The 68,154-nt window shown below is 42.5% G+C and overlaps 1 long non-coding RNA gene and 1 pseudogene across 1 annotated transcript; both read right to left on the bottom strand.

Annotated features, from left to right (window-relative positions):
- Window positions 1-21,878: 21,878 nt before the first annotated feature.
- On the bottom strand, window positions 21,879-40,073 carry LOC116354962 (uncharacterized). Its single transcript, XR_004204137.1, has 3 exons — window positions 40,011-40,073; window positions 23,099-23,195; window positions 21,879-23,007 (listed from the first exon to the last, which is right to left on the bottom strand). It is a non-coding gene; the product is annotated as an uncharacterized LOC116354962 (long non-coding RNA).
- Window positions 40,074-56,283: 16,210 nt separating this feature from the next.
- On the bottom strand, window positions 56,284-59,073 carry LOC109910166 (uncharacterized; annotated as a pseudogene).
- Window positions 59,074-68,154: the final 9,081 nt, after the last annotated feature.

Raw genomic sequence — 68,154 nt, 5'->3', positions numbered from 1 at the left:
TATATATTGGAGAAATGTATATACAAATATTGAAAACATTTAATGAAAATATTGTCCCATTTACATTGTGTAATTTATTGACTGCCCTGACTAGCCCCAGCGATAGGCTATCCAATGTGAAACCAAATTGCCACAGTTGCACACCAGCTGGCTAAAGCTAATTGGTGAAAGAAGTTGCCTCGCACCAGCTAGTCTAGGCAACTTCAAAAACACAAGACCTGGTTAGACTGTTTCAAGTTATCTAGAAGAGTGAGTGACTATAACTGTGTACTGTTATGGCAGAGTGAATGTACAAACACTTGCCAGGTGCGAACCCCCCCACCCCCCCCCCCCCCCCCCCCCCCCCCACCCCCCCCCCCACACTCGTTTGGCTTCAGTCATGGCCGTTGCATTTCTTAATGGCCAAGCCCCCCTTTGAAAATAACATGAACAAGGGGCAACGCAAACTAAGATCATTCAGTTGGTTTCTTATTGACAAAGAGACATTTCGATGAAAACGTCATATGCATGAGTGGATTTTTAAAATAAAAATGTATCACTTTAAGCAAAGCAATACACAGACACCATCATTATGGTTTAGTGTAAATCAGACTTAATTGGAAATATAACTACCCAGCTACCCCAAGTTATCTAGAAGAGTGAGTGACTATAACTGTGTACTGTTATGGCAGAGTGAATGTACAAACACTTGCCAGGTGCGAACCCCCCCCCCCCCCCACCCCCACCCCCCCCCCCCCCCCCCCCCCACTCGTTTGGCTTCAGTCATGGCCGTTGCATTTCTTAATGGCCAAGCCTAAGAAAAAGCCAAATCAGGAAGTTCAGCCCCCCTTTGAAAATAACATGAACAAGGGGCAACGCAAACTAAGATCATTCAGTTGGTTTCTTATTGACAAAGAGACATTTCGATGAAAACGTCATATGCATGAGTGGATTTTTAAAATAAAAATGTATAACTTTAAGCAAAGCAATACACAGACACCATCATTATGGTTTAGTGTAAATCAGACTTAATTGGAAATATAACTACCCAGCTACCCCATTGGCCCCAGGTGGGTATTCGATGGGCAAAAGCCCGCCCCAAAATACATTGCTGTGAAAAAGTATTTGGCACTTTTTAATTTTCTAGAATTTTGCCAGATCAGATCTTCAACCCAAACCTAATATTAGATAAAGCAAACCTGAGTGAACAAATAACACTACAATTACATACTTATTTCATTTATTTCATAAACAAAGTTATGCAACACCCAATGACCCTGTGTGGAAAGAAATTGCCCCCTTACACTCAAAAACTGGTGGGTTAAGTGTGTTTTTGGTTTAAATATCTTTGGGACATTTCACCGGTCCGCACAAGCAAAAAGACTACATATGTTAGTCTTAGGGGTTAGGTTTAGAATTAGGGTTAGCAGTTAGGTTTAGGAGTTAGCGCTAGATTAAGGGTTAGGTTTAGGGTTAGGGAAAATAGTATTTTGAATGGGAATTATCCCACAAGGATAGTAAAACAAATGTGTGTGTGTGCACATACTGTATAAGTATGTACTGTATGAATGAGCGTGTGTGTGTACTGTGTGTGTGGTGTTAGTATGTTCTGTGTGCCTGCATGCTATCCCCAAAAGGAAAAAGGCTATTTTAGACTTAGGGCTTAGGTTTAGGGTTAAGGTTAGAATTAGGGGTTATGAGTTAGAGTTAAGGTTAGGTTAAGGGTTAGGGTTAGGGCAAATATGAATTTGAATGGGAATTGTTTGATCCCCACAAGGATAGTAAAACAAGTGTGTGTGTGTGTGTGTGTGGTGTGTGTGTGTGTGTGTGTGGTGTGTGTGTGTGTGTGTGTGTGTGCGTGCACATACTGTATAAGTATGTACTGTACGAATGTGTGCATGAGAGTGTGTGTGTACTGTGTGTGTTTGTATGTACTGTGTGCCTGCACGATATCCCGCATGTATGATGAATAACACCCATGACTCAAATCTGTCAAGATTGGAGACAGTAACATATAGTCCGGGAAAACTAACTATCGGCTATCTCTGCAACGTCAGGAACCAACCTGCTCTACCCATCATACAGTGCCAAAGGCTTGGAGGCCAGGATTCTTGCATGGCATATTGCATTAATGTCTTTCCAAAAACAACTAAGGAAGTGGCATTGATACTGCATCCTGCAAATCCATTGATCATCAAAAACGTTCTGATCAAACATTACACTAACATCACTGAAAGAGCTGCTTCCTGTGCTTGCCCTCCTATGTTGAACATAATAAACGGCTCTCTATCCACCGGATGTGTACCAAAACACTAAAAGTGGCAGTAATAAAGCCTCTCTTGAAAAGCCAAACCTTGACCCAGAAAATATAAAAAAACTATCTGGCCTATATCGAATCTTACATTCCTCTCAAACATTTTAGAAAGGCTGTTGCGCAGTATGGTTTTAGACCCCATCATAGCACTGAGACGGCACTTGTGAAGGTGGTAAATGACATTTTAATGGCATCGGACCGAGGCTCTGCATCTGTCCTCGTGCTCCTAGACCTTAGTGCTGCTTTTGATACCATCGATCACCACATTCTTTTGGAGAGATTGGAAACCCAAATTGGTCTACACGGACAAGTTCTGGCCTGGTTTAGATCTTATCTGTCGGAAAGATATCAGTTTGTCTCTGTGAATGGTTGTCCTCTGACAAATCAACTGTAAATTTCGGTGTTCCTCAAGGTTCCGTTTTGGGACCACTATTGTTTTCACTATATATTTTACCTCTTGGGATGTTATTCGAAACATATGTTAACTTTCACTGCTATGCGGATGACACACAGCTGTACATTTCAATGAAACATGGTGAAGCCCCAAAATTTCCCTTGCTAGAAGCATGTGTTTCAGACATAAGGAAGTGGATGGCTGCAAACTTTCTACATTTAAACTTGGACAAAACAGAGATGCTTGTTTCTAGGTACCAAGAAACAAAGAGATCTTCTGTTGAATCTGACAATTATCTTAATGGTTGTACAGTCGTCTCAAATAAAACTGTGAAGGACCTCGGCGTTACTCTGGACCCTGATCTCTCTTTTGAAGAACATATCAAGACCATTTCAAGGACAGCTTTTTCCATCTACGTAACATTGCAAAAATCAGAAACTTTCTGTCCAAAAATGATGGCAGAAAAATTCATCCATGCTTTGTCACTTCTAGGTTAGACTACTGCAATGCTCTACTTTTCCAGCTACCCGGATAAAGCACTAAATAAACTTCAGTTGGTGCTAAATACGGCTGCTAGAATCCTGACTAGAACCAAAAAATTTGATCATATTACTCCAGTGCTAGCCTCTCTACACTGGCTTCCTGTCACAGCAAGGGCTGATTTCAAGGTTTTACTGCTAACCTACAAAGCATTACATGGGCTTGCTCCTACCTATCTCTCTGATTTGGTCTGCCGTACATACCTACACGTACGCTACGGTCACAAGACGCAGGCCTCCTAATTGTCCCTAGAATTTCTAAGCAAACAGCTGGAGGCAGGGCTTTCTCCTATAGAGCTCCATTTTATGGAATGGTCTGCCTAACCATGTCAGAGACGCAAACTCGGTCTCAACCTTTAAGTCTTTACTGAAGACTCATCTCTTCAGTGGGTCATATGATTGAGTGTAGTCTGGCCCAGGAGTGGGAAGGTGAACGGAAAGGCTCTGGAGCAACGAACCGCCCTTGCTGTCTCTGCCTGGCCGGTTCCCCTCTTTCCACTGGGATTCTCTGCCTCTAACCCTATTACAGGGGCTGAGTCACTGGCTTGCTGGGGCTCTCTCATGCCGTCCCTGGAGGGGGTGCGTCACCTGAGTGGGTTGATTCACTGTTGTGGTCATCCTGTCTGGGTTGGCGCCCCCCCCCCCCTTGGGTTGTGCCGTGGCGGAGATCTTTGTGGGCTATACTCAGCCTTGTCTCAGGATGGTAAGTTGGTGGTTGAAGATATCCCTCTAGTGGTGTGGAGGCTGTGCTTTGGCAAAGTGGGTGGGGTTATATCCTTCCTGTTTGGCCCTGTCCGGGGGTGTTCTCGGATGGGGCCACAGTGCTCTCCTGACCCCTCCTGTCTCAGCCTCCAGTATTTATGCTGCAGGAGTTTATGTGTCGGGGGCTAGGGTCAGTTTGTTATATCTGGAGTACCACCTCCTGTCCTATTCGGTGTCCTGTGTGAATCTAAGTGTGCGTTCTCTAATTCTCTCTTTTCTCTCTCTCTCTCGGAGGACCTGAGCCCTAGGACCATGCCCCAGGACTACCTGACATGATGACTCCTTGCTGTCCCCAGTCCACTTGACCGTGCTGCTGCTCCAGTTTCAACTGACCTGAGCCCTAGGACCGTGCCCCAGGACTACCTGACATGATGACTCCTTGCTGTCCCCAGTCCACCTGACCGTTCTGCTGCTCCAGTTTCAACTGTTCTGCCTTATTATTATACGACCATGCTGGTCATTTATGAACATTTGAACATCTTGGCCATGTTCTGTTATAATCTCCACCCGGCACAGCCAGAAGAGGACTGGCCACCCCACATAGCCTGGTTCCTCTCTAGGTTTCTTCCTAGGTTTTGGCCTTTCTAGGGAGTTTTTCCTAGCCACCGTGCTTCTACACCTGCATTGCTTGCTGTTTGGGGTTTTAGGCTGGGTTTCTGTACAGCACTTTGAGATATCAGCTGATGTACGAAGGGCTATATAAATAAATTTGATTTGATCACCAGAAAAACCTTTGAACAGTGTCTCTGGTTTCTCTAGGTTTCTCTGTATCACCACACCCTGGAGGGCCTGTATCACCACACCCTTAGGGTCTGTATCACCACACCCTGGAGGTCCTGTATCACCACACCCTGGAAGACCTTATTACCACACCCTGGGGACCTTTATCACCACACACTGGAGGACCTGTATCAAAACACCCTGGAGGGCCTGTATCACCACAGGCTGGAGGACCTGTATCACCACACCCTGAAGGACCTTTATCACCACACCCTGGAGGACCTGTATCACCACACCCTGGAGGACCTGTATCAAAACACCCTGGAGGACCTGTATCATCACATCCTGGAGGGTCTGTATCAACACAGGCTGGAGGACCTGTATCACCACACCCCTGGAGGGTCTGTATCACCACACCCTGTAGGGCCTGTCTCACCACACCCTGGAGGACTGTATCACCACCCCCTGGAGGACCTGTATCACCCACCGCCTGGATGGCCTGTTTCACCACCCCCTAGAGGACCTGTATCACCACACACTGGAGGACCTGTATCACCACATCCTGGAGGACCTGTATCACCACATCCTGGAGGACCTGTATCAAAACACCCTGGAGGACCTGTATCACCACACCCTGGAGGACCTGTATCACCACACCCTGGAGGACCTGTATCACCACATATCAAAATAATGTGCAGCATGGTTCCATCCAGTCCTCGGGCCATGAGGTCAATCAGGGGGAGGTTCTCATTTGTCCATCTCAGATAGCTGTCCCAGACAATTATTCTGATCTAATATACAGCCTCGTAGGCGTCCGGCGTGATGCCAGATCCTACTGTATGAACCAGGCAAGTCCCACTGTGGTTTCTATAATATTAAAACAGACACCCTCCCTCGGCCCCGGACAGACTTTCTGTTTCTTTCTTTTTTGCAGGAGGAGGAAAACCCTGTGCTTGGCACAAGACATGAAACAGTTGAAGTGTGTGTGTGTTTGACTGTAGTCCAGTGTTCACTACCATTTAAGCCCTTGTCCAAATGCCCCTTTCTCACAGTCTCCTACTGTCCATATTAGGACACAATTTACGTGAATTTACGTCCAAACATATTTAAACGCTATTTTCCTCAGACGTAACCAAGAAATTGTGTCCAAACAATTAAAACATCTCTGTCTGTCTTTCAATTAATCGTAAACATGCACAAACCCAAATGTGTAGAGACTCCCCTCTCTATCCAAGCACATTGATCATCCTCACGTTTGCCATCAGAGTTCTTAGTTCAAGCCACCTTGATTCATATACATTCCAGTATGAAAAGACTCTTTCAAGACCTTCAATTGAGAGACCTGCTTCCTTGACCATTTCTCTTGGTTGTTGTCCCTCAAGGTTTAAGTGCTGAGGTGTCCTTGGTTTGGATGTTGGTGCACACAGGTGTGTCCCTATATAAACATATTAACAAACATGTCCTAAATCAGCACTCCTCTGAGGCACTTCATGAATACAGCTCGTATTTGTAGCTTCACCTCTGATTCACAACACCACACCGTAGTATACTACTGCAGTTACTTAATCTTTTCTACGTAGTGTCTATTTCAACATGAAGGTCAATATCGATTACGATGTGAGAGTCATTTACAACTGATGCTGGAGGTGAACGATGGGAGAATCCAGCAGCAATACTGTTGGGAGGATCTATCTCCAGACGACATGTCCAATGTCTAATTGGGTCCATGTATTGATGGAGGCCAAATTGGCAGCTGCACGTTACATTTTGATAATAATAGGCCTGGCTAGTGCTGCAGTTTCTAGGAAGCAGCTGCCTCACTGGGAAATCAAATGTCCCTCTGACATAAGACTAGTGTTAATCATGTAGCAGGAAACGGTGTGCTAGCACCGTAGAGGTGAAGCCTAATGTTAAGTATAGGTTAAAATGTTTGACAGATGTCTCCCTTTTGGTTAGTGCGGCCATTGCTCTTACTCCTCATCTCCTCAGATGTCAGATGTTAAACCAACTGGCCTCCCCCTTCGCCCTCACAGAAAGGACAGGTTTTTGCATCTCCTCCAGAGGTTAGCGAGAGCAAGTCCAGAATCAAACAGACAATCACCATACACAATAATGCTTTATTGACTCTTTTTTTTCTTAATCTCTCTGTCCAGGCTTTATTGCCAATTTAATCACCTGAGCACTAGATTGCTAGTGCTTTTTAAATCACGTTGTACTCAAGAAACAAAAAAAAGAACACCAATTCGATACCAAGAACATTGGACAGTCCAATAACTCAGCTGAACTTGTCATAGTGCAACACAAACACAATACATTGATTGTGTATGGCTACCTAGACCTGCCAAGGCTCACAGTTGATGACGTGACTCACAAACCCATAACCCCCTGGCCATGAGGAAAATGCATTATTAATAACAACTAGTGTAACGGCTATCATGGGTTGAAGAGGGTGAGGACCAAGGTGCAGCGTGGTACATCTTCATCTTTATTTATCTGGGTCTGCCTACCCATGTCAGAGACGCAAACTCGGTCTCAACCTTTAAGTCTTTACTGAAGACTCATCTCTTCAGTGGGTCATATGATTGAGTGTAGTCTGGCCCAGGAGTGGGAAGGTGAACGGAAAGGCTCTGGAGCAACGAACCGCCCTTGCTGTCTCTGCCTGGCCGGTTCCCCTCTTTCCACTGGGATTCTCTGCCTCTAACCCTATTACAGGGGCTGAGTCACTGGCTTGCTGGGGCTCTCTCATGCCGTCCCTGGAGGGGGTGCGTCACCTGAGTGGGTTGATTCACTGTTGTGGTCATCCTGTCTGGGTTGGCGCCCCCCCCCTTGGGTTGTGCCGTGGCGGAGATCTTTGTGGGCTATACTCAGCCTTGTCTCAGGATGGTAAGTTGGTGGTTGAAGACTATCCCTCTAGTGGTGTGGGGGCTGTGCTTTGGCAAAGTGGGTGGGGTTATATCCTTCCTGTTTGGCCCTGTCCGGGGATGTCCTCGGATGGGGCCACAGTGTCTCCTGACCCCTCCTGTCTCAGCCTCCAGTATTTATGCTGCAGTAGTTTATGTGTCGGGGGGCTGGGGTCAGTTTGTTATATCTGGAGTACTTCTTCCTGTCCTATTCGGTGTCCTGTGTGAATCTAAGTGTGCGTTCTCTAATTCTCTCCTTCTCTCTTTCTTTCTCTCTCTCGGAGGACCTGAGCCCTAGGACCATGCCCCAGGACTACCTGACATGATGACTCCTTGCTGTCCCCAGTCCACCTGGCCATGCTGCTGCTCCAGTTTCAACTTCCACCTGACTGTGCTGCTGCTCTAGTTTCAACCATGCTGGTCATTTATGAACATTTGAACATCTTGGCCATGTTCTGTTATAATCTCCACCCGGCACAGCCAGAAGAGGACTGGCCACCCCACATAGCCTGGTTCCTCTCTAAGTTTCTTCCTAGGTATTGGCCTTTCTAGGGAGTTTTTCCTAGCCACCGTGCTTCTACACCTGCATTGCTTGCTGTTTGGGGTTTTAGGCTGGGTTTCTGTACAGCACTTTGAGATATCAGCTGATGTACGAAGGGCTATATAAATAAATTTGATTTGATTTGATTTATTTATGAATTGAACACTGAATGAAAAAACAACAAAAGAGAATGAACGAAACCGAAACAGTTCTGTCTGGTACAGAATAGAAAAACAGAAAACAACTACCCACAAACACAGGTGGGAACAGGCTACCTAAGTATGGTTCAAAATCAGAGACAATGATTGACAGCTGCCTCTGATTGGGAACCATACCAGGCCAAACACATAGAAATACAACACACAGAACAAAACATAGAATGCCCACCCCAACTCACGCCCTGACCAAACCAAAATAGAGACATAAAAAGGAACTAAGGTCAGGACGTGACAATTTGGCCAAAGGTCAGTGAATCCTGATTCATTACATTAGCTTTCAATGGCCATCAGATCTAGGATCCTAACCTTATCCTAACCTTATCCATTAGTGTGGGAATGGAACTTCACCCTACATCGTAGAAACTTGTGTGTCTAATATCAACTCTAGAGGGAAAAATCACAACAGAGGCTGTCTCAATTAAATAAATAAAAAGATTACACCATATGTAAAAAATAACATAAAGAGATCTATCCTTGAAAGTTGACCATTGGGTTAAAGCAGTAAACACTCACTAAAAAACATACATTATGAATGACACAAGACATTATGAATGCATCTTGTAGGCATGTGATAGAAGGCACTCAGAATGTGTTCATACTATGGCTGTCGGATTTAATCAGTTAACCTCTACGGCAGGTATTCCCAAACTGGGGTACGTGTACCAATGCAGTCGTATATGATTCACATTTAAAAAAAAAAAAATATGATTCACATTTAAAAATATATATACTTATATTTTTTTCAAACAGTACATTTCTATTATCCAGCAGGGCTATACATTTATGTGAGGGGTTCTCTCGCCTGAGTAGCCTTGTTTTCAGTGCCAAAAAATAAAATCAAACCATCTTGTTACGGTTTTCTAGTGGTGATGAATGAGAGTCGGACCAAACTGCAGCGTGTCGATTGCGATCCATGTTTATTTAACAAACGTAAAACACGAACACTACAAAACAAATAAACAAAACGAAACTGCCTATACTTGTGTCACTAACATAAACAAGGACATCAAGACAAATAGACAATCACCCACGACAAACTCAAAGAATATGGCTGCCTAAAATATGGTTCCCAATCAGAGACAACGATAAGCACCTGCCTCTGATTGAGAATCACTCCAGACCGCCATAGACTTTGCTAGAAAACCCCACTAGCTACAATCCCAAATACATACACACCAAAACCCCAAGACAAAACACACCACAATACAAAAACTCCATGCCACACCCTGGCCTGACCCAATACATGAAGAAAAACACAAAATACTTAGACCAGGGCGTGACAGAACCCCCCCCCTAAGGTGCGGACTCCCGAACGCACCTCAAAACAATAGGGAGGGTCCAGGTGGGCGTCTGTCCATGGTGGCGGCTCCGGCGCGGGACGTGGAACCCACTCAGTTAATGTCTTAGTCCCCTCTCCTCGCGTCCCTGGATAGACCACCCTGGCCGCCGACCATGGCCTAGTAGTCCTCACCCAGAACCCCACTGGACTGAGGAGCAGATCGGGACTGAAGGGCAGCTCGGGACTGAGGGGAAGCTCGGGAGTGAGGGGAAGCTCGGGAGTGAGGGGAAGCTCGGGAGTGAGGGGAAGCTCGGGAGTGAGAAGAAGCTCAGGAGTGAGAGGAAGCTCAGGAGTGAGAAGAAGCTCAGGAGTGAGAAGAAGCTCAGGAGTGAGAGGAAGCTCAGGAGTGAGAGGAAGCTCAGGAGTGAGAGGAAGCTCAGGAGTGAGAAGAAGCTCAGGAGTGAGAAGAAGCTCAGGAGTGAGAAGAAGCTCAGGAGTGAGAAGAAGCTCAGGCAGGTAGATCGATCTACCAGATCCTGGCTGGCTGGTGGTTTCAGCAGATCCTGGCTGACTGGCGGTTTCAGCAGATCCTGGCTGACTGGCAGATCCTGGCTGACTGGCAGATCTGGAAGAGTCTGGTTGACTGGCAGATCTGGAAGAGTCTGGTTGACTGGCAGATCTGGAAGAGTCTGGTTGACTGGCAGATCTGGAAGAGTCTGGTTGACTGGCAGATCTGGAAGAGTCTGGTTGACTGGCAGATCTGGAAGAGTCTGGTTGACTGGCAGATCTGGAAGAGTCTGGTTGACTGGCAGATCTGGAAGAGTCTGGTTGACTGGCAGATCTGGAAGAGTCTGGTTGACTGGCAGATCTGGAAGAGTCTGGTTGACTGGCAGATCTGGAAGAGTCTGGTTGACTGGCAGATCTGGAAGAGTCTGGTTGACTGGCAGATCTGGAAGGGTCTGGTTGACTGGCAGATCTGGAAGGGTCTGGTTGACTGGCAGATCTGGAAGGGTCTGGTTGACTGGCAGATCTGGAAGGGTCTGGTTGACCTGGCAGATCTGGAAAGGTCTGGTTGACTGGCAGATCTGGAAAGGTCTGGTTGAACTGGTGGATCCTGGCTGACTGGCTCCTCTGGCGGATCCTGGCCGACTGGCACTTCTGGCGGATCCTGGCAGACTGGTGGATCCTTGCAGACTGGCAGCTCTGGCTGCTCCATGTAGACTGGCTGCTTCATGCAGACTGGCAGCTCTGGCTGTTCCATGCAGGACTGGCAGCTCCTTGCAAACTGGCACTCCTTGCAGACTGACAGCTTCATGCAGACTGGCAGTTCTGGCTGCATCATGTAGACCTGGACATCTCTGGCTGCTCCATGCAGACTGACATCTCTGGCTGCTCCCTGCAGGCTGGCAGCTCCAGCTGCTCCCTGCAGGCTGGCAGCTCCAGCTGCTCCCTGCAGGCTGGCAGCTCCAGCTGCTCCCTGCAGGCTGGCAGCTCCAGCTGCTCCCTGCAGGCTGGCAGCTCCAGCTGCTCCCTGCAGGCTGGCAGCTCTAGCTGCTCCCTGCAGGCTGGCAGCTCTAGCTGCGCTAAACAGGCGGGAGACTCCGGCAGCGCTGTAGAGGAGAAAGGCTCTGGCTGTGCTAAACAGGCGGGAGACTCCAGCAGCGCAGGAGAGGAGAAAAGCGCTAGCTGCGCTGAACAGGCGGGAGACTCCGGCAGCGCAGGAGAGGAGAAAGGCTCTAGCTGCGTTAAACAGGCGGGAGACTCCAGCAGCGCAGGAGAGGAGAAAAGCGCTGGCTGCGCTGAACAGGCGAGGCGCACTGAAGGCCTGGTGCGTGGTGCTGGTACTGGTGTTACTGGACCGAGGACACGCACAGGAAGCCTGGTGCGGGGAGCTGCTACCGGAGGACTGGAGTGTGGAGGTGGCACAGGATGGGCTAGACCGTGAAGGCGTACTGGAGATCTTGAGAGCAGTGTTGGCACAGGACGTGCAAGGCTAGGGATGTGTACAGGAGGCCTGGTGCGTGAGGCTGGCACCAACTTCACCAGCCGACTAACACGCACCTCAGGACGAGTATGGAGCGCTAACCCAGGTGCCATCAAATCCCCAACACGTTCCGTCGGGCGAATTCCATGCAAAAAGCACCAACACAGCAACTCCCTCATTTCTCTCTCCACCAATTTCCCCATTTACTCCTTCACAGTCTCTGTTTCGCTCACCTCCAACACCGGCTCTGGTTCTGGTCTCCTCCTTGGCTCCTCACGATAAACAGGGAGAGTTGGCTCAGGTCTGACTCCTGACTCTGCCACACTCTCCCTGAGCCCCCCCCCCCCAATACATTTTTGGGGCTGATTCTCAGGCTGCCATCCGCTACGCCGTGCTGCCTCCTCATATCTGCGCCTCTCAGCTTTCGTCGCCTCCAGTTCTTCCTTGGGGCGGCGATATTCTCCAGGCTGAGCCCAGGGTCCTTTACCGTCCAGTTCTTCCTCCCATGTCCATTTCTCCAGGTGGTGCAGCCTCTCCCACTGCAGCTGCTGCTGCTCCTGCTGCTGCTGCCTCTGTTGCCTCTCCTGTGGCTCCTGCCTGTTAACACGCTGCTTGGTCCGTTGGTGGTGGGTGATTCTGTTACGGTTTTCTAGTGGTGATGAATGAGAGTCGGACCAAACTGCAGCGTGTCGATTGCGATCCATGTTTATTTAAACAAACGTAAAACACGAACTAAACACGAACACTACAAAAACAATAAACAAAACGAAAACAGCCTATACTTGTGTCAACTAACATAAACAAGGACATCAAGACAAATAGGACAATCACCCACGACAAACTCAAAGAATATGGCTGCCTAAATATGGTTCCCAATCAGAGACAACGATAAGCACCTGCCTCTGATTGAGAATCACTCCAGACAGCCATAGACTTTGCTAGAAAACCCCACTAGCTACAATCCCAAATACATACACACCAAAACCCCAAGACAAAACACACCACAATACAAAAACTCCATGCCACACCCTGGCCTGACCCAATACATGAAGAAAAACACAAAATACTTAGACCAGGGCGTGACACATCTAGTGTTCAGCGAAATAACAACACAATGTCAAATACAGGTAGCCTAGTCAAATAATTAACATCCAATCACAATCTTTACTTTAGACAAAATCAAGACGTCAATATTGTTGTAATGTTTTTTGTATGATTTTTTTTAAATTGCAGTTTAATTTAAGCAAATTCTGAATTTGCTATGAATCACGATTAATCACAGCAAATCCTACGATTATCTAAATTAATTGCTTACGAGTTTACCATGAATTACCATGAATTGTTTACCAGGTTTAATGTTTGATTTGTTACATTAAAAATTATGGCAATCATCCATTTTTATCGGCAGTAAGAAACTGCTAGCCATTGGCTGCTAACAGCTGAGAACTGCTAGGGCGGGTCAAGCACAAAATCAGTCAACAACTTCGGGAGTACAGATCCCTAGAAAACTGCAGAAAATGCACAGTCAAAGAGGATAATAATTATTATGTCATGGAAGTGTTTTTAAAAATGTTTTTTAGGCATTCTATGGCAAATAGTTTGGCGATAGTTTGGCATGTCCAAACATGCACAGAGAAATAACAAATACTTTAAAGGGGCAATCAGCAGTTGCTACATACATGCATTTCTGTACTTATAAATTAATCATATGTAGCTACCCATTGATTCTTGTAAATGCCTCATGAGATTCATTTAACGATTGTACACCATCAAAAAGAAGAACACTATATAGCCTTAAAACATAGTTAGAATGATATGCATCCTTGCACCCATAACTCTGTCTATGAATTTGAGAGTGGTTAAATTTCTCCAGCCACCCCTTCAACTTTTTACCAAAACAAGGGCGGGGACCTGGTGTACGCTTCGTTATTATTTATACTGATTGAAAAGAAAAGATGCACATGTGAGCAGTATGATGGATGTTATCACTATGGTATCTTGCTGTACTTTTGGATTCAGGGAGGCTCCATGCAGGTGCTTGTCACCACTCATCGGTGGAGCACGTCAGTCTGTGTGTGGGACAGAGAGGCGAGTGGCTCACAGGTCACAGACTCCTGCTCCATATGGCGCTGAGCCATGGAGGTCAGATGAGTTCCCAAGGGCCCCAGAAGCATTGGCACTAATCATTCACTGGGAAATCCCTATGGAGTTCCCAAGACACCCACTGACACTGACAGATACACACCCAAACACAGCCAGACTCCCTATGACACTTGAAGAATTATACCAGCAGACACTGTCCATGTTTTTCTCCTGTAAAAACTCACTCAGAAGGAAAATATATATATAGGCTACTCGTTCTGTTGTTTTGAAAGGTATGGGGCTCAATGTAATGTTTCTTTGTCTCTGAGAGGAGGAACATCTCCAGTTTGTTGTGTAGATCTATCAAATATTAAGTATCTTTTGGCTGATACCCAGGGAAATTATGTTAATGAGATGAGACGTGTGTTGACTTATTAGAATCCTAATTGTTTTATAATTATAATGATTAATTCACATCAATCTCAAATCAAGAATGATCAAGGAGGACATGAGCTCAAAGTTATGCATCCTGAAAGAGGTAGGTTACTGGCAAACATTTGTATTGGGAGTTTATTATTTTCTGTCTGTCTGAAGCAGTTGTGTGGGAGTGGCAAGGATTTATAGTTTCATAGTGGGTAGTTGAGTGAGTTTCGCTTCCTCTTTCTGATAAATTAGTGTTCCGTGGTCCGCAAACCGTGAAAACCAACTTCCAGGAATCCAAGTCCATTCACTCCCTAACCCATCATGCTCCACGGCACTTAGCACAATAAAGTTCTGGCACAACTTGAAAGGAAGCCTTGACCCATTGTGCCTTCCTGTAGATACAAGAACAAGGCTGCTCTGACTCTCATCTCACAAGAAGGTAGCAGTATTTGTAAAGAATTCCTTTATGCATCAACCAACTGTGAATACCCCATAAGACTGTGAATACCCCATAAGACGTAAATAAGCACACCATACTGCATGTAGAGTAACCCACTGTTTTATTGTTGTCATGCCATACATACTGCATTTAGATTAACCTACTGTTCTATTGTTGTCAGGCCGTACATACTGTATGTTTGGCTTGGCTATGAATTAACAGAAAGGAGTTGTCTGAAAGGCCAAATAGATTGGACCATCACTAGACATACATTCCCTCTGAAAGAGTTGATTCAAACACACATGAATGGGGAATCATATAGTTGGTTAACTGTGATAGACAGAGGTTACAGGATCCCAGTGTAACGTTACTGTACAGTTCCATGAGCTGTTCCCAGCTTGGCCTTGACACTCATGAGTGGCCACATTTGTCCTTCCTGCCACTTCAAAGCCATTTCCTGCCACTTCAGCGCCATTTCCTTATTTTCATCACCCACTGACAGCATAACTGAGAGGGGGGTGGCATACCTTCGCTCTGTGTTAGTATTACACCCGCATGTTAGCAAAACACTGGGGTTCTCTGTGACACACCAGACAGGACTTAATGGGACTTAATGTCATTTGTTATTCTTTCCGAAAGGAAACCTACTGAACCTCTACTGTTTAAACTGAGACTGAATAGGATGTTTTCTATAGACCATGATTTAGTAATGAGACAAGGAACCCTGTGTCCTGTAGCATTACTCAATGTGAAGGCCCCAAGGCTTAGTGTGCGGTACTGTGTGTGCTAGTTCAGGTGGAAAAATAACAGTCCAATCAGGAACGTTTTTTCTCTCTGCTAAATTATGATTTCAAGGTAGAGTTTCGACTTTGTCATCATTTGGAAAAACATAACATTTGTCAATGATTGATAGTTTTTTCCAGAGAACATCAGTAAAAGAGTGAATCATAATATGGACAAATGATGCTCGTTCAAGCAAGTTTGGAAAGTTCATTCAACATTTCAACTTTCCAGGGTAGTGCAACGGTCTTGAAATCAATTCTGAGAAAACACACGAAAAACAAGAAGTTCCACTAAAAACAGGGAGTCATAATCCATGACCAGTCTTATGCAGTCCTAAACCTTGCTACTCTACAAAGAGAATAATGCCAATGACCTTGTACTGAACAACAGAGACCAACAGTACGTTACTTTCTTTTCATGTCTTCATCTTGGCTTGCCTACTGTTTTCTTTTAGACCTGTTTGAAAGGAGGGTCAATGACCACATGTAAAGCACCACACAGCGCTAGTCAGCAGTCCACTAAATGTGCCATTCATGTCGCAGCACTACTGGCCTAGTCCGATAAACTGGAAGTGGTCGGCCAGAAAGAAGTCAGTTTACTCTCTTATAGTGAAGGTTTACACATTTAGGAAACCACCCTTGCCTGATGACATAGGGCGGCTTCTTTTCTGAAGGGAAAGTTTCCAGCCATTTCCAAATCAGCTCCTGGAAAATCGCAACAAAACGTCCCTCTGAATTATGTGAGGTTCTCCTGAACACACAGCTTATGTTCACCGCCGATAGTATCGGCAGGGAGCTAATCTGAAGCAAATGTTTATTTATCTTGGCATGAAATCGATCTAGCACTTTGCACAAGCTAGGAATTAGAGGTCAACCCTTAAATATCCTTTTAGGCTTAGTCGACTTGCACCAAAGGAGTGTCTACTGAATATTTGAAGAACTTTGAGGACAAGCAAAGTTCAACAATGACTGCCAAGCATTTGTCTTCCGATGCCAGTCTTTAAAAAAAAAGGCTTAGTCCTCTTTCCTGCTTAATACTGTAATAAAGCCAGTGATAGCAGTGTTTGGTAAATAAAGAATGGAACCATGTCTTTTTGCATTCCGATTATGTTACCTTCCTCATGCATTATTATTCCCCATGTTATGCAAAGGCCTTTCTAATGCATGGGGGGGTTCTTACTTTGTAGTGTATAAATTACCAGCTGTCATCTTCTCGGCTGCACCCACTGTTTAGCCATGGTGGGGAAAGTGTGTGTGTGTGCCCACTTAGCACCTTGTTTTCCTACCTAGGACCTAAAAGGGTTCATCGGCTGTCCCATTAGGAGAACCCTTTGAAGAACCCTTTTTGGTTCCATGTAGAACCCTTTTTGTTCCAGGTAGAACACTCTTGGGTTCCATGCAAAACCCATTCAACAGAGGGTTTGACATGGAACCAAAAAGGGTTCTACCTTGAACCAAAAGGGTGCTTACATGGCAACTTCATGCACAATGCAGGCAACCCCATGCACACATGTATCTAAGTTGAAGATACCTCACTAGAAACCAGACAGAAACTGAGCTGTTCCCAGTGATGGAGTCTTAACCATCACATTGCATCAGACCTGCAAAGCCAAGCTCACGTGGAGTTCAAAACCTTTTTCACCGATAACTGGAAGACACAGTAACATCATGACAGTAAACAGATTATTTTTATTTTAAATGCTGGGGTCAGCAGGGTTTGTCTCAGAGGTGGGGTGAAATTGGAGGCTCAAGAGTTTCTCTGAGACTTTCCTCAGGGAGAATAATTGTCTGGGTGGATACGTCTGACTTCACTGCGATGGACAGCATCCAAGACAAACTCTTCACACTTTCTAGGGCAGAGTGCCATAGAAGCCACTGACCAAACATAAGACTTCACAATGCAGAAAATACACAACAGCCTATTTGGGACATTGGAACATTGTGATGTCTCGTTGAAATGGCATTTATCTTTCGAGTTGAACTCAATCAAAGTGTCCATCCCCAATTTAGGCCACCAGTGTTTTTACGATTTTCAGAGATGGTAATATAAGCGAATCGTAGTTCTTCTACCTTTGATGTGGAGGATCCTATCTTTTCTTATGAAATACGTTGTCACAATCCATAGAGAGATTCAAAATGGCAAGTCCAATCTCCTCTCTAATATTGTCGCCTTTGATGTAAAATCGCAGAAACGCACCTCGAAGTTAAACTTTTCTGAAATCCTTTTTTTGGACCCCAGGACAATAGCCCTGCACTTAGGTGTATGGTTAGGCTTTTACCACAAATTCAATTCTTCAGTTGTCCATATAAAAATGTCTTCGAATTCGGTCTCGTATCTGCTAGATCAAACACTTCAATATAAAAATATTATGGAATCACTAAACCTAAGCCGTATCAAAAACGTTACCAACCTGTGCTGAGGCCTATGAAGCCTATGAAGCTTCTGCCTTCCCTGGGGATTGTCTTCTATGTTACCTACAGATGTGGAATTTTAATTCAGCCAGTATTGTCACAGCAAAATAATCCTGTTTTCAGTGCATTTATGTAAATCACAAAGCTCATCTGCATTTCCTGTGGTACAACAAAAGAGTGATAAAAGGAATAGCCTACATCTGTATGGAAAATACGATTTATTATCTATTCACTTTATGTATCACACTGCCCAGCTGTCTGCAGAAACATTCCACACTGGATTATGGTGTCAACAAGGTCTAAATGAAAAACGTCTCTTTGGACAGCTTTATTGAGGTCATCGTATTTTCCTCCAAATGATTTCTAATGTTTATGTTATATTTAATGTCTTGTCAGTGGGATTATTTGTGTTTATAACGTCTTGTTTTTTTTCTACTTCTTTGTTTTTATTGCTAGTGTTTTATATTACTGTGCTTGGCCTGACTGTGTCTTTCATAAATAAGGATGAACTTTTTTGTTTTACAGAAACAAAATAGACTGTGAGTGTTATCTGAACACTGGATCAGAACAAGCCCTGCTGTTCCAAATGAGGACTTTTGACTGGGGACATATAGTAGCTTGAGATGTTTCAAACATAATACTGTAGTCCTCAAAAGCAGCTTAGGTTTTTCAGCTTTATCCTTGGCACTAAGGCCAGTGCCCTTTGGAAGCTAACACAATCCCACAAGGGCTGAAAATTGTAATACCTCATGCCAGCTCTGTGCGGACATAATGGTAAATTGTCTAAATTTTACCCTTCGAGGTAAACTGTGCACTGCTGCCATTTCCCTTCAAATTATGGCCATACAGTAGCTTCAGACGACGATGAGAATAATTTTGCCTATCAGCAGAATACAACTATATTCTATAACCATGTGAAATTGATGGGGTGAATATGACCTGTTCCAACCAGAGGCTTAAATGCAGGTAATTACATCTTAAATTTGACTCTCTTTTTATTGGACTCTTAGTGCCTGGTTCAGGGTGAGATTAAGAGGAGTTGGCATGCTCATGGCATCTTAAAATAGCATGTGGTCCCAGGCTCCTTTCAACTTCAGAAATGAGCGGGTTGGGTTGGTAAACATTTTAACCTTGCTACAGTAAATTACCTTTAACTAATTAATAATGCTCACGCCCTCACGTGTTTTACATCTCAGGTTGACGCAAGCAGCAGTACAAACAAAACCCAGAGCTCAGAGCAGTATCAACTAACTGACATTGCAGCAGACATTGTGATCTGTTCCAATTAGCGAGCTAGCAATTTCACTCATTTGTCTAAAAGCTTCCCTGTACTGTATTTTCATCATCTAGGTTTTGAAGCAATTTAAAACAGAGGGGAAACAAATTGTGAAATGTGAATTTGTTTTAAGCTTACAAGAGCTGAATTATGTGTTTAGAATCAAGAACCAAGGTTTAATTAATTATTTATTCATTTTCCCCATGGACAATTAGACTATAAACTTCCCAGAGAAGTGTCAGCCTGACGATTATTCAGGATGATGGCCGGTGGAGCCTTCCTTCACGCTCTCTGTTGAATAACTCTCAGATGAGACCTGCAAGGGTATCTGCTTAGATTCACAGCCCAGAGCTATGACAACAGGCAAGGCAAAGAAGGGATTACCTCAAGATGTCAGTCTCCATTCGCCGTACTGACGCATGAGCAGTGCACTAAACGGTCACAATGAGAGTTAGAAATGTCGACGTTTGGAGGGTTTTTGCACATGGATACTGCATTTGTTTCTCCATAGCGCATTATTTCAAGATGGGAGATGACAGATAATTATATAGCATACTAGTTTGGGTATGCTTGTCATCTGTATATTTAGGAGTCATTTGTCATTTTCAACGAGGTGTATTCTAATACACTGGAATCTTTTTTTTCTATGAATATTATTTTATCATGGTAAATTATGTAGTAAGTTAGTATACGTAAGAGAAAATAAAGTAGACGCCACGGGTCAAAATTGAGATTTATGACCCTATGTCCGGATGACGCGTCCATGCCCAAATATGGGCATCCGGCCAGGACATCCTGTTCCTGTTGTCACGTGTTAGAGGGTGTGTTATTTTATATCTATATTGCATTTTGTGATCAGTGGCAAAGCAATAATGACTGTAACAATGGAAGCAGGACCGTGGCTGAAATATAGAGAAAGGGCCAAGTATAAAGCCACAATATACGATGCGCCAAAAAAGTGATTTCTAAGTGTGTATAAAACCCAGATACCGCCCGCAACTGCGCTGAAAGATCAAGTGATGATGTCTAATGGACAGCAATGGGGGTATCAGTTTGATTACCTGGCCTGTAGAGTAAAGCTCTATACGGTAGCCGAAGGAGAAGAATATATAGACCAGACTTTAGGAGTGGACTACGGGCTTGAAGACTGGCCGTTTTTTCGCAAGGTTGTTTGTCCCGAACTGAGAGTTATCACAAAGTGGTATAGCTTGTTCACGGGCTACGAGACCCGTTGGGACGGTACCCCTGACTCCTCAGGAAGAGTATTTCACAGGGTGAAAATACAAAGAAAGAATGGACTTCCATGTGGATGCGTGGAGTTTTATATCAGCAACGAGGAAACCCACAACCAAAACATTCGTGATGGTGGCCTGACTGGGGATTTTAGGTTGCACATGCTTATTCCTTTTAAAAGTTGGGATCTAATGTTAGAGTTGATGGATGCTCTTTTTGTACAGAGCCAACAGCGGGAGAGCATTGTTCATCTAAGGAAGTGCATAATGTAAACAAATCCTGAGGATTATGATTCAAAGGAACCCCAAGAAGGTACATCCACAGAAGGGTCAGCCCCCGAAGAAAACTAAGTACGCGGCTGCGTTAACCACGCCCTGGTATCCAGTTCTTAATTTCAGCATATGCCATGCTTATTCCTACAACATACCAGGACTCCGATACATCATGGGGGCCAGACCCTAAGGACTCTATGCCTCGCAGCCCACCATTCTACTCCCTCCAGACAAGACCCACGACACCCCCTACATGTACACAGCCTGAGGATGTGTTTGATGGGGTGGTCAGTACTATTTTTGTGGACAACTTCAAGGCCTCTGTAGTCACACTTTTAGACGTGGTGATTGGAGAGTATATAAGAGAAAAATGCATCGGTTGTGAGATCAATCACCCCAGCCAGCGCCGTCATCCGTGAATATACGAGCACCCAAGATACTACTTCTTCAAACATTTTGAGGAGCTGGTGAAAAGACTGTGGTCCTGCAGGTTTATACCTTCTCTGGTCAGAGCCCTGGAGTCCATGGGTCTTGTGCAGTCTATTCCCATGGTTTACAAGGGGTAACCAAGGCTTTCCTACATGAACTGAAGGAGATCTACATCCACGAGAAACTCAAAGAAATACAACACACCCTGGTGGACGACAACAAATACAGGGAAGCTGTGGTGGCTGATGTGATGACTTTCTGGCTCAATAAACCCCAAGAGACCGTGTGACAATACATATTTGTTATTTAGATGTAAAGCAATGGGCAACTACATGCATACGATGTTAGAGAGAATAAATACATTTTTTCTTTTGAGAGAACTTACAAATGTTATGCATCAAATTATTGAAAATAAAGTGAACAATGTATCGTTCTACACAACACACAATACCGGGGCTAATGTAGAGCGTGTGCTAAAAATGGAACAAATCATGAATCATGTACGACATACGGGCGAGAGTCTACAATGGACACAACTGGTATCCCGTCTTGTGGATGATTCTGAAGAACTAGAAACAACTTTGTCTAAGATTTTACTTTATTTGTTTGAAACACCATTTAATTGTAACATGTATCATATTTGTTGTTTATATACTTATATAGCGAATGTGTGTGTTTTAAAAATTCAGCGACACAAGCCTGTAAATCTAAACCAAATACAGTATACAGGGTGTTGCATGCTGGGATCATTGAGAAAATGGGGACAAGTAACCTGCAACGAATCCTGAATTGTCTGTATGCGTAAATCTTGATGTTTGCAAAAAAAATAATCAAAATGTAAATGAAATGTTGTCGTTATTTGAAAGTGGCTCATTAATGTTATTGTACCTCAGAGAGGCAAGAAGGATGGCGGAGCAGATGTTGAAAAACATTATAACCCCTCTAACCCCGGGTCTTATGGGGGTAAAGAGCGTTTACAGAGAGCTATAGCCGAAGAAACAGGTAGCCGCTTAAGCGCTGCTAAAGTGAATAAGTGGTTAGCCTATTGCAAAGCATAGCTTATTACCAGGATTGTGAACGTTTATGAGGTAGGCCCATTTATTGCTTATGATTTCTGATTGCATTAGGCTATCTAGCTTCCTTCTCTGACCCCCACCACCCTGGGGTTGACATATGATTTGCACTACAAGCTCGAGGGTCCTTTCGGCTATGACGGATACATTTGACTGAACGAGTCGTTCTAGCAGGGCGATACATTGTTCAAGATCTACTTCGCCATTGGGTAAAATAAGAGATAACGTGTTATGCAGGCTATCTCGACAAATGTCCAACTATAAGACATCACGAGGTTCGCCATAATCTCTTGCCCTGTTTAACACTGCGTTCAGAGTATCAAATATCATTACATAAAACACAGCATAGTCAAGATTCTGATTCACTCATGTGAAATTGAAAAACTGTCGAATCTCTGTATTGTTGAAATTATTTCGGTACACAACCCGTACACTTCTATTAATACCATCTCCCTCCTGATTTATTAGACAATTTTCCAATTCCTCAAAAACATTCTATTGCGTTTCAGACTCTTCTGACCTGGGCGTTAATGGCTGGTTTTGTGGGGTGTGCGGTGCAGAAGATCTTAGGCTCTCATTCATCTGATTAATTACAGATATGAGGGCTTCGGGAATCTGTGATAACAGGTTCATTGGTCGTCCCTGACTCGTTAATACGATTAATAATTTCTAGGAGTTCGGATGGAACCTGTGATGATATGCTTTCATCTATCGGTATTATGTCTGTTACCCCCGCCTCGTTCATATGGTTAATTATAGCTTGGAGTTCGGGCAGTATCTGTGATAAGAGGGTTTCAACTGTCTCAATTATGTCTGTTGGCTCAGCCATTTGGATAATTTGTTCTCGGTGTGTTTGAAAAAGCGTTCGCACAGAACGGGAGAATAGCATCTGTGTCATCTGCACCTCCGACGTCGTTCAGGGTCCATAAGGAGGCCGTTATCCTTCTTGGTGTCAGCTGTAAACACAAAACTAGCTTTTAATATCAGGTGCACACTTTTTGTTTTGTAATGTATAAATCTTATTGTGTATGTGATTATTGGACTTACGTCTACCGTAGTGTGACGGGGACTGGCTGCATGCGTTTTGCTCCTCTAAATCCCCCGCTAACGAAGGCTGTTCCAAATCATTTATCCCTCTGAGCAACTGCGTAAAAGGATGGATACCCTACAGACGTTAGATAATATTAACATATATTTATACGAAATAGATACATTTTAACTTAGAAGAATATGTGCATTTGACATATTAGTTAAAAAATCATTCCCCCCCCCCTGTCACGGTCGTCCTCCTCTTCATCTGAAGAGGAGAGGCGAAAAGGATCAGAGGACCAAAATGCGGCGTGGTATGTGCTCATCATGAATTTTAATAAAGAAAACACTGAACACTGAAACACTATACAAAAACAATAAACGAAATAACAACCGTGAAGCTAATGAGAACTGTGCTGAAACAAGCAATCAACATAGACAACCACCCACAAACAAACAGTGCAACCCAGGCTACCTAAGTATGATTCTCAATCAGAGACAACTAATGACACCTGCCTCTGATTGAGAACCATACTAGGCCGAAACATAGAAATCCCCAAAACATAGAAAAACAAACAGACTGCCCACCCCAACTCACGCCCTGACCATACTAAATAATGACAAAACAACAGAAATAAAAGGTCAGAACGTGACAGAAGCAACATCTCAAGACATCAGTCAGGAAGTTGACGCTTGGTTGCAAATGAGTCTTCCAAATGAACAATGACCCCAAGCATACTTCCAAAGTTGTGGCAAAATGGCTTGACTTCTCTGGGATATGTGGGGCTAGGCGTCCCACCTAACAAACAACCAGCGAAATTGCAGGGCGCAAAATTAAAAACATACAAGTATTATACACCATTATCAAGATAACCTTCTCGTTAATCCAGGCACAGTGTCTGATTTCAAAAAGGCTTTACGGCGAAAACACACCTTGCGATTAGGTTTGGTCCGCGCCATGTCACAGAAAAACATACAGCCTTTTTCCAAAGAAGGAGAGGTGTCACAAAACTCAGAAATAGCGTTAAATATTAACCACTAGCCAAAGATGATCTTGACTGGATGTGTCACGAACCCCGCTTCCTGAGTCTGTGTTTGCCTGTGTTTCTGTCCTGGAGTGTGTTTCCGGTGTCCTGGAACGCACCCTGTCTGGTTGCCGGGCAGATTAGGTTGTTGGGAGATCGATGTTCACCCGCACCTGTATCCCATCAGTAATCTGCACACCTGTCCTGATCATCACCTCTCCCCTTCAAAAGCTCTGACCTGACATCCATTCCCTGCCGGATCGTTAGCCATGAACAGTATGTTGTGCCAAAGTATCAGCCTCAAGTTGGATAGAATTTGTTTTGTTGTTTTGTACGTCTTGCTTGCCTTCAACTTACCTCCGTTTGTTCTGTCTTCAGTTACCCACCCGGATCATTTACCCCATTCCCGCCTGGTCATCGGAGGATTCCGCTTCACCATTGGATCCACCTATTTACTCCCATCAACTCACCGCCGCTGCCCGCTACGCCACCTGGATGTATCTACCCACTCACATTCACTTGTAAATAAATACTCACCTTCTTCCTACTCTCCTTGTCCTGGTCTGCTTCTGGGTTCGATTTTGAAGAAACGTGACAGGATGGCAGTCCTAGGACTCCTTGTTAGACAATAATTGTGTGTTTTGTTCGATAAACTTCATCTTTATGTCCAAAAACCTAATAGGAAATTGGTAATAATGACTTACTATCTCATAATAACAACTAACTATCTCACAGTAATGACTTGTAATCTTATTTTAATGAAATTCTATCTCACTATTGCCAGTTTTGTACAACGTGACTCAGACCAAAACATACCGGACCTATTTTTCTCTCCATATCGCCGGATTTCAACCGCAAGCTCTGGACATTTACACCTGGATCTCGCAGCTGGCTAGCTGCTATTCCCTGTGACTATTGGCTTACGTCGATCCCGGAGCAAACATAAATTATTCCGGAACTAGCCAGCTGAAGAGTTCCATCAGCCACTCCTGGGCTACAATCACTTATCCGGACCCATTTTATTGCCGAAGCGGAGCCCCACTCAGCCACGCTCAAGGTCCTAAACGATATCTTAACCGCTATTGATAAGAAACAATACTGTGCAGCCATATTCATTGACATGGCCAAGGCCTTCGACTCTGTCAATCACCACATCCTCATCGGCAGACTCGATAGCCTTGGTTTCTCAAATGATTGCCTCGCCTGGTTACCAACTACTTCTCTGATAGAGTTCAGTGTGTCAAATCGGAGGGCCTGTTGTCCGGGCCTCTGGCAGTCTCTATGGGGTTGCCACAGGGTTCAAATATTGGACCGACTCGCTTCTCTATACATCAATGATGTCGCTCTTGCTGCTGGTGAGTCTCTGATCCACCTCTACGCAGACAACACCATTCTGTATACTTCTGTCCCTTCTTTGGACACTGTGTTAACAACCCTCCAGAAGAGCTTCAATGCCTTACAACTCTCCTTCCGTGGCCTCCGATTGCTCTTAAATACAAATAAAACATGCTCCTCAAACAATCAGTCTCCAAGGTGGCATAGCAGTTCAGACGTCTTTTGTCCTCGTCTTGTCGTGTCCTGTATATATATATATATATATATTTACAACTTTTTCACATACATTTTATTTTTATTTTCCATCAACTCATCTTCAAAACACTCTCCTGCAACCCGCCTCACCAATGTATATTTATAAAAAAGTATTATTTACCTCAGATCTGTAATCCTCCAAGAAGCTAGCCAGAAACTCCAGGAGGCTGGCCTGAAACTAGCCAGAAGCTAATCCAGAAGCTAGTTCAGAAGCTAGTTGGCTCCTTTACTGGCAAGTCGTTGGTGTTCAGCTAACCACGGTTTGTGGTCATCGGCTATCCTTTGGCTCGAAAGTCTATCGCCAGTTCTGTACGGCGCAGCGCGGCTCGGAGCGGAGCATACCGGACCAATTTTTCTCTCCATGTCCCTGGATTTCGACTGCTCTCTGGACATTCATGCCCGGATCTCACAGCTAGCTAGCTGCTATCCGTGTGACTATCGGCCTTCGTCGATTCCGGAGCAAACATTAATTGTTCCGGAGCTAGCAAGCTCCGTCAATCACTCCTGAGTTCCATCAATCACACCTGGGCTGCAGTCGCCTATCCGGACCCGTTTTGCTGCCTTCGCGGAGCCCCACCGGGCCTTCACAACTGGACTGCCGACGTTATCTACCCGAAGGAGTTATTCGGCTGGCTCCTCCGTCGCGACGTTACCTGAACGCCCATCTGCGGCCTGCTAACCGTTAGCTGTTTTACCGGCTGCTATCTGAATAGACAATCGGACAATTTTTTTTTTAATTTAATTAAATTTTTTATTATTTTTTATTATTATGTTTTCTTCTTGGGCCTCTATAACTATATCTATTGTTTTTATTTTTGTTGTTGTTGTGTGATTTGGATTGATCCCCTCTACCACACGGAACCCCACTAATCTACTGACGGAGCGCAGGAGGTGGCTAACAGACCTCCATCCTATGCTAGCTTGCTACCGATGCCCTGGCTAGCTGTCTAAATCACCAACCAACCTCTCCACTCACCGGACCCTTTTGATCACTCGACTAAGCATGCCTCTCCTTAATGTCAATATGTCTTGTCCATTTCTGTTCTGGTTAGTGTTTATTGGCTTATTTCACTGTAGAGCCTCTAGTCCTGCTCACTATACCTTATCCAACCTATTAGTTCCACCACCCACACATGCAATGACATCTCCTGGTTTCAACGATGTTTCTAGAGACAATATCTCTCTCTTCATCACTCAATACCTAGGTTTACCTCCACTGTATTCACATCCTACCATACATTTGTCTGTACATTATACCTTGATGCTATTTTATCGCCCCCAGAAACCTCCTTTTACTCTATGTTCCAGACGTTCTAGACGACCAATTCTCATAGCTTTTAGCCGTACCCTTATTCTACTCCTCCTATGTTCCTCTGGCGATGTAGAGGTGAATCCAGGCCCTGCAGTGCCTAGCTCCACTCCTATTCCCCAGGCGCTCTCTTTTGACGACTTCTGTAACCGTAATAGCCTTGGTTTCATGCATGTTAACATTAGAAGCCTCCTCCCTAAGTTTGTTCTATTCACTGCTTTAGCACACTCTGCCAACCCGGATGTTCTAGCTGTGTCTGAATCCTGGCTTAGGAAGACCACCAAAAACTCAGACATTTTAATTCCAAACTACAACATTTTCAGACAAGATAGAACTGCCAAAGGGGGCGGTGTTGCAATCTACTGCAAAGATAGCCTGCAGAGTTCTGTCCTACTATCCAGGTCTGTACCCAAACAATTTGAACTTCTACTTTTAAAAATCCACCTCTCTAAAAACAAGTCTCTCACCGTTGCCGCCTGCTATAGACCACCCTCTGCCCCCAGCTGTGCTCTGGACACCTTATGTGAACTGATTGCCCCCCATCTATCTTCAGAGTTCGTGCTGCTAGGTGACCTAAACTGGAACATGCTTAACACCCCAGCCATCCTACAATCTAAACTTGATGCCCTCAATCTCACACAAATAATCAATGAACCTACCAGGTACCTCCCCAAAACCTTAAACACGGGCACCCTCATAGATATCATCCTAACCAACTTCCCCTCTAAATACACCTCTGCTGTCTTCAACCAAGATCTCAGCGATCACTGCCTCATTGCCTGCATCCGTAATGGGTCAGCGGTCAAACGACCTCCACTCATCACTGTAAAACGCTCCCTGAAACACTTCTGCGAGCAGGCCTTTCTAATCGACCTGGCCGGGGTATCCTGGAAGGATATTGATCTCATCCCGTCAGTAGAGGATGCCTGGATATTTTTTTTAAATGCCTTCCTAACCATCTTAAATAAACATGCCCCATTTAAGAAATTTAGAACCAGGAACAGATATAGCCCTTGGTTCTCCCCAGACCTGACAACCCTTAACCAACACAAAAACATCCTATGGCGTTCTGCATTAGCATCGAACAGCCCCCGTGATATGCAGCTGTTCAGGGAAGCTAGAAATCATTATACACAGGCAGTTAGAAAAGCCAAGGCTAGCTTTTTCAAGCAGAAATTTGCTTCCTGCAACACTAACTCAAAAAAGTTCTGGGACACTGTAAAGTCCATGGAGAATAAGAACACCTCCTCCCAGCTGCCCACTGCACTGAAGATTGGAAACACTGTCACCACTGATAAATCCACCATAATTGAGAATTTCAATAAGCATTTTTCTACGGCTGGCCATGCTTTCCACCTGGCTACTCCTACCCCGGACAACAGCACTGCACCCCCAACAGCAACTCGCCCAAGCCTTCCCCATTTCTCCTTCTCCCAAATCCATTCAGCTGATGTTCTGAAAGAGCTGCAAAATCTGGACCCCTACAAATCAGCCGGGCTAGACAATCTGGACCCTTTCTTTCTAAAATTATCTGCCGAAATTGTTGCCACCCCTATTACTAGCCTGTTCAACCTCTTTCGTGTCGTCTGAGATTCCCAAAGATTGGAAAGCAGCTGCGGTCATCCCCCTCTTCAAAGGGGGGGACACTCTTGACCCAAACTGCTACAGACCTATATCTATCCTACCGTGCCTTTCTAAGGTCTTCGAAAGCCAAGTCAACAAACAGATTACCGACCATTTCGAATCTCACCATACCTTCTCTGCTATGCAATCCGGTTTCAGAGCTGGTCATGGGTGCACCTCAGCCACGCTCAAGGTCCTAAACGATATCTTAACCGCCATCGATAAGAAACATTACTGTGCAGCCGTATTCATTGATCTGGCCAAGGCTTTCGACTCTGTCAATCACCATATCCTCATCGGCAGACTCGACAGCCTTGGTTTCTCAAATGATTGCCTCGCCTGGTTCACCAACTACTTCTCTGATAGAGTTCAGTGTGTCAAATCGGAGGGTCTGCTGTCCGGACCTCTGGCAGTCTCTATGGGGGTGCCACAGGGTTCAATTCTTGGACCGACTCTCTTCTCTGTATACATCAATGAGGTCGCTCTTGCTGCTGGTGAGTCCCTGATCCACCTCTACGCAGACGACACCATTCTGTATACTTCCGGCCCTTCTTTGGACACTGTGTTAACAACCCTCCAGGCAAGCTTCAATGCCATACAACTCTCCTTCCGTGGCCTCCAATTGCTCTTAAATACAAGTAAAACTAAATGCATGCTCTTCAACCGATCGTTACCTGCACCTACCCGCCTGTCCAACATCACTACTCTGGACGGCTCGGACTTAGAATACGTGGACAACTACAAATACTTAGGTGTCTGGTTAGACTGTAAACTCTCCTTCCAGACCCATATCAAACATCTCCAATCCAAAGTTAAATCTAGAATTGGCTTCCTATTTCGCAACAAAGCATCCTTCACTCATGCTGCCAAACATACCCTTGTAAAACTGACCATCCTACCAATCCTCGACTTTGGCGATGTCATTTACAAAATAGCCTCCAATACCCTACTCAACAAATTGGATGCAGTCTATCACAGTGCAATCCGTTTTATCACCAAAGCCCCATATACTACCCACCATTGCGACCTGTACGCTCTCGTTGGCTGGCCCTCGCTTCATACTCGTCGCCAAACCCACTGGCTCCATGTCATCTACAAGACCCTGCTAGGTAAAGTCCCCCCTTATCTCAGCTCGCTGGTCACCATAGCATCTCCCACCTGTAGCACACGCTCCAGCAGGTATATCTCTCTAGTCACCCCCAAAACCAATTCTTTCTTTGGCCGCCTCTCCTTCCAGTTCTCTGCTGCCAATGACTGGAACGAACTACAAAAATCTCTGAAACTGGAAACACTTATCTCCCTCACTAGCTTTAAGCACCAACTGTCAGAGCAGCTCACAGATTACTGCACCTGTACATAGCCCACCTATAATTTAGCCCAAACAACTACCTCTTTCCCAACTGTATTTAATTTTAATTTATTTATTTTGCTCCTTTGCACCCCATTATTTTTTATTTCTACTTTGCACATTCTTCCATTGCAAAACTACCATTCCAGTATTTTACTTGCTATATTGTATTTACTTTGCCATCATGGCCTTTTTTGCCTTTACCTCCCTTCTCACCTCATTTGCTCACATTGTATATAGACTTGTTTATACTGCATTATTGACTGTATGTTTGTTTTTACTCCATGTGTAACTCTGTGTCGTTTTATCTGTCGAACTGCTTTGCTTTATCTTGGCCAGGTCGCAATTGTAAATGAGAACTTGTTCTCAACTTGCCTACCTGGTTAAATAAAGGTAAAATAAATAAATAAATAAATAAATAAAATCACTGCCTGAACCTGCCCACCTGTCCAACAGCTCACAGATTACTGCACCTGTACATAGCCCATCTATAATTTAGCCCAAACAACTACCTATCCTCCGACTGTATTTATTTAGCTCCTTTGCACCCCATTATTTCTATCTCTACCTTTCACATTCTTCCACTGCAAATCTACCATTCCAGTGTTTTACCTGCTATATTGTATTTACTTCGCCACCATGGCCTTTTTTTTGCCTTTACCTCCCTTATCTCACCTCATTTGCTCACATTGTACATATACTTCTTTTTCTACTGTATTATTGACTGTATGTTTGTTTTACTCCATGTGTAACTCTGTGTTGTTGTATGTGTCGAACTGCTTTGCTTTATCTTGGCCAGGTCACAATTGTAAATGAGAACTTGTTCTCAACTTGCCAACCTGGTTAAACAAAGGTGAAATAAATAAAAATAAAATAAATTCTTATTTTACACTGACGGCCTACCCCGGCCAAAACGTCCTCTAACCCAGATGACGCTGGGACAATTGTGCATGTATCTCATCATAATAACTCATTATTTTATAACAATGACTATAACAACTTACTATCTAATAATAATGACATAATGAACTATTTTAAATAACAAATTACTATCTGAAAATAACAGCTTACTATCTTACAATAATGGTTAACTATCTCACACTAATGACTTTATATCTCATAGTATTGACCTACAATAATGATGTACTCTCTCCTAGTAATGACTGAATGTGTCATAAGAACAACTTTCTATCTCATAATAATGGCTTACTATCTTATAATAATTACTTACCATCTCAAAATCATGCCTCACTATCATATAATAATGAGTTGCTATCACAAAATAATGACTTACTATCTCACAATAGTGACTATTGTATAATAAATACTTACTGTCATACAATAACGACTTACTATATTAGATTACTGACTTATTATCCTACAATACTGACTTACTATTTCATAATAATGACTTAATACTTCATTATTATGAGATAGTAAGTCATTATTATGAAACAGTAAGTCAGTACTGTAAGATAGTAAGTCGTTATTTTGAGATAGTAAGTCATTGCTGTAACATACTTATTCACTTTTTCATTATTCTGAGATAGTAATCATTATGAGATAGTAAGTCCTTATTGACAGATAGTCATTATTATGAGATATGAAATCGTTACTGGAAGATAGTACGTCGTTATTATTAGATAGTATCTTACAATAACGTATTATCCATCCAGGAGGCCAAATAATTGTATTTTTTATTTAACTTTTATTTAATTAAGCAAGTCAGTTAAGAACAAATTCTTATTTACAATGACGGCCTAGGAAGAGTGGTTTAACTGCCTTGTTCCAGGGCAGAATGACAGATTTTTACCTCGTCAGCTTATGGATTCGATCTAGCAACCTTTCGGTTACTGGCCCAACACTCTAACAACTAGGCTACCTGCCGCCCCATAATGATTTACTATCTCATAATAATTACTTACTATTGTACAATAACAACTTACTATTTTACAATAACAATGTACTATCTTCGAATAATGACTTATTATCGTATAATGACTTACTATCGCACAATATTGACTTACTATCTTATAATAATGATTAACTATCCTATAATAACAACTTGCTATCTCATAATTATGACTTGCATCTTATAACAGATGCATGTTTTGGGTGGCAGGAATGAGCTTCCATAGTGACCAGACTGACTGGAATAAATAAAGTTGTGACAGCTACTGTATATGTCACAGAAATTAACTGATTTAATTAATTGAAGAACTATACTACTGGTATGTTACGTAAGAATATATACCCAGTGGATATGAAATAAAGTATACCTTTGGATCATATTTTACAATAAATCTAGAGGGATTAGTTATAACAATTAGCAACAGAATATTTGATTTTAGTTCTGCCTTCATATTTCCCTTAGATATCTAGGAGAGCATTACAAATAGCTAAAGAAGGACACAAGATTTCCCAGGAGTGTTATACTCCCTTGAGGTCATACATTTGATAATCCTCTTAATTAAGTCTAATTAAACAAAGCTGCAATCAGTATTGATATGAGTGTGGGAGATGTGCGATGCTATGGCAGAGCACTACTGGGATGTTTTCCTCTTCCCAAGTCTTTCAATATATACATTTCAGTTCTACAATCAAGGACACGGTCAATCTTTTAAGTGAACGTAACAATTATCACATCACTTTGGCATGCCAAACCCATTCTACTTTACCACAGTAATTATTTATTGGAGTTTTGCAAAACGGCATATGGCTTGGGAATGTCATGAAATATTTATCATATAATCAAAATAAATACATAGTAATATATCAACATTGTATTGTGTATTTAAAATGTATAGACACAAACTATCCAACTGTAAGAATATGCCTGAATGAGGAAGCTTTGGTTAAACTCGTGGCTAAATGCTTCCTTGGGGAAACAGAGGCAAACCAAAAAAATAGGTACTTCCAGCTGCTACATGTTGTAATTGCCGGAAAGAAGCAACAACCACTGTAACAAGTGTATGCCAAACCCTAGGGAGAACAAAGTGAATGCAGGGCCGTATGAGCATGCGAGGGGGGTTGAGAACCATCTGAGGAGTGCATCGCCAGCCACCGCAACCTCCAGTGCCCCAGTCTCCTCCACAAGGCCACTGAGAGACAGTAAGAAGGATCCAAAATGGCCACCCCACCATGCCCAGTAACTTTGACAAAGAGTTAGGGAAGCTGTGGGAATGACAAACTGTTAGTCAACAGATGCTGGGAAGCTACTGCAGTAGCAGTGTTTTGGTGTGACTTTTATAGTGCTTTCATGACACTTTATGAGCATAAGGACCAATGAATGTGGAGACTCATAACCATTTGTTCCCACAAAGTATGTGTGTTCTTCACTGTAACTGTTGCATTCTATTGTGTTGTTTATTTCAATACAAACTCAGATTGTGTGGGTCTTTTATGACAAATGCAGGTTTTCAATGTTATAATACTGTGGGGCAAAAAAGTATTTAGTCAGCCATCAATTGTGCAAGTTCTCCCACTTAAAAAGATGAGGCCTGTAATTTTCATCATAGGTACACTTCAACTATGACAGACAAAATAAGAAAAAAAATCCCGAAAATCACATTGTATGATTTGTGAATTTATTTGCAAATTATGGTGGAAAATAAGTATTTGGTCACCTACAAACAAGATTTCTGCCTCTCACAGACCTGTAACTTCCAGAGGCTCCTCGGTCCTCCACTAGTTACCTGTATTAATGGCACCTGTTTGAACTTGTTATCAGTATAAAAGACACCTGTCCACAACCTCAAACAGTCACACTCCAAACTCCACTATGGCCAAGACCAAAGAGCTGTCAAAGGACACCAGAAACAAAATTGTAGACCTGCACCAGGCCCGGGAAGACTGAATCTGCAATAGGTAAGCAGCTTGGTTTGAAGAAATCAGCTGTGGGAGCAATTATTAGGAAATGGAAGACCTATAAGACCACTGATAATCTCCCTCGATCTGGGGCTCCACGCAAGATCTCACCCCGTGGGGTCAAAATGATCACAGGAACGGTGAGCAAAAATCCCAGAACCACACAGGGGGACCTAGTGAATGACCTGCAGAGAGCTGGGACCAAAGTAACAAAGCCTACCATCAGTAACACACTACGCCGCTAGGGACTCAAATTCTGCAGTGCCAGACGTATCCCCCTGCTTAAGCCAGTACATGTCCAGGGCCGTCTGATGGTTGCTAGAGAGCATTTGGATGATCCAGAAGATTGGGAGAATGTCATATGGTCAGATGAAACCAAAATAGAACTTTTTGGTAAAAACGCAACTCGTCGTGTTTGGACAAAGAATGCTGAGTTGCATCCAAAGAACACCATACCTACTGTGAAGCATGGGGGTGGAAACATCATGCTTTGGGGCTGTTTTTATGCAAAGGGCCCATGACGACTGATCTGTGTAAAGGAAAGAATGGGGCCATGTATCGTGAGATTGAGTGGAAAACCTCCTATCAGCAAGAGCATTGAAGATGAAATGTGGCTGGGTCTTTCAGCATGACAATGATCCCAAACACACCGCCCGGGCAACGAAGGAGTGGCTTCGTAAGAAGCATTTCAAGGTCCTGGAGTGGCCTAGCCTGTCTCCAGATCTCAACCCCATAGAAAATCTTTGGAGGGAGTTGAAAGTCCATGTTGCCCAGCAACAGCCCCAAAACATCCCTGCTCTAGAGGAGATCTGCATGGAGGAATGGGCAAAAATGCCAGCAACAGTGTGTGAAAACCTTGTGAAGACTTACAGAAAACGTTTGACCTCTGTCATTGCCAACAAAGGGTATATAACAAAGTATTGAGATAAACTTTTGTTATTGACCAAATACTTATTTTCCACCATAATTTGCAAATAAATTAATAAAAAAAACTACGTGATTTTCTGGATTTCTTTTTTCTAATTTTGTCTGTCATAGTTGAAGTGTACCTATGATGAAAATTACAGGCCTCCCTCATCTTTTTAAGTGGGAGAACTTGCACAATTGGTGGCTGACTAAATACTTTTGCCCCACTGTATATATAAGTATTTATACAAAAAATGTCATTGCAATCACAGTTTTAGAATAAGGCCAGCTCATAGCCTGTGGCAAAAATGAGGGGACGCGAACAGGTATAGGCCAATAAAAAAGGTTTTATTATAAACCAATCTATTAACTTTAAACAAAGAAAAAGGAATGAGGTGTGAAAGTATCATAATGTAAGGTGTATGTAAAGTGCAGGGATTCTTGAATCTGTGTGTGTGAATGACTGAGTGCAAACTATGGAAAACTACAAAGGAACAAACAAAACAGGATCATACCTGGAGGAGCAGAGAGAGATAGAGCGAGAGAGCGAGAGAGACAAGAGTGATTAGTGAAGCCGTTTAAATACCCTGAGCCCAGGCGACTCCCATCACTAACGACCCTCTGCCTGCAAGGAGGAACCGCCCCTGCACTGCAGAGGGGGCGTGACACCCCCCTCCTTAAAATGAGGGTCCCACCCTCAACCCAAATTTCAGCCCAACATATTCAAAACAATTAAATTCCCCCCCTCCCAAAAAAAAGGATACCAGTCCCGGCTCCTAGTAGTGTCCCCGTGTCCCCCAACTGACTGTCCGCCCCTTAAACTCGGCAGCCCTGGTACCTGGGGAGCAATTTAAGAGGAAAGAGGCGCAGACAGCCCATAATGGTCCGCAGAGAGAATATACAAACTAGGTAAAAGGAGCATGGGACAGAGCATCAGCAATGATATTATCCTTACCACTAATGTGTTTAATGTCAAGGTTGAATGGTTGCAAGAACAAAGCCCAACCTAATCAGGCGATGGTTGGGATTTTGCAGGGACCTCAGAAAAATAAGTGTTGTGGTCAGTGAACACAGTTAAAGGGGTCAAACCAGAACCAACATAGACTTCGAAGTGCTGTAAAGCCCAAATGAGACCTAAAGCATGCTTTTCAATTACAGAATAGTTATGCTGATACTTATTAAATTTACAGGAGAAGAAACTGACTGGACACTCAACATTGTTATCATTCTCCTGGAGAAGCACAGCCCCAGCACCGATTTGACTGGCGTCTACCTGCAATTTGAAAGGTTTCCCAAAATTTGGTGCTGCCAACACAGGTGCCAAACACAAAAGAGCCTTAATAACTGCATCAAATGCCTCTTGACACTGGGTGGATCAGATAAATTCAGCCTTCAACAGATTGGTCAGTGGGGACACTACTACCGAAAAGTTTTTACAGAAAGCACGGTAGTACCCCGCCATTCCCAGGAAGCACATCAGTTATTTCTTTGTGGAGGGCTGTGGGAACTGCTTCACAGCCTGGACCTTGGCTTCCACGGGACAGACAAAACCCTGACCAACAACCTTGCCTAGGTATGTGACTGTAGCTTCGGCAAACTCACATTTTGCCAAATTAATAGTCAACCTGGCCCCCACCAGTCTTTCGAACAGGGCTTGCACTCTCCAAGGAAGAGGGTAAAGGTCTGCTTTAGTAACATTGTTAACTTTTCTATAATCGGTGCAATGTCTGAAAGTGGAATCAGACTTGTTGACCCAAAGACAGGGTGAAGCCCAATTTGAACAACATGGCTCCGAAATACCATTGTCCAACATATACTGCACCTCTGTTTCCAATTGCAGTCTCGTCTCTTCTCAGATACACGATAAAATCTCTGTTTGATAGGTTTACCATCTCCGATGTCTATATCATGCTCAATTAAGTGAGTTTGCGATAGCGTGTCAGAAAACAAAACAGGGTAGTTTCTAATAAGAGCTACCAATTCATCACTTTTCTAAGAGTCTAAATGATCTACCAAAACCAAGGTTTTGCAAAGTCTGGGAGTTTTTCAACCGACCTTGTAAGACCTCATCCGAAACCCTAACGTCCTCCTGTTCTCCCCCCTCCACCAAATTAAAACCACAAGATGCAGTGACTGGAGCAGCAGTCAACGCTGACCTCACCGCTGGAGTGCCTTCAACTTTGCTTAGATCACAGGGGTGATAACATTTTAACAGGTTCACATGGCATAATTTAGAGGACTTCCTATGACTAGGGGTTTCAATAAGATAGTTAAAATCTGACACTTTACGCAACACAGTGAAAGGACCACAGTATTTTGTCTGAAAAGGTGAACTTACAAGAGGCAGAAGAGCAAGTACACGATCACCGGGACTACACTCACGCAGCTCAGCCTGTCCGTCATATTTCAGTTTCATTTTCCGTTGAGAACATTTTAGTTTCTTTCGCTAGTTCACCAGCCCTATAGAACTTCAACATAAAACCATTTACATAGTCAATAAGGTTCCGAGGTGGTTCCTCAGACAAACAACGATCCTGCAACACTGCTAAAGGCCCACGCACCTTATGACCAAACATTAAGTCATTTGGGCTAAACACTGCTTTCCTGCACTACTTCACGAGCAGCTAGTAACAGCCAAGGTAACCCCTCCTCACAATCTGCAGACAGTTCTGTACAGTATGCACGAAGCAAGGATTTTAAAGTTTGATGAAAACGTTCCAAAGCTCCCTGGCTCTGGGCATGGAACGCAGTAGACTTGTTGTGTTTAACCTTAAGCTGTTTGAGAACCTGAGCAAATAAATGGGAGGTAAAGTTAGACCCCAGATCTGACTGGATGATTTTTGGAATCCCAAATATTGAAATAAATTGAGTTAACGCTTTAACTACTGATTTTGAAGTTATGGTATGCAAGGAAAAAGCTGCCGGATATCTGGTTGCTTGACACATAACAGGTAATAAGTAGCTATGACCTGACTTGGACCTTGGTAAAGGCCCAACACAATCGATACTAAGATGCTCAAAAGGTTGCCCTACGGCTGGTATTGGATACAAAGGTGCTGACTTTACAACCTGGTTTGGATTGCTTGTGCGCTGACACGTATCACAAGTTTAAATAAACTGAGCTACATCCTGCTTTAAACGTGGCCAGAAAAAATAACCGAGTATGCGATCATGAGTTTTACGATCACCCATATGACCTGCCACATCACCATTTGATGTTTGCAACACTTTATTTCGCAAAATAGTAGGTACAAGTATTTGAAAGACTGGTTTTCCTAGACCCTGATCATATAGTGTGGAACCCATTTCCTGACCAACAGCCCAGCAAGAAGAAAATAACACTATTTCTATTTCTCACCACTGAATCAGGAACAACTTTATCAAACAGATCAGCCAAGGTAGTATTGGCCTTTTGCTCAGCCATCAATGAATCTCTAGAACTAGTCAACTGTTCTGTCTGGAGTTTGACTGGCAACTCAAGACTTTCTGGCTTACTCGCAATCTCCTTACGAGAGCCCACGCGGTTAACCGCACAAACTGGAAATACCTCAGGAGACATACAGTTTTGATCCGGAGATTCCCTTGCAGGTGACACTGAAGGTTGCTTCTTACAGATGTTTAGTTTGTCATCTGCCCACACCTTAATACCTGCCAAGTCATTCCCCAAAATCATGTGGACTCCCTCTACTGGCAACTGGGGTCTAACCCCAACATCTACATCACCCTCTACCAGACCACATTTTAGGGTAACTTCACGTAAAGGACAAGAGAATGAAAGAGAATGAAACTAAACCCATACCACATTACACAACTGCCAGTATCAGACTCTTTAGAGAACGGCAAAACAGATTCCAGAATAAAATAATCTAAAGCTCCAGTGTCTCTTAAGATCTTGATTGAAACGTTTGTTGCCATCTACCAGGGACACGACACCATCTGAAATAAAGGCTGAAAAATCACAGAGGGAAGACTGAGAATCAAACTCAACGAGTGGCTGAAAAAGCTCACCCTGGTGGTCAGGGACTGTAACAGGACTTGCCATCACAGCAGGTTTAACTTGACCTGACTTTTTTATTTAAGCAGAGGACAATATTTCTTCAAATGTCCTTCAACTAAACAGTAGCGACAGGTATTAGCATTAACCGGTGATTTAAGTCCTCCAGACCCAAACTTCTGCTGAGGCCTTTGGAAAGAAGCTCCAAAAAAAGGTGACCTAAATTTAGGCAACACACAAAGATTCTGTGAAACAAACTGTGGTAGTCCTTCTGGTCTATTAGCATTTCGCAATCGCTCTCTCTCCAACTGCATTTGCAACAGCTCCCTCTGCTGCTCAAAAGTTAATTAATGAAGGACTAGACTGAAAACCTGCACCCTCACAACCAGACTGACCCCAAAAAACATGCATTTCTCTAAGACCCTGCTTTAATCTAGTTAACAGTCTCTTAAATTTTTTTTATCAACAATCTCAATCTGATAATGTTCAGCAATTTCAATTAACTGCTCCTTAGTACACAACTCTAAGGCTACCTCTGAAGGAGCTTGAACAAAACTACTCAGAATGGAAGACATTTTCCTCAACCAATACAACTATTACAAATGCTTCAAACAAAACACACAGCTCACCTGCTGTCAGTCTGGGTTCAAGGACAGGAGCCACACCCCACTATCCTCCAAAAACTACTAACTAACTGGCCCTGGTCTTCGTGCAGTCACATGTGGTGGGGTTTTATACACACAAAACCAGTGGAGTGGAAAAGACAACCAGAAACTGGCGGACCTCCACCATAACCACGGAGGTGCTCCCGAGCCGATGTAAGGGAAAAGGGAAAGGGATGCTCTACCCACGTTCCCTGCCACCTAAAACAAAAACACCACGAGCCTCCTATTAACACTCGCTGATAAGCCTGAACATGAGAGGACTCCCACCTGAACAAAACCCAGAAAAACCCAGAGTGAATTGCTAACCAAATTTAGCTACCAAGCTAACTAAACCAAAAGAACACATGGCTCTCAACGCTCTCTTCAACAATATTGGCCCAACCAAAACATCCCCTCAAACAAAAAATGTGGCAATCTGAACTAAACTAACCCAAGTTAACTACAAAACAATAATCAAATAAGCCAAATTACAAATAAACAAACGTATCAATAATAAGACAAAGACAATCTAGAAAAAACCTTAACCAACTATGACAAAATGTTAAAGTAAACTAAAATACTAAAGTAAGACAAAATTACAATTAACTTTAACTTTTAACTTACGGACGAGCCCCCACTTGTCACAGGCCGGCTCATAGCCTGTGGAAAAAATGAGGGGACAAACCGAGAGAGAGAGAGACAAGAGTGATTAGTGAAGCCGTTTAAATACCCTGAGCCCAGGTGACTCCAATCACTAACGACCCTCCTCTGCCTGCAGGAGGAACCGCCCCTGCACTGCAGAGGGGCCGTGACAGTAAGATATATCAATATATCAATGTTTGTTTACAAAACCTTGATGGTCGGCCACAGTTGGCAGAGGTCACAGCAATTCCACGGGCGTTGCCAACTGGTTGTGGGCACTGCCAAGGCAGAGATAGATCAAGGTGACGGGCTGTGGCCTTCCCGGAACACGGATCACAGAGTGTATATTCCGCGGGGAACAGAAAGAAATCTGTCAGTGGGAACCGCTCCACTAGAGCTTGGACTGACCCATGGCTGCAATCCTCCTTGGTGCTTGTCATTTTCAGATCAGAGTCCCAACCCAACCACCCAATTCAAATAGTGAAAAAAAACACTGAAAACATCTGCAACTGAACCCATAATATTTTCTCAAGGAATATCCCAAAGTGGGAGATATCCAAACAACTGCTGTGATGCTGGGTGCCACACCCTTGACTGTTTGGGCCGTGAGGGTTTGACATGTGAGACCGCTGCCACTACCGCATGGTGTTTTCAAAGAAAGATCAAAGCAGTGGGCATCCATATCAGAGGAGCGGGATTGGTCATGATTTAAACACTTACATATACACTTAACATGCTTCATAAAAAACGCTCAGAAAGTCAGGCTAATGTGAGGTGTTCACTGTGGGGCTGAATGCAACCATTAGGTACATAGAGGCAGTACGTAGGCTACAGCCCCTTTGTGCATGCTGTCACCACCAACCACATCCTTGTCAAGACAGAAGATCTTATCAAGACCATGATAACATCAGAGGGCTTTGAATTTACTGTAGTGCCAGATTAACTCAATAAATTGACGAGAACTACAGCATTGCATCACACCAGTGAAATACAGCATTAAAACATTACAGTAGATCACTATTTTAACAGCTCTGAGAATGTCAGTTTTCAGAAATACAGTAGGTGTTGGGTGTACAGGTACAGATGTAGGATCTTAATTTCAGTCAGTTTGCTACAGCAGGAAAATAATAATTCAGAAACAGGAAATGTGAATTATTATGTGGATTATAATTACAGTTTCTGTAGGGGTTGATACAATTTTTTGTTAGGGCAAAGCAAGTCTAACATTTTAAATTGGAAATTACTAACTTTAGAAACCTTGAGTACACTACAAGTTTGAATTTCCTGCTGTGCAGGAAGATTATCTACATTAAAAGAGTGATCAATTTAAGATCCTACATCTGCAGTAACACTATGTTCTTATTCAAGTGAAAACAAAGCTAAGAAAGTGGTTTCTATGATGATCAAACAGGCATACTTGACAGGCAGTTAACCATGGATGGTATAGCCACACAGTTTCAAACTGCTGCTCCTCAAGCTGCCTCCGAGATAGGGTTGCCATGGTAATGCACATCCTTGGTAACACAAGGAGGATATGGTCCCTGTGAAGATAGTTATTACGCAAACAACTCCTTCAAGCAGTGCATGAATGACATCGACAGGCCGCTGGAGGGCATTTGAAAGAATTAGGGTCATGCTAGCGAAAAGTATGTCATACAACATCTTTCTGTTCACTCCGTTTCTCCATGTGGTAGTTTGGTACAGTGCTACAGTATCAATCATGTTGGATGCTTCTAGCTATTTCCTCTGGAGCGATGTGGGTTGTTTTAGACATACTCAGTGCCTTTCTGACAGCAGACACCACTTATAACACTGTATTTATGACTAATTATAAACCTGAAAATATCCATTAAACAGAATAGTAAAATGTGTACTACTTAATTGTTTAAAAAATTATGCATTCATTTAATATTCCTCATGCTCAGACAATAACAATTTCTAAACTAACTGGAGTCATGGTTTGCCTATCTTTATGACTATTTGCTCATTGGAAAATGTATCTTGATTATACTCTGTGTACATTACACACAACCAATTTTGGAAGGCAAAGATTCTTCTTAAATGACTTATTTTCCCCTGATAGATGAAGTCAAACTCAAACATATGATTAAAGTTTCAGAAAACAGGCACACTCCTAAATGACTTGTAACAGCACTTAGCTCCTTGTTCCCCAGTACATCAGTTATCAGCCAGCATGTTCTAATGAAAAAAGGATTTCAGAGAGCGTGTAGTCTTTTCAACACTTGTTCGTTATCTGTGAGGTTGAGGATGACGCTATAGGAGGACATCCTTATTTCAGCACTCTGTTTTCATGATTCATATAAAGTAGACATTCCCTGAAGCAGATTGAAGCTAGGTCAGAGTATTATCAGATGGTGCTGTAAAAATGACAATATATAGCAGTTGCCTGCAGAGATGTCTCTTAATTGCCGGTTTCCGACCCAAATCGCATCCTATTCCCTACAAAGTGCACTATATATGGAAGAGGGTGCCATTTGGGACTCAGTGTTTGGGCTTATTAGTCTTCCCAACCTAATCCATCAGACAGAAACATCTCATTATGCACCTTCAGAATTTATTCAAAGTAATCTTTTGTCATAAACTGCTTTTCTGAAAAAAGTTTTAATCAAGCCTTGGTGGATTGTTTTCACTTTTCTGGTAATGTTTATGAATTTGATGAGGTTTATAATCTAAATTCACTTGCATTGGACCTGGTTATCTATGTTCTGTTTTTAAAGGTTGTTAAAGGCATAATAAAGGTTGTTAAGGCACAATACATGTTTGATCACCAGTTGAACAAAAGACTTGAAGTCTTGTTTAACAATCGAGAATTGGCTAGCAAATGAAAAATCTCAGGAACACTTTACATGTCAACATTATTTGACTTGAAGAACTCCCTTATGTTTTTAATACAGGGGCTTGAGTCATCATTTCAACATGTGTAGCAGATGGTCTTGGGCGAAAAAGCAGAAGACACCCTTCCAGAAATGTATGAGTAACAACTTTCCTCACATTCAATTAATTTTAAAGTTCTTCAAACAAAGTAACATCACCACAGACCATGCTCAGTAGGATGATAAGGGTTTAGAACATCCTTTGAAAAGGCTGTAATGGTTAGTCATCATGTCGCATACACACACAGACGTATAGTATACACACACACACACACACACATGCGCACACACACAATCAATAGAAGTCTGTCACAGCCACAAAAGATGGCTTCTTGAATGAATGTTTATTTCCAACACAAACATGCATTATATGAATCCAGGCCCTGCAGTGCCAAGCTCAACTCCTATTCCCCAGGCGCTCTCTTTTGATGACATCTGTAACTGTAATAGTCTTGGTTTCATGCATGTTAACATTAAAAGTCTCCTCCCTAAGTTTGTTTTATTCACTGCTTTAGCACCCTCTGCCAACCCGGATGGTCTAGCCGTGTCTCTGAATCCTGGCTTAGGAAGACCACCAGAAATTCTGAAATCTTCATCCTTAACTACAACATTTTCAGACAAGATAGAACGGCCAAAGGGGGCGGTGTTGCAATCTACTGCAAAGATAGCTTGCAGAGTTCTGTCCTACTATCCAGGTCTGTACCCAAACAATTTGAACTTCTACTTTAAAAAAAAAATCCACCTCTCTAAAAACAAGTCTCTCACCATTGCCACCTGAAATCTTTTTGTATCCAAATCCGGCTTTAAACTTCTTCACAACAGTATCTCGGACCTGCCTGGTGTGTTCCTTGTTCTTCATGATGCTCTCTGCGATTTTAACGGACCTCTGAGACTATCACAGTGCAGGTGCATTTATACGGAGACTTGATTACACACAGGTGGATTGTATTTATCATCATTAGTCATTTAGGTCAACATTGGATCATTCAGAGATCCTCACTGAACTTCTGGAGAGAGTTTGCTGCACTGAACGTACAGGGGCTGAATAATTTTGCACGCCCAATTTTTCAGTTTTTGATTTGTTAAAAAAGTTTGAAATATCCAATAAATGTCGTTCCACTTCATGATTGTGTCCCACTTGTTGTTGATTCTTCACAAAAAAATACAGTTTTATATCTTTATGTTTGAAGCCTGAAATGTGGCAAAAGGTCGCAAAGTTCAAGGGGGCCGAATACTTTCGCAAGGCACTGTGTATATATATATATATATATATATATATATTATCACGACTCAGGGATATGACCAAGATGCAGACACAGGAGGCAGATAGTACAGTTCTCAGACTATTTATTGTAAAAACAGGGCAGATAATGGGCAGGTCAAGGACAGCAGGCAGGCTATGGGTCAGGGCAGGTGGTAACTACATTCCACAAGCTTCCCACAATAAGTTTGGTGGATTTTGGCCCATTCCTCCATAATTAGGTCAGAGTCAGGTACAGGTACAGAACGACAGGCAGGCTTGGGGACCGGGCAGGCAGAATAGTCAGAGCCGGGAAAACTAGGAAACAGAACTTGAGGAAAAGGAAGACGGGAAAGCATGCTGGTAAAACCTGACAAGACAAGATGAACTGGCAACAGACAAACAGAGAACACAGTTATAAATACACAGGGAATAATTGGAAGATTGTTGACACCTAAAGAGAGGTGGAGACAAGCACAAAGACAGGTGATAGAGATCAGGGTGTGACATATACCATGAGTGTGCAAAGCTGTCATCAATGCAAATGGTGGCTATTTGAAGAATCTAAAATATATTGTTTGTTTAACACTTTTTTGGTTACTACAGTTGAAGTCGGAAGTTTACATACACCTTAGCCAAACACATTTAAACAACATTTATCACAATTCCTGACATTTAATCATCATAAAAATTCCTGCTTTATTTTAAGAATGTGAAATGTCAGATTAATAGTAGTAGGTTTTATTTATTTCATCACATTCCCAGTGGGTCAGAAGTTTACATACACTCAATGACTATTTGGTAGCATTGCCTTTAAATTGTTTAACTTGGGTTAAATGTTTCGGGTAGCCTTCCACAAGCTTCCTACAATAAATTGGGTGAATTTTGGACATTCCTCCTGACAGAGCTGTTGGAACTGAGTCAGGTTTGCAGTCCTCCTTGCTCACACACACTTTTTCAGTTCTGCCCACACATTTTCTATAGGATTGAGGTCAGGGATTTGTGATGGCCACTCCAATACCTTGACTTTGTTGTCCTTAAGCCATTTTGCCACAACTTTGGAAGTATGCCTGGGGTCATTGTCTATTTGTAAGACCCATTTGCGATCAGGGAAGTTTACATACACTTATGTTAGGCTAGGGTTTGGGGTTTGAGGAGTCAATGAGAGAAGTGAAAATGTCCTTAGTTGTTAATTTTCTCTCGAAATCTAAAGGCACAACCTAGATTCTAGCCAATGTTTTAAGTAGTAGAACATGTTATTAAAAACAACTTTATATCGAAGGAGTGCCTTTGATTTGATGGCCTGCAGATACACAGTTCGGCGTGAAATGACCATTTATATCAGATTATGGACCAGCTAGGTAGACTACAACCCAATAATGACAGGCTAGAACCCACTAATGACAGGATAGAACCTCAATAATGACAGACTAGAACCACAATAATGACATGCTAGAACTCTAATAATGACAGGCAAGAACCCAATAATGGCATGCTAAAACCCAATAATGACATGCTAGAACCCCAATAATTACAGGCTAGAACCCCTACAATGACATAGAAAGGGTAGGCTTTTTCCGGTAGGACCTCAATAATGATAGACTAGAACCCCTATAATGACAGGCTATAACCTCCAATGACAGGCTAGAACCCAATAATGACATGCTACAACCCAATAATGACATGCTAGAACCCCTATAATAACAGGCTAGAACCCAATAATGATATGCTAGAACCCAATAATGACATGCTAAAACCCAATAATGACATGCTAGAACCCCAATAATTACAGGCTAGAAACCCTACAATGACATAGCAAGGGTAGGCTTTTTCGGTAGTTTCGTAAGACACTGTATTGAAATGTAAAACAAAAAATTATCATTAACATCATGTTCCATTCTTATCAGATCCTTACCATTAGTACTATTGTGGGTGCTAGCTAATTAACTCTCTCCACCATGAGATGTGAGCAGAGTTACAACAAGGCAAGCTTTTACACAGAACCTTCTTTGGTTTTAAAAGTTGTTTCTGTGAAGAATCTTCTAAAGGATTTCCTGTGAATTTTTCAACTTGATGATGCTGTCGTGACGTTGCTATCATTAATGGGTTTGTCTGTTATTTAATCAAATCAATTAACTATGTTTAATTATTACAATGATTCAATGAATCATGTAACAATTAACTCATTAGTAATCTTGGGCACCACGGAAAAGTTATTTAATGAGTTACTATTTCCCGACTAAACTCTAAAGATATAAATATCTCTTCCATCAGTCACAGTCAATTCATTCATTCTTATTTACCTCATCAGTCTCATTCTGAATGTCGCAACCCTCTTGGATATCTGCACGAACCCTAGCATAAATGATGAATCAGCGATATACAAATTGGCTTAATTATTTATTTACTAACTAAATAATCACACAGAAATACATAAACACACAGTATAGTTATTGGTTACTAACACAATGCATTGCAAGGTCCCTAGTGGACTAAACCAATAAGATGGCTTGTTACACAAAATGGCGGATTCAAAAGAGAGGGAAAGGGAGAGACAAAGGAATTTGACTATCGTACATACAGCTGATAACTATGATCATGGTAATGTGAATACCTTGCACATGAACGGCCACTCATTCGAAAGAATTGCAATGTACATATTTACGTGTATGCTGTCTTTGCTGTCTTTCTGTTGAAATCGCCGGTCCATCTGTGGAGAGTAATTCATCAGAAGTCTCTGGTTGGATACGTCTCTGGTTGTCCACCAGAGGTCACCATGTCCTTTGTAGCTGTAGCATCTCTGTCTCGGAGTGTCTGTTAGAACAGTCTTCCAGAGGTCTACCCCGCATTGTTCAGCAAGCACTGTTCGTTAGAATATAGGTATCTATAGTAGTGAGATTAAATTGTGCTTTGTCTTCTCGTCTTAGATCGAGTTTACTAGACTAAAGTACTTAAACAGCTGCAGACTGAGTGTTCCTGTATAGTTTCAGAGATTCTAACCATTTCATACCTTTCAGCTCACGCTGTCAGTCACATTGGTCTAATGTAGAGTCTAATGTAGAGTCTAATGTAGAGTCTAACCATTTCATACCTTTCAGCTCACGCTGTCAGTCACATTGGTCTAATGTAGAGTCTAATGTAGAGTCTAACCATTTCATACCTTTCAGCTCACGCTGTCAGTCACATTGGTCTAATGTTGGTCTAATGTAGAGTCTAATGTAGAGTCTAACCATTTCATACCTTTCAGCTCACGCTGTCAGTCACATTTGTCTAATGTTGGTCTAATGTAGAGTCTAATGTAGAGTCTAACCATTTCATACCTTTCAGCTCATGCTGTCAGTCACATTGGTCTAATGTTGGTCTAATGTAGAGTCTAATGTAGAGTCTAACCATTTCATACCTTTCAGCTCACGCTGTCAGTCACATTGGTCTAATGTAGAGTCTAATGTAGAGTCTAATGTAGAGTCTAACCATTTTACATGTCCAGTTTACTGTCTGTGTACTGGTCCCAATGGTTAATTATTCAGGGTACAGCTAGAACCATTTTACACGGCAGTAGCAACCCAGCAATGTACTGGTCTGATGTGAATTTCGTCACGGGTCCTTTTGTGGGGTGGCAGGGTAGCCTAGTGGTTACCCTTGTGGTTACCCTGCCGTGGTTACCCTTGGACTAGTAACCGGAAGGTTGCAAGTTCAAACCCCTGACCCCTGTCGTTCTGCCCCTGAACAGGCAGTTAACCCACTGTTCCTAGGCCGTCATTGAAAATAAGAATTTGTTCTTAACTGACTTGCCTAGTTAAATGAAGTAAAAAAAAATATATACACTCTGGAAAAAGGGCGGTTCCATTACGTTTGGCATAATGTCTGTCCTCATGTGGGCGTGGTTACTGACTGGATAAACTATTTCTCATTTAGAAGGCTAAGATCACATTTCATCTTTCCAGAAATAGTTTCATATTTAATCTTTCCACTTGCCAAAAATAGTTTCATATAAGTTCCACAACATTTAGATGTAAATCTGAAAACTGGGAAATATACACATTCAGAGATACAGTTGTTACTGTCCTTAGTTACATCACAAATTAGCAACATGATTGTTCTTTAAGTCGGCCCCACCATTTACCATATTATTTGTGTCAGGAATATTGTGTCATTCTCCATTTTTGGATCCCATAGTTTTGGCGGGAGGAATCTCCTTGTAACAAAAGGTTTCTTTCCCCTCTATCCTGCAGAGCCCAAAGGCTGAGTTTCTGCAAGGTATTTACGACCGTCATAAAACTGTCCAACTCCATCCCTCTCCCCCTCTGCAGGAGAGAGAGGGCGCTGTAGAGCGGACCCACTGTAACCTGATCCTTCGGATCCTCACAGGAGAGCACTTTGTTCTATTAACACTTTGTTCTAGCTAGCGATTTGTGTAGGTAGCTATCAAGTAAATGCAATGATAATAGCATAACTGGTATAACTGAAGGGCTATTTGATAACAATGGCCGTATATGTCTTCACACCAGAGGGGTATACTACAAAGCAGGATCAATGAGTTAGCCAGCTAACTTTGATAAACAACCAGAAATAACAGTAGATGTGTCGGTTAATTAATAAAGCTGAACATATGTTTTGTTGTTGAGTCAATTAGACCATGCCCATTTCAAACTTATCTTTCCAGAAACAAAAAAAGGTATTTCAGACTATGTCAGCTGGCTAACTATTTAGGCATGTTAGCTGGCTAACTCCTTGATCCTGCTTTATAGTATAACCCTCTAGTATAGCAACATGTTTAAAAAATATGTATATACGACAAATACAATTTGTCATTGTCGATGTCCACGTCTGTGTAGGGTTGCTCCAGTAGATATACTGTTACCTGCTGGTGACAATAGTAAAGGATGTGTTAACCCTCATGCTTGTCTCCCATAAGTGCTTGGTAACAGTTGACACCTAGCATGATGTATGGTTCTAAACAATTATTACATTTGTAAAAGGAAATATTTGCAAATACTAATATATTGATAACACACCCCCCCTCCCCCAATGAACAGAGAATGAGCACACTTTTGGGATAATAGATTTCTAAAATGAGCAGCTTCTATCTTATTCACTTTCCAGGGGCAGAACAACAGATAGGGTTACCAGCCAGTGGCTATTTCAGTGGCAATCACTGCAGAATTTCTGTGTTATGCGTGATCTCTCTTTGTAATGAATCTCCAATCAAATTGTGCAGAATGGATGCATGCAATATACATTTTTTATCATCGCCCCGCCATTGCTTTCAAAATTAATACATCTGTGGTACAGATATTACTGTTTTAAACGTTGCTTTCTTTTTCAGTGGAAATGAATTCCAAACATTTGACAGAGGATGCCAAACTACATTTGATCAGACCTGCAGTTCTCTGTAAATCGATCAGACACCACCAATATCAGACCTGCAGTTCTCTGTAAATCTATTAGGTACTTCCAATATCAGATCTGCAGTTCTATGTAAATCTATCAAAGGACCTTTCTTTGATACGAGACCATAGCTCTGTGAGATAATGACATCATAGCCTCCAAACCAGAATGTGATGTGGAATCTCTCTTGTGCTTGGCTTAGGTCTTTATACTATACTGGCTTCTGGCAGCCTCTGAGAACTGAGAAATATCCCAATTAAAGTCCCTCCACATATTTTCAGTCCTTGTTAAAAGACCTTATGTCAGTCTAGTCAGGGAGCAGGAAATTCCACAGATCTCAGATCTGCTATTCTTGGCCACGGCAGAATCAGTTTTTTTTGGTCCGTTTAATATTATGCATTTTAAATAAGCCATGGAGGGCATTGCAGTTGCCATTTCCAGGGGAAGAGGTTAGTGAGATAATTGTCAAATTAGTAATCTCAGTTAACCAAGAACTAAAGTCTTACGTAATGGGTCAGCTGCTCTATTAAGTTCTGGATCCATACGTGTTAAGAGAAGAGATGAAGAGCTGCTAGAACAAGGAGTGTAATATGAAAAAGGACCTCCACCCCCTCTCTTTGCAAGTTACGTGCCGAATGTCCCATCCCCTCCTAAAATTCGAAAGATGCTAACACCTGCAAAATCACGATTTGTCTAAATAACCAGTGAAAATCCCACAAACCAGAACTACTGCTGCTCATTATCCCACGCATCCCACTCTTTCCTGACAGATTCTACGGTACCAGTTATGTTTCCGGAGATCTGTCCATGAGAGATTAGCAAATTAGTGGTTGCATTAATAAATAGGGTCTGGATTGATAGATTCTCAAATTTGTCACGTGCTTTGACTGTCCTGGACACCAGAAATGCTTATTGTGTTTTTATGATGAAACACTGGTCCAAGAAAAATCTGGAGACAAACATTTGTAATTCTATATTCCACAAACTCACATAGAAGCTTTAGATCATTTTGTTCCACTTGGAATTGATTTCAAACTGGTACAAAATACCTTTGCCTTTAACCATTGAGCTAGCTTGCTCATAGGGAAATATATTCCCAGATCATGACTTAACATAAGGAAAGCTCTCCTTTAATATATATATCAAAAATGTATACCCTGTGCCTGATGACAAATTGTGTTAGATTGTTTGATTAATCTAATTTCCTTGAACCCACACTTGGCACTCCAGCGTCGGTTAACAAACGCAGTAGCCTATTATTCTGTAGTTATCAAGTCTGATCAACATTTTGTTAGAAATAATAATGACAGATAGGCTACACTGCATTTACACGACTTCCATACAGTAAAGAAGATGGATAGCAATATAACAGTTTAGCAAGAAACACGTATCGGCAAAACATTGAGGGCAATGATGGCTTAAGAAACTCTGGGGGCGGTATTTCATTTTTGGATAAAAACGTTCCCGTTTTAAACGGGATATTTTGTCACGACAATATGCTAGACTATGCATATAATTGACAGATTTGGATAGAAAACGCTCTAACGTTTCCAAAACTGCAAAGATATTGTCTGTGAGTATAACAGAACTGATGTTACAGGCGAAACCCAGATAAAAATCCAATTAGGAAGTGCCCCATATTTTGAAAGCGCTGCATGCCAATGAATCCTTATATGGCTGTGAATGGGCTATGAATGAGCTTACGCTTTCTACGTATTCCCCAAGGTGTCTACAGCATTGTGACGTATTTTTACAATTTATGTTGAAGAATAGCCGTAAGGGACTACATTGAGCAAGTGGTCACATGATGGCTGCCGCAGAAAATCTTGCGTAAAGTACAGAGGTAGCCATTATTCCAATCGCTTCTAATGAGAAACCAATTGTCCCGGTGGATATATTATTGAATATTATTAATATTATATATTATTATTCACCTACAACAATAACCTTTTTGGAAAAAAGGAACATTTGCTATCTAACTGGGAGTCTCGTGAGTGAAAACATCCGAAGTTCTTCAAAGGTAAATTATTTAATTTGATTGCTTTTCTTATTTTCGTGAAAATGTTGCCTGCTGCTAGCAGGGCATAATGCTATGCTAGGCTATGATAAACTTACACAAATGCTTGTCTAGCTTTGGCTGTAAAGCATATTTTGAAAATCTGAGATGACAGGGTGATTAACAAAAGGCTAATATATTTCATTGGTGATTTTCATGAATAGGAATATTTTCTAGGGATATTTATGCCCGATGCGTTATGCAAATTAGTGTCAGGTGATGATTACGCTCCCGCATGCGGGATGGGGAGTTAGTAGAGGTTAAATTAAGTGTAATTCAGTGTAATTATGTATTGCATTAAAATTCTATATCTTCTGTCACGTTCTGACCTTAGTTCTTTTGTTATGTCTTTGTTTTAGTATGGTCAGGGCGTGAGTTGGGTGGGTTGTCTATGTTAGTTTTTCTATGATTCGCTATTTCTGTGTTTGGCCTGGTATGGTTCTCAATCAGAGGCAGCTGTCAATCGTTGTCCCTGATTGAGAACCATATTTAGGTAGCCTGTTTTTTATTGTGTTTCGTGGGTGATTATTTTCTGTTCTGTGTTTGTATTTCACCGTTCAGGACTGTTTTAGTTTCGTTCTCGTGTTTTGTTGTTTTTGTGCAAGTATTCATTTTCATTAAAAGAGAATATGAATACTTACAACGCTGCACCTTGGTCCTCCTCTCTCTCTCCCAACGACGAGCGTTACATCTCCTATCCTAAAAATGTATGCAATTGTATCTATGGGCATGACGCTTCTGGCAACAGGCATGTGAAATCATCAATGGCGTAGTCAACAAAATAACAACAACAAACATCAAATGTCTTCAGCATGGGGGGTTCCAGTAGTCCAATGAGAAGTGGAATTAGAGAGGAGGAGAGACAGATAAGTGATGGGAGGAGGAAAATGATAAAGCACCTCTCTTCCCATATGCATTGGTGGCTTGAGCCATCGTAGGAGGCTAGCACCTGGCCTGACAGAGACGACAATGGAGCCTTTACAAGCCTCTCCACTGTGAAAACCAAAAGTGGCCAATTAGGTAATTATACCATCCACTACTTCTATTCTTCCATTTTACTTTACAAGGGTGGTGTGTTCATGTAATAGAAGGTTAACAAGGGGGGTGTTTGTGTATTCAAAAGGTGCCCCCGCTTAATGTGGAAGTGCCGGTGTGTGTTTGTGTGTGTGTGTGTGTGTGTGTGTGTGTGTATGTGTGTGTGTATGTGTGTGTGTGTGTGTGTGTGTGTGTGTGTGTGTGTGTGTGTGTGTGTGTGTGTGTGTGTGTGTGTGTGTGTGTGTGTGTGTGTGTGTGTGTGTGTGTGTGTGTGTGTGAGTGTGTGAGTGAGTGAAAGGTCAAGGACTAAAGTATATCAATGTTGTATTTTACATTTAATTTAGTCAACAAGTGTGGATTAGATATTGTTTGTTTCTGGGGTTTCCTACTGTAGATGGTAACTGGCTAACAACATACTAGAACTGTCTAACTAATCTCTGATTTACCCTCACTTGCTGGGAGATATCTCATTACTGGTTGGAGGATGATTCCAAAGCTTATTCAAAGGTTTTGGTGTTTAAAATTATAAGCATTTACACATTGGTTATCAGAATATATTCTTTATATATTTTTCAAGAATGATGTATTATTCAAGAATCAATGGGCATATATATATATATATATATATATATATATATATATATAAATAATTTAAAAGTAAAAACATTTCTGAAAAAAAGGTTACACCATTAGTGTCCATGAGGACTGCATGGCAGTCATAACTCAGTAATCAGTACAGGTCTTGAGTTCCTAAAGTTTCCACCTACTCATCCATTTAGCCTTTGAAAATGAACAGAATAACAACAGCATATAACAGAATGAAAACATAATATAAACAGAATAATGGAATAGGATAAGAATAACGTAACAGAATAGCAATAGAATAACAACAGACTAACTACAGAATAAAATAATACGACAGAATGACAACAGAATATAACAATGTAAAATAATATGACAGAGTAACAAAAGAATATAACAGAATCACAAAACGGAATAACAATATAATAACAGAATATACACCGATCTCAACAGCAATGGCTCTAGATCGAGAGTAGTGCTGTAACTGCTGCTCAACCAAATCTTAACCTTAAACATTCCACTACTATAAATGGGGAAATGCTGTTACGGTATAATCTCAAAATCAGTAGGGATAGTCTTCTCTCTGCGAGGCTGTGAACACACTGGGCCTCTCCTCTCTGAGAGGCTGTGAACACACAGGGCCTTTCCTCTCTTGGCTGTGATCAAAGAGGTTGGGAGGACGTTTTCTTCTTCTTCCCCTGCCTAGGCCTCACGACAGTCAATGATAAATAATAGAACTCATATGTAGCCCAGGGAAGTCAGAACATAGCATCTCCCCAGAAATCAAGGCGCCACGATCAAAAGATTAACTGTGAAAATGTATGCATGGGAGACAAAACAAAAATGTAATGAGTGTGTCAGTGTATGTGTATGCGTAGGGAAAAGGGGGTGCAGTGTGTGTATGTGTGTGCGCACATTAAGGTGTGTAAATGACTCAAGACTGTACTATGCGTGGGTGAGCGAGAGAATGCAAGAGCAAGTGTGAGAGGGAGGAAGACAGCATAGACACAGGAGTCCTCTCATACTTTAATCAACACAATTAGTTCCAGTGAACTGTTCCTATCACGCACAATCATATTTCATCGGAATGAGATGCATGATCGTAATATGTGTGCTCAATGCTGCTAGTTGTTTCTGCTGATGCCATCCCACAAAAAAAATACAAATTTAAAGATGGACGCCATTATAGAGTGTGTGTTACTGATCTGATGTAGTTTCTTTGTGTCCGTTCCACTCTAATAAGCATTGATCTGATGTAGCTTCTTTGTGTCAGTTCCACTGTAATAAGCACTGATCTGATGAAGCGTCTTTGTGTCAGTTCCACTCTAATAAGTACTGATCTGATGAAGCGTCTTTGTGTCAGTTCAACTCTAATAAGCACTGATCTGATGTAGCTTCTTTGTGTCAATTCCACTCTAATAAGCACTGATCTGATGAAGCGTCTTTGTGTCAGTTCCACTCTAATAAGAACTGATCTGATGTAGCGTCAGTGTCGGTTCCACTCTAATAAGCACTGATCTGTTGTAGTTTATTTGTGTCAGTTCCCCTCCAATAAGCACGGATCTGATGTAGCTTCTTTGTGTCAGTTCCACTCTAATAAGCACTGATCTGATGTTTATTTTTATTCTGGGAGTAAACAAAGCAGATGTCATACTGCATCTTGGTAACCCATGCTCTAGGCAGTGGCACAAGTACGCTCAAGTATTATTTTGTTTTTTGATAGGGGAAATGTTTTATACTATATTAGTCTGGAGCAATTGTTTTAGTGCACCAGCCATTGTTTATAGTACCTCACATTGTAGGAAACTATGCAGATTTGGTGTATATTGAAATGGTCTCAAGTTAGGACTTTGCAGTGCTATTGGCTGAAAGTGGGACATTGGGAAGATGAAGTCAGAGAATGTGTGGAGTATAGACCTGCCTGGATTCTTCTGGAACATTCTGATTTCCCATGCAGTATCAGCTTCAAAGCAGTCTGGCACAATCCCCCAGAGTACCTCAAGCTGCAGGATGTGGTGAGTCAACACACATCAGCCAAACTACTAACACATATATTTGATATGTATGCAAAAGTGGTTGTTAAAAGTATTTGATCATATATCTAAAATATAATTTCATTGTATGCCTGACCTGTGGCCATAAAACATTTTTGGGAGCTTGAATGTATTCTTATTTGTGAGACTGGTCAACAAAGGAGGCACTAGAACATTCTCAATGACGCTGAAGTGATCAGTGAATTGGCCCTCAAGTAGTCAATGCAAGACTTATCCTGACTAGACCGGCCATGATACATGAGTGAGCGTTGCAAAAATAAATGTACACACGTTATTCAATTATTTCATCTACATTGCTAGTGCACGTCAACGAGCGTCTGCGTGGCCAAATGCTAAAATAGAATAGGGTTGCAAGTCCAACCTCTCCCATCTCCTTATTGGTAAGTACAAACCCACTTGGGTGCTTGAAAGATTAACAACTAACTATGTTTCCCTTTTTATCTGTGGATTAATCATTGGAGTAGAGAAACACACAATTTAGTATGACTCAGGGTCAAAATTATGCAAAGAACCACTAGGCTACCCTGAGCTGAGCAAGTGTAACGGCTCTCGATGGTGGTAGAAAGAGTAGACCAAGGCGCAGCGTGGAAAGTGTTCATGATTTTAATTCAACAAAACACTTGTACAAAATACCGAAAATGAAAATGCACAGTTCTGTCAGGCAACAGTAACTAAACAGAAAACAAGATCCCACAACCTAATGGTGGGAAAAAGGTCTGCCTAAGTATGATCCCCAATCAGAGACAACGATAGACAGCTGCCTCTGATTGGGAACCACACTCGGCCAAAAACAAAGAAACAAAAAACATAGAATTTCCCATCCGAGTCACACCCTGACCTAACCAAACAGAGAATAATAAGGATCTCTAAGGTCAAGGCATGACAGCAAGGCAGTTAACCCACTGTTCCTAGGCTGTCACTGCAAATAGGAATTTGTTCTGACTTGCCTAGTTAAAAGGTTATATGAAAAAAAATGTAAAGGTGTCCATATGCACGTCAGGTAAAATAACACCCCCATATCCATCTCACAGGATGGACTAGCAACAGCTTCATCTTAAGCAAAGTACATTGTCTAGACATGGAAGCTGTTAGTCGGCTACAGACTCTTACATTGAAGTGATAGACAACAACATAAAGGGGCTAAGAGAGGTCCTTCAGGAATGAAAGCTAGTTGTCGTTACATTAACATTTTGAGTAATTTAGCAGAAGCTCTTATCCAGTTAGCTATCTGAAGATGAATGCACTAGGTAGGAAAACCACATATCCCAGTCATAGTAAGTACATTTTACTCAAAGTAGCTGTTTGCAAAGTTAGAGCTAGTAAGGTGGAAAAAAGTAAAGTGTAAGTTTTCTGAAGATAGGCAGGGACTCTGCTGTTCTAGCTTCAGGGGAAAGCTGGTTCCACAATTAGTGTGCCAGGACTGGGAAGAGCTTGGCCTGGGCTGAGTGGGAGCTGCCCTCCTGTACTCGGATTGTGGTGTAGGGTTTGAGCATAGCCTGAAGATAGGGAGGGGCAGTTCCTCTTGCTGCTCTGTAGGCTAGTACCATGGTCTTGTAGTGGATGCGAGCTTCAAGTGTGAGGAGGACCGGGGTGACATAGGATAACTTGGGGAACTTAAGGCAGATTGCAGCATTCTGGATAAGTTGCAGCGGTTTGATGGCACAAGCGGGGAGCCCAGCCAACAGCAAGTTGCAGTAGTCCATATGGGCGATGACAATTGCCTGGATTAGGACCTGTGCCACTTCCTGTGTGAGGTAGGGTCAAACTCTATGGATGTTGTAGAGAATGAAAGAGTGTTGTCCAGGGTCACGCCAAGTTTCTTCGCACTCTGGGAGGGAGACCCCGTGGAGTTGTCAACCATGATGGAGAGGTCTTGCAGCGGGCAGGCCTTCCTCAGGAGGAATAGCAGCTGTGTCTTGTCGAGGTTGAGTATGAGGTGGTGTGACGACATCCAAGTAGAGATATCTGCCAGGCATGCAGAGATGCGTGTCGCCACCTGGGTGCCAGAAGGGGGCGGGGGGAGAAAAGTAGTTGAGTGTCATCCACATAGCAATGATAGGTGGTATATTTGGTGTATAGAGAGAAGAGGAAAGGGCCTAGAACCGAGCACTGGGGGACACAAGTAGTGAGAGTATATGGTGCAGACACAGATCCTTTACACATCATCTGGTAGGAGCGGCCTGACAGGTAGGATGCAATCCAGGAGTGTGCAGAGCCTGAGACGCCCAGCCCCGAGAGGATGGAGAAGAGGATCTGATGGTTCATGGTGTCATAGGCAGCGAATAGATCTAGGAGGATGAGAACAGGGGAGAAAGAGTTCGCTTTGGCAGTAGGGAGAGCCGTGACACAGATGAGCAGTCTCGGTTTAATGACCCGTCTTGAAGCCTGACTGGTTAGGGTCAAGAAGATCATTCTGAGATAGAGAGCTGGTCAGAGACCACACGCGTGTTTTGGAAAGAAATAAAATAAGGAATACCGGTCTGTAGTTTAGAGGGGTCAAGTGTTAGTTTATTGGGGTGAGCGACTTGGGACATTTTGAAGTCAGAGGGGACGCAGCCGATGGTCAGGGAAGTGAGTAATGGTAGGTGGTCTGGAGAAGGGAGGAAGGGATGGGGTCGAGCGGGCGGGTGGGATGTCGGGTGGCCGGATCTCACTAGTTGTATCTGGAGAGAGGGGAGAAAGAGGTGAAGGCATAGAGTAATTATATGTGATTGGGACCAGTGGACTCAATAAGCTGAGTGAATGAGGAGTGAATGTTGTCAACCTTATTTTCAAAATGGTTGATAAAGTCGTCCACATAGAGGGAGAGGGGAGGAGGTGGAGAACTAAGGTGGAAAAGAGTTTCCTATGGTTAGAGGCAGAAGCTAGATATTTAGTGATGCAAAGTGGCTTTAGCAGCAGATACAGAGGAAGAGAAGGTAGAGATGAGGGAAGGTAGAGATGAGGGAATGATAGGTCCTCCAGAAGTTTAGTTTTCCTCCATTTTCACCCAGCTGCCCGACAGTACGAATCATACAGTGGTTCCTCCTTGTGTCATACTGCGGCACACCTTGCGGGCTGCTGCAGCTTTCTGTGGCATGTTATCTATTTGTCAGCCAATTTTTCTGTTAAGGAGAAGTGTATCTATATTTCCATGTCTAACAATTGTATTTTCATCGACATTTATAATCAGTATTTCTGTTAAATGATGTGGCTCTCTGCAATATCACCGGATGTTTTGGGAACTAGTGAACGTAACGCACCAATGTATACTGAGATTTTTTAAATATAAATATGCACTTTATCAAACAAAACCTATATGTATTGTGTATCATGAAGTCCAATGAGTGTCATCTGATGAAGATCATCAAAGGTTAGTGATTAATTTTATCTCTATTTGTGCTTTTTGTGAAAAATGGCAGGGTTTTTCTGTGACTTGGTGGTGACCTAACATAATCGGTTGTGGAGCTTTCGCTGTAAAGCATTTTTGAAATCAGACACTGTGGCTGGATTAACGGCCTAATACTTGTATGTTTGAGAAATTTGATTTCTGTTACGTATGTTGACTGCCTGTCGGAGGTGAAGTTCCAGAGCTCACAGATGTGCCTGGCATGGATTGTAACTCCATCTCGTTCCTCACCCTTTTCAATGCGTCATTCTCCACCTGACTCTCCGCCAATGCCGCCTGACTCACCGCCAATGCCGCCTGACTCTCCCCCAATGCCGCCTGACTCTCCACAAATGCCACCTGACTCTCCGTTAATGAGGAGTGACTCTCCGCCAATACCGCCTGGCTCTGAACCAATGCATCAGCCATCGCCCATATCTCTGCCCTCAGAGAATGTTTCTCTTTCTGATGGTCTGCCTTCAATAACTCGATCTCGCTCTTCAAAGTTTGAATGTAAATCCATGAGCACCTTCATCAGATGAGCAGAATGGTACCGCCCTGAGCCCCCATCGATTATAGTGGCCTATTATAGAAACGGTAGATGAATTAAGAATTAAAAGTGACACCACCACACAAATGCTCCACCACAAGAATCTAGCTTAACTAATTAATCGACTGCTGTTCTTTACTGTATGCTGCACTTTTTATTTAATTTCCAGCGAGACTATTCAAGCCATTGACTCACTGATGAATGAAGATGAGCGATCGGCAAAGGCAATCTGTGGGCATCACAATATCGCTCTAATCACATTCAGAAGACAGTTGAAGAAACTTGTACGGACTTATGGAAAGGCTCGGTAAGAAATGTTTTATATATTTAATTCTCAGAACATTAACCATGTGTGTGCGCTTGTTTTGTACTGTTCTGTAGTTGCGACCCAATGATTCATCTGACAAACTAAGAACTTTGCATCCTGACGGCCCAGGCATGGATCAAAGCTGGCGAGACATTCAATAACGTCATCTTCACAGACGAATCAACCGTGGCCCTTGAGCAATTTGTTCAAAATTGCTACAGAAAACAAAGAAGTTCAAGCAGGCGGAGTCCCAAGCATTCGCTCAAACTTCATGTGTGGGGGACAATTTTGCGCCAGGGATCAGGCCTATATTTGATTTTTGATGGTAAGTTAGGCTATTTACAAAGCAAAATGTACATAAAATAATGTAGTCTATACCTCACGGACTGTTATGTGTTCCACAATAATTCACTCTTGCCTCCTTTTAAGGTATCATGTGTACCCAGAAACACCTCTCTGACATAGGGTCCTGCATTTCTCTTGATGATTTCTTCCTCAAAGAAATCTTGAGCCATGATACCTTAAAAGGAGGCAAGAGTGAATTATTGTGGAACACATAACAGTCCGTGAGGTATAGACTACAATATTTTATGTACCTTTTGCTTTGTAAATAGCCTAACTTACCATCAAAAATAGGCCTGATCCCTGATTTCTTTGAGGAAGAAATCATCAAGAGAAATGCAGGACCCTATGTCAGAGAGGTGTTTCTGGGTACACATAGTTTCTTTCAATGTAGGATTATAGCAATATTTTGTTACATTTAGGCCTACTTACATGTATATTTGTATATATCTAATATTGGCTAAACATCTTTTTTTCTTCTCCAAATGCAGACAATGACACAAAACACACTGCAGCCCGGGTTTGCATTGCAAATGAGGGCATAACCTGGGTTAAGATGCCAGCAGAGTAAGTAGACCTTTATGTAGGAAATTAAGGTTAAATACATTTCTTTATAAAAGACCTACAACACCTTCGGTAGGACTACAGTAAATCGTAAAAACGTTTAAAATAATCTCTACGTGTAGGTCTCCTGATTTAAACCCGTTTGAACATGTTTGGAATCAACTGAAATCATTAATCCGTAACTGTGCCAAGCCGACAAGCACAGGTGAACTGGTCGAGGCCATCAAGATGTTTTGGATAGAGAAATTGATGATACAACAAATACATTGATCATCTCAGCAAGGTTTTACCTGTCGTTGTGGAGCTGGGTGGAAGTGTGCCTAAAATGTAGTTCATATAAACATCTGCATTTGAATGTCTTTTTTCTCTTTGTTTTATTAACAAAAGCATGGCACATGGGGCGGCAGGGTAGCCTAGTGGTTAGAGCATTGGACTAGTAACCGGAAGGTTGCAAGTTCAAACCCCCGAGCTGACAAGGTACAAATCTGTCGTTCTGCCCCTGAACAGGCAGTTAACCCACTGTTCTTAGGCCGTCATTGAAAATAAGAATTTGTTCTTAACTGACTTGCCTAGTTAAATAAAGGTAAAATAAAAATAAATAAAGATGTTGTTGAAGAGTACTTATGCATCAAATACATTGCAAGTTGAGGGATTTTCACAACAGTAGCCAGGCTATAACAAGTCTATTGTTCTGCTAATAGGAAACATTTGCATGATGGGCTACACCTGCAAAGACACAGCATCTTGTTAACATTCTTTATTGTAACCACAATGTCACACAATTTGTATCTACCTTTCCAATTTGATCGTGCAGACCTTTTTTCTTTAAATGATTGTTTTATGTAGGATGCTACATTTTCGACCAGTTACAATTGTAAGTAGGACCTAATAAAAAAATCCTACTTCTATTAGGCTGTTAAGCCTCAGCCTACCTCAACCAGTTAAGTCATTTTATATGTCTAGGCTCCGAAGAAATAGACTCCCATTAAGCCCTCTTATTGTTTGTAAAGTGAAATTCAAATTAAGATTATTATTTTAAATGAATTGCTCGACTGTTGTAGGTTCTCCATCTGTTGGTGTGCAAAACCTGCATAACAAGTTAGCTATATTTTCAGCACCAGCCAATGTTCACCTCCTATTGATTCCGCTGCGGTTGCTAGCAGTTGTTTTTTTAATTTGAACCTTTATTTAAACTAGGCAAGTCAGGTAAGAACCAATTCTTATATACAATGACAGCCAACCCCGGATGACGCTGGGTCAATTGTGAGCCACCCTATGGCACTCCCAATCACCGTCGGATGTGATACAGCCTAAATTCGAACCAGGGACTGTAGTAAAGCCTCTTGCACCAAGATGCATTGCCTTAGACCGCTGCGCCACTCGGAAGCCATGACCAATATAAACTCAGCAAAAAAAGAAACGTCCCTTTTTCAGGACCCTGTCTTTCACAGATAATTAGTAAAAATCTAAATAACTTCACAGATCTTCATTGTAAAAGGTTTAAACACTGTTTTCCATGCTTGTTCAATGAACCATAAACAATTAATGAACATGCACCTGTGGAACGGTCATTAAGACACTAACAGCTTTCAAACGGTAGGCAATAAAGGTCACAGTTATGAAAACTCGGACTCCGAAAAACACCAAAAGAAAGATGCCCAGGGTCCCTGCTCATCTGTGTGAACGTGCCTTAGGCATGCTGCAAGGAGGCATGAGGACTACAGATGTTGCCAGGGCAATAAATTGCAATGTCTGTACTGTGAGATGCCTAAGACAGTGCTACAGTGATACAGGGTGGACAGCTTCATCGTCCTCGCAGTGGCAGACCATGCGTAACAACACTTGAACAGGATCGATACATCCGAACATCACACCTGCGGAACAGGTACGGGATAGCAACAACAACTACACGAGTTACACCAGGAACGCACATTCCCTCCATCAGTGCTCAGACTGTCAGCAATAGGCTGAGAGAGGCTGGACTGAGGGCTTGCAGGCCTGTTATAAGGCAGATACTCACCAGACATCACCGGCAACAACGTCGCCTATGGGCACAAACCTACCGTCGCTGGACCAGACAGGACTTGCAAAAAGTGCTCTTCACTGTCGATTCGCGGTTTTGTCTCACCAGGGGTGATGGTCGGATTCACGTTTATCTTCGAAGGACTGAGCGTTACACCGAGGCCTGTACTCTGGAGCGGAAACCATTTGGAGGTGAAGGGTCTGTCATGGTCTGGGGCAGTGTGTCACAGCATCATCAGACTGAGCTTGTTGTCATTGCAGGCAATCTCAACACTGTGAGTTACAGGGAAGACATCCTCCTCCCTCATGTGGTACCCTTCCTGCAGGCTCATCCTGACATGACAATGCCACCAGCCATAATGCTTGTTCTGTGCGTGATTTCCTGAAAGACAGGAATGTCAGTGTTCTGCCATGGCAAGCAAAGAGTGTAGATCTCAAACCTATTGAGCACGTCTGGCACCTGTTGGATCGGAGGGTGAGGGCTAGGGCCATTCCCCGCAGAAATGTCCAGGAACTTGCAGGTGCCTTGGTGGAAGAGTGGGGTAACATCTCACAGCAAGAACTGGCAAATCTGGTGCAATCCATGAGGAGGAGATGCACTGCAGTACTTAATGCAGCTGCTGGCCACACCAGATACTGTGTTACTTTTGACCCCCCTTTGTTCAGGGACACATTATTTAATTTCTGTTCGTCACATGTCTGTGGAACTTGTTCAGTTTGTCAGTTGTTGAATCTTATGTACATACAAATATTGAAGCACTTGAAGTAGATGGTTCTAGCTTGCAAGACAGTACTAAACAACAGATAAAGACAAAAATAATACTTATCACTCCTGGAGATATTAGGAGTCCTCTAGATATAGAATGAAGCATGGTAATTGTGTAATCATTTACATCCAATTAAAATAGACAGAATCAGATTAGTATGACAAGATGAAGTGTGTGGATATGGAAGATGTCACAACACGCATGTCCCTTTGCCTGATAATGGCTTTTCTCTGACAGGAGATCTCAGCTTGTAGATGTCTTGATGTTTTTCCGAGATTTATGATGCATGATGTTCCGTGAGCACTCCTCCGAGAATCATGCAAGTCTGGCTGGGAACTATGTGGGATGGAAAACAGCACTTTGTGACAGAGTTATCGATGAAACAGGAAATACTGCCATCCAGAGGACAGATTAAAAAGAATCCATGATTCACATTTTTGAAGCCATTTTGTTAATCAATACAATGTTGAACATCCTTCGCCGTGAAGATGAGCTCCATACCCTGTCTAGTGCCTGCCACAATGCTATTCCAAACTAATTTCCATGTAGTTCTAGTACTTGCTACTTTCTTATTTTTGTTAACACTGCCCCTTTAATTGTCTCTACAGGTTCAGGAAAGCACCTTCTCACCCTCAGCTGCCCCTGATGTCACCAGGCAGGCCAAAACTCCATCACGACAAAACAAGCAGACATTTCCAGCGGCTTTTCAAACAACTTGTACACTAACAGGGCATTATCATCATTTTCACAGTACAATTCCAACCTCATAGTGTAAAAAAAAATGTATGTATGTACTCAATGGGTAGTTGCTCGGCAACCTGTCTTATTGTCTCAGACATGTTCAGAAAGGGTGGAAGACGATGACAAAACCAAGACTTGGCTCTATATTATGGGAAATGCACTGGTAGCTGTGTTTCACAATGATGCCATGATATCAGTGGAGAATGATTGCATTTGACATTGTCTCAAATAGTTTTAAGGTGATACCAGAAGCCCATAAATATGACTTACTGTAATGAGTCCTGCAGGATGGGTGGTTTGACTGTTATTGACTGTGTTGCCTCATACTGAATGGATATTATATATATATATATATATATATATATATTCACACATACACTACTGTTCAAAAGTTTGGGGTCACTTAGAAATGTCCTTGTTTTTTAAAGAAAGCACATTTTTTTGTCCATTAAAATAACATCACATTGATCAGAAATACAGTGTAGACATTGTTAATGTTGTAAATGACAATTGTAGCTGGAAACGGCAGATTTTTTATGGATTATCTACAGGCGTACAGAGGCCCATTATCAGCAACCATCACTCTTGTATTCCAATGGAACGTTGTGTTAGCTAATCCAAGTTTATAATTTTAAAAGGCTAATTGATCATTAGAAAACCTGTTAGCACAGCTAACATAAACTGTTGTGCTGATTAACTTTCTCCTGAAACTTATCAGTCGATTCTTGTTCTGAGAAATGAAGGCTATTCCATACGAGAAATTGTCAAGAAACTGAAGATCTCAAACAACACTGTGTACTACTCCCTTCACAGAAAAGCACAAACTGGCTCTAATCAGAATAGAAAGAGGAGTGGAAGGCCCCGGTGCACAACTGAGCAAGAGGACAAGTACATTAGAGTGAGTGTCTAGTTTCCTCAACTGGCAGCTTCATTAAATAGTACCCGCAAAACACCAGTCTCAATGTCAACAGTGAAGAGCCGACTCCGGGATGCTGGCCTTCTAGGCAGAGTTGCAAAGAAAAAGCCATATCTCAGACTGGCCAATAAAAATAAAATATTAAGATGGGCAAAAGAACACAGATACTGGACAGAGTAACTCTGCCTCGAAGGCCAGCATCCCAAAGTCGCCTCTCACTGTTGCCAATGAGTAGGTGTGTCCTACTCATTGGCAAACTTTTGACTGGTACTGTATATGTATAAACACAGGTCAATCACGTTTTTGATTTAACCATTTAACCTTTAACCATGTGGGAGAAATGCAAAAATGACCCAAGATCACCGTCTAAGGGCAACTTCAGCCTATTCCCACCTCAGCCAGCATGTGACAGAGAGGCATCATATTAAACAAACACAGAGGTGGTTTAGGGTGTGTTCCCGCCTTCACTAGTCAATACATCGCTGCACGCAACACGACTTCATAATGTAGGTTCAAATCTTATCTCCAGAGCCCCTGCCCTCCCTATTAGGGTGACCTTTTCCCAAAAGGCCTCAGTCACCAGTCTCCAATTAAAGGTCTGTGTGTGTGTGTGTGTGTGTGTGTGTGTGTGTGTGTGTGTGTGTGTGTGTGTGTGTGTGTGTGTGTGTGTGTGTGTGTGTGTGTGTGTGTGTGTGTGGAGCGAGACTAGCTGTTTGATGTGGTCAATTTCCCCCGGGCTATCTGGGGTGGTGGTAGTTGCGTGACCTCGAACATTTACATAGATGAAACGTCGTTCTCCAGGATGTTTCCAGCCGAGAGGGTGAACAAGAGGCACATTCTTAAGGAGGTGTCGAGAGAGGAGGTGGGGAGGGAGTGCCGCTGGTGGTGGTGCTGCTACCCGTTTTCCTCCCTCAGCTGGCCATGTGTGCCGCCATTCATTCGCCAGACCCTCGGCCCCCTAAATTAACCACTGAACAATAATCAAATCACTCCCTGTATACTTGCATTCCTCGATGGTATTAAATATACACATTATACTGTATGTAGGGCTATATGGAGATTGGGAATTCCCTGGGACCTTAAAATGTGTTTGTGTGTGTGTGTGTGTGTGTGTTCCTGTCTGCCTGCATGCGTGTGTGTAGAAGGATGAATAAGTGAATAAATAAAAGGGGGCTTAGCACAGCATCCACAAATCTAAAAGGGGGCATCTGCATCTGACATCACAGTACTGTTACACCACATCCTTATGAAGGAAAACTTGAAAAGGGATATATACTTCCTACGTCAAAACAACCAATTTAAAGGACCGATAGTTTCACAGGTGAAACTCAAGGTGGTTTCTTCATACACTGTTTCTGTATGTCAGTGTATTTATATCAGCCATTTAAAATAACCATTATCAACTTGCAATTCTCCTCTTGCTTTTCACAGTCAATAATCTGTTTTGATATAAAACAGGAACAACACTGAATAAAAAAAAGTTTGTGAAAAGTTGACATTTGAAGTGTAAGTCCAATCTTTAGCTGTCGTTACTTTGAGTCACACCAGCCGATGCAATTGTCGAAACGTGCTCTCCGTGCCTTAGGGCTCCTGACTGCAGCATGGACTTTTTCAATCACAGTTGCATAGCAACCCATCTCCAACTCTAACATGGTTCAACCTACCAGGCCAGCTCAACCACCCCCGGAGTAGATTTCACTTTTGTTTCACAGCCTTCCACACTCACTTTCACATGATAAACTGTGTTCTTCTGTTAAGTGATTGCTGATTTGACTCAGAATCCATTTCTGGCGAGGTGTGATATTCATGTTCAGCAGTTTCTCACTTTGTCAGTCATAACCTCAGCAATATCTGCAGGGAACTGGTACATCCCATCCCCAGACATGTATGGAAGCCCTATATCAATGGTATTCCTATGTATAAACTAAACTTTTCATTTTCAGCAAATATCTGGATTGATATTTAATGCTTATAAAATACTGAGTAAATTACAAACTTCTGGTGTAATGTTCCTTTCAAACAGAGCATAGCCTCTTGATTCTTTCAGTTGCCCAAGACATAACCTTATTTCACCATTCACTTCATAAAGAATTGATTACGCTGCCGTCTGCTGAGATAAAACGGGCTTCTATTAAGTAACTGCGGCTAAGTATGCTGAGTACACAGCGACACAAACACGCGCACATACAAGCGCATGAAAGCACACACAAACAATGAATTAAGGGGTGAGCCAAGCGGCAAGCTTTATTATGCAGCCATGTAACTGGATGGTGAGTGTGTCTGATTTATGTTGGGATGGTCGGGAGAGATTTGTCAGAGTGAAGGGTGGGAAGGAGGGAGAGAGTGTATGTGTGTGTCAGGGACTAACATAATGAGTTTGTTATTTTCAAGTGCTGAGCTGTAAAACATCTAAGGGTCAGGACTCTGGTGTTGCAGGTGACGAGTTTGGAGTCTTTTAAGAGGGCATACAATGTGAAGTCAACTTGACAGAAGGTCTCAGACTAGTTTGGAATGAAACAGTTCTTGCACTGTTTGGGTGTTTGCATGGTTAAAAACATGCCACACAAATAACTGCCACTTTTGCATGGATGTGTCGCACCATTGGGAGTATAGTAAAGAAAAGTGTGCCTGCGCGTTTGTATGTACGCGCGCATGCCTGTGTTTGTGTTTGAGGGGCGAAGGTGAAAAGGTGAACACAGTCTGTCAGCTCCCAACTCCACACCTCCTGTTGACCTTTTCACCCCTCTCACACCCTTTCTTCATCCCCCTCTCTCTCTTTGTGTGTCACATCACAGTGGTAGCCTCTCAGGTAAGCAATCAGGTGCTACTGATGTGCGGTCCTGGTGTGGAGGTTGTGGGGACAGGGTAAAGATCACAGAGCACCGTGGAGCCTCTTCTTGTTTTCCATTACTGTCTCATCTCTCACCTGCCTCAACACAATTAAAGTTACATGTGTGCACAGATACACATGCAAGTATGCCCGCCCGCACGCACGTTTCCAAGAGTCAACAGAATCTAGTCTACACCACACAACAGCATCTAGTCTACACTACACAAAAGAATGTCATTAGAAGGTTGAAATAATAACCCAAGCTGACAACAACACTTCATTGAACACATAGCTATTGAAATGTAATTTATTTGTGGCACCAGAATGTTCAAGACAGTGATGCTTTCTTGCCCTGTCTACACCATTCTGGGACCTGATGGCTCCCTCTCAGTAAGATCAACTCACGAGGCAAGAACATGTAGGTCATTTCTGAGAAGAAAAAAAACTGTGCCATGCAACCACAGTCTTCAT

The sequence above is a fragment of the Oncorhynchus kisutch genome, linkage group LG19, assembly GCF_002021735.2.
Source record: "Oncorhynchus kisutch isolate 150728-3 linkage group LG19, Okis_V2, whole genome shotgun sequence".
Lineage (NCBI taxonomy): Eukaryota > Metazoa > Chordata > Actinopteri > Salmoniformes > Salmonidae > Oncorhynchus > Oncorhynchus kisutch.
Note: the sequence above shows the minus strand (reverse complement) of the source record. Positions and strands in the feature narration are given on the sequence as shown.